At 63.2% G+C, this 61,382-nt stretch overlaps 4 protein-coding genes across 4 annotated transcripts; 2 read left to right on the forward strand and 2 right to left on the reverse strand.

Annotated features, from left to right (window-relative positions):
- The first annotated feature begins 2,660 nt into the window (after window positions 1–2,660).
- LOC141735187 (uncharacterized) lies at window positions 2,661–6,754 on the forward strand. Its single transcript, XM_074567784.1, has 2 exons — window positions 2,661–3,142; window positions 3,412–6,754. Exons 1-2 carry the CDS (start codon window positions 2,806–2,808, stop codon window positions 3,927–3,929), a joined length of 855 nt encoding a protein of 284 aa, XP_074423885.1. The 5' UTR covers window positions 2,661–2,805; the 3' UTR covers window positions 3,930–6,754.
- A 1,976-nt stretch (window positions 6,755–8,730) lies between these two features.
- On the forward strand, window positions 8,731–17,027 carry LOC141735121 (uncharacterized). Its single transcript, XM_074567611.1, has 5 exons — window positions 8,731–8,815; window positions 9,690–9,824; window positions 10,221–10,295; window positions 11,364–11,591; window positions 12,383–17,027. Exons 2-5 carry the CDS (start codon window positions 9,791–9,793, stop codon window positions 14,332–14,334), a joined length of 2,289 nt encoding a protein of 762 aa, XP_074423712.1. The 5' UTR covers window positions 8,731–8,815; window positions 9,690–9,790; the 3' UTR covers window positions 14,335–17,027.
- Window positions 17,028–17,217: 190 nt separating this feature from the next.
- On the reverse strand, window positions 17,218–19,250 carry IER3 (immediate early response 3). The gene is made up of 2 exons (XM_074567843.1): window positions 19,070–19,250; window positions 17,218–18,153 (listed from the first exon to the last, which is right to left on the reverse strand). The coding sequence occupies exons 1-2, from the start codon at window positions 19,247–19,249 to the stop codon at window positions 17,782–17,784; spliced, it is 552 nt and encodes a 183-aa protein (XP_074423944.1). The 5' UTR covers window position 19,250; the 3' UTR covers window positions 17,218–17,781.
- A 5,657-nt stretch (window positions 19,251–24,907) lies between these two features.
- On the reverse strand, window positions 24,908–50,237 carry DDR1 (discoidin domain receptor tyrosine kinase 1). Its single transcript, XM_074567864.1, is given in 20 exon segments — window positions 24,908–25,178; window positions 26,726–26,875; window positions 29,583–29,817; window positions 31,185–31,260; window positions 31,263–31,351; window positions 32,090–32,217; window positions 33,046–33,212; window positions 33,632–33,742; window positions 34,808–34,997; window positions 35,382–35,539; window positions 35,626–35,754; window positions 36,691–36,937; window positions 37,235–37,421; window positions 38,788–38,890; window positions 39,712–39,859; window positions 41,300–41,528; window positions 42,318–42,420; window positions 44,633–44,754; window positions 49,176–49,218; window positions 50,168–50,237. Coding segments are annotated over 18 exon segments (2,679 nt in total). The 5' UTR covers window positions 44,724–44,754; window positions 49,176–49,218; window positions 50,168–50,237; the 3' UTR covers window positions 24,908–25,040.
- Between the last annotated feature and the right edge of the window lie 11,145 nt (window positions 50,238–61,382).

Raw genomic sequence — 61,382 nt, forward strand, 5'->3', positions numbered from 1 at the left:
AGACGATGGGGGGGGGGGTGTGTGTGTGTGGATGATGGCCGGGGTGGGGGGGGGGCTCCCCATCACCCCGAAGGGGGGTGGGGGTGGGGGGGGGGGGATGAAGAGCCGTCGGGGTGCGGCCGGGTGGGTGCCCCCCGCCCCCCCCCCCCCGCCTCCCCCAACCCCTTCCCCCCCCCCCCCATCCGTTACCTGGTACCGGGAGCGGAGGGATGCGGATGCGATGGAGGAATGGAAAGGGGCGGGTGGCGGGGGGGGGGGGGGGAGAGGGTTGGGGGGGGGGGGGGGGGGGATATATTTTTTTTTTTTTAAGGGTGGGGGGGGGGGGAGAGGGTGAGGAAGAAGAAGAGGAGGAGGAGGAGGAGGAGGAGGAGGAGGAGGAGGAGGAGGAGGAGGCTGGGGGGCGGCGGTGGGGCTGTTGCACGCCGGCTGGGTGAGCCCGGACACACAGGAAGGGGATGGAGCAACCGGGAGCGATGGAGGGGAAGGGGGGGGGGGTGTGTGGGGGGGGAGCCCCCCCCCAACAGGAAGGAGAAGGGGACACACACACACACACACACACACACACACCAGACACACGCACACGCCACGAGCTGGAGTCGCCTTTGTGGTTCTTGAGAAAGGCCTGTTGGGGGGGGGGGGGGGGGACGGAGGGTGGAGGGGGGGGTGTGGGGAGGAGGGGGGGGGGGGGGTCGCCTCCGTGTCCGTGTCGCCCCCCCCCCCCCGAGGTGGCAGGTAACGGAGATGTGTGTGTTGTTGTGTGCGTGTGTGTGTCCCCCCCCCCCCGTGTGTGTGTGTCCCCCCCCCCGGGGATGCTCCCGGCGCCGCCCGGCTTTTGTCCCCCGCTCGGGGAAGGGAAAGTGGGGGGGGGGGGATGGGGGGGGATTGGGGGGGGGGTCCCATCTGAACCCCCGTCTGGGGATGGGGGGCGGGGGGGGTTGGAACGGGGGGGCTCGGCGGGAGTCGCAGCATCCCGGGAGGGGGGGCGGGGGGAGCGGGGATGGGGGGCCGGGGGGGGGGGGGTCCCCTCTGTCCCCTATAGACCCGGGGGGGGGGGGGGTCCCTTCTATCCCCTATAGTCTCGGGGGGAGCAGGGATGGGGGGCCTGGGGGGTCCCCTCTGTCCCCTATAGACCCGGGGGGGGGGTCCCTTCTATCCCCTATAGACACGGGGGGGGAGCGGGGATGGGGGGCCTGGGGGGTTCCCTCTGTCCCCTATAGACCCGGGAGGGGGGGGGAGGGTGTCCCCTTCTATCCCCTATAGACGCGGGGGGGGGTGTCCCTCTATCCCCTATAGGCTCGGGGGGGGGAGCAGGGATGGGGGTCCGAGGGGGTCCCCTCCATCCCATATAGATCTGGGGGGGTCCCCTCCATTCCCTATAGACCCGGGGGGGAGCAGGAATGGGGGGCTGGGGGGGGACCCCTCCATCCTCTATAGATCCAGGGGGGGTCCTCTCCGTCCCTTATAGACCCGGGGGGGGTCCCCTCCGTCCCATATAGATCTGGGGGTGGGGGGGGGGGGGTGTCCCCTCTGTCCCATAGATACTCGGGGGGGAGCAGGGATGGGGACTCAGGGGGTGCCCTTCATCCCCTATAGACATGTGGGGGGTCCCCTCTATCCCATATAGATCCGGGGGGGCCCCCTCCATCCTCTCTAGAGCCAGGGGGGAGCGGTGATGGGGGTTCGGGGGGGTCCCCTTGGGGCTGGGGGGTTGGGGGGGGTCCCCTCTGTCCCGTATAGACCGGGAGGGGGGAGCGGGGTTGGGGGTCCGGGGGGGGTCCCCTTGGGGCTGGGGTGTCGGGGGAGGTCTGTCCCCTCCATCCCCTATAGAGCCAGGGGGGAGCGGGGTTGGGGGTCTGTGGGGGTCCCCATGGGGCAGGGGGTCCAGGGGGGGTTCCCTTGGGGCTGGGGGGTCGGGGGGTCCCCTCGGGGCTGGGGGGGTCCCCTCCATCCCATATAGGAGCCGGGATGAGGGGCCAGGGGGGTCCCCTCAGGGCTGGGGGACTGTGGGGGGGGGGTCCGCTCCATCCCCTATAGACCCAGGGGGGAGGGGAGGCTGGGGGTCAGAGGGTGTCCCTTGGGGATGTGGGGCCAGGGGGGTCCCCTGCGTCCCCTGTAGACTTGGGGGGACTGGGGCAGGGGGGTCTCCTCCACCCCGTCCCACCACGGTGGGGATCATGGAATGGGGCACCGGGGGGGGGGGGGCGCGTCTTCTCCATCCCCGCCTTGGCCATGGGGAGGATGGGGGACCAGGGGCTGTCCATCAGCCCCGGTTGGGATCAGGATTGGGGGACCTAAGGGGTCTCCTCCATCCCATCCCACCATGGTGGACATCGAGGATGGAGGACCAGGGCACCAGGTGGTCTTCTCCATCCCTCCCACCATGGTGGACATCAGGGATGGGGGACCTGGGGGGGGGGTCTGGTCTTCTCCATCCCACATTGGCCGTGGGGAGGATGGGGGACCAGGGGTCTCCATCAGCCCCGGTTGGAATCAGGATTGGGGGACCAGGTGGTCTTCTCCATCCCATACTACCGTGGTGGACATTGGGGATGGGGACCAAGGGGTCTCCTCCATCCCATGCCACCCTGGTGGATATCAGGGATGGGGGACCAAGGAGTCTCCTCCATCCCATGCCACCCTGTGGACATCGGGATGGGGACCGGGCCGGGGCTGGGGGGGGGGTGTCCCCTCCATCTCCCATTGGCCCTGGGGCACCCAACGTGGTCCTACACCCCCTCCAGTATCGCCCACCAAACACCAGGACCTGCCATCCCACACTGGCCTCCGGTGTCCCCCCATGCCCCGATGTCACCCATGGGGACACACCACAAACCAGACCCCAAAACTCCTCCTCGTGCTGGGTTCTGGGACCTCCCCCCCCGGCCCCCCATGCACAGGGGTTGCACCCACCATCCTGCTGAACCCCAAAACTTCACCGAGCTCCTGGCGATGCTTTTGGGGACGACGACGATGACGCTGCGGGATGGTGACGGGTGCTCTCGGCTTTCCAGGGTCCCCGTGTCACCGGTCGAGGTGTGGGAACGGGCGATGGATCCCTGGGGGGCCGCGGAGGCGGAGCAGACGGTGCTTTTTGGGGGTGACGAGGAGGAGGACGCCGCCTACGACCCCCCGGTGATGCAGGGTAAGTGCAGAGGAAGGTGGGGAGGAAGGTCCTCATGGAGCTCCATCCTTGGGATGGGGATGGAGATCCCTCATCCGGGGGTGTCCGTCCCCCCCCCCAAAAACGGAGCCAATGACCTCGGTCCCTTCACCAAGGACGTGCCGAGGAGCTCAAAGTTATGGGGGGCACCAACCCAGCCCCCTTGTAGGTCCCATGGGAAGGGGTTCTCCATCCCCGTCAACCCACCCCACACCGGGACTGACCCCCATCTGCCACCTCCGCTGTCCCAGGGACACCGAGCGACCCCGAGACGGACCCCCCGCCGACGGGCGACCCCGAGATCATCCAGCTGGATCCGGCCACCTTGTTGGCTCAACCCCGAAGAAGGTTCGATGGGTCAACGCAGCCCGGCGCGGGAGACCTTACGTTGGACCGTGGTGCAACAAATCGGACTCCCCCGGCGCCACGGGAGGTCGGCGCGGGGGGGAAAACGGGTTCGGGAGCCAACGCCTTCTCCAACTTCAAGAGCATCATCGTCTTGCAGAAGAGTTACGAGTGCGGGGAATGCGGCAAGAGCTTCAGCTGCAGCTCCCACTTCAGCAAACACCGCCGGACCCACACCGGGAGAAACCCTTCCTCTGCCTCCCTTGTGGGAAGAGCTTCAACGTCAGCTCCCAACCTCTACCGGCATCAACGGGCTCACGCCGCCGAAAAAACGGGGCCTCCGACACCGCCGGCCCGGCCCCGGGTTTGCCGTATAAATGCGAGGAATGCGGGAAGAGTTTTCGTCGGAACAAGGAGCTGGTGACCCACCAACGTTTGCACACCGGGCGCTTGCCCTTCCAGTGCCATCACTGCGGGAAGAGTTTTCAGTTGGAGTTCCCATTTTGACCGCCATCAACGCGTCCACACTGGGGAGGAAACCCTACCAGTGCCCCGAATGCGGGAAGCGGTTTAGCCGCAGCTCCCACCTCTACCGCCACCAACGCACCCACGCCGGCGGTCGCTCTTACATCTGCACCTACTGCGGGCGGAGTTTTGGGAGCACCCTCCATTTTGACCGTCACCAACGCACCCATACCGGTCAACGACCCTACAAGTGTACCCTGTGCCGGAAAAGTTTCGGCGACGGGCCGGCTTTGGTCAAACATCAACGCCTTCATCTAGGCGACGGTCCTTTCCGGTGCGAAGAGTGCGGTAAAGCCTTCGGCGCCCGCGCCCAGTACGCCCAGCATCGGCGTAGCCTCCACGGGGAGGCGAGAAACCCTATCGTTGCGGCGATTGCGGGAAGAGTTTTTCCTGGAGCTCCCATTGGGAACGCCACCAACGCATCCAACCGGTGAACGACCCTACCAATGCGGGGACTGCGGCAAACGTTTCGGCCGGACCTCCCACCTCTACCGGCATCAACGTACCCACGCCGGGGGGCAACCCCACGTCTGCGCCGATTGGGGGAAGAGCTTCAACAGCACCCTACACTTCCATAAGCACCAACGGGCTCACGCCGGGCCCCGACACGCCTGTCCCGATTGCGGCAAGGCCTTCGCCGACGGTTCGGCGTTGGCCAAGCACCGGCGGGTGCACGCCGGCGAGAAGCCCTTCCCTTGCCCGCAGTGCGGCCGGCGCTTCGGCGTCAGCTCCCACCTTCATCGGCATCTCCGAAGCCACGGCGAGGAAGAGCCGCCGGAGGAACCGCCAGACGAGCTCACGCCTCGTTAATCCGGGGGACGGGGAGAGGTGGCGGGGGGGAACACACGTAGGGTTGACATCCCATCCCCCCACCCCCTTCCCCCGGGTGGCTTCGGTCCCCCCCATCGCTGCCATGGGGTGCCTTGGGTAGCCCCCATGAGTGGTGGGTGCTCCCAAGCCCGGTGACGTGGCACCAACCCCGGCCCCGAGGACGTAGTTTTTTTTGTAGGGTAGAGTAGGAAGGTAGGGTAGATAGGGGAGGATGGATGTGGGGCTGGGGTGGGGCTGGGGGGGCGGAACCCCAGTGGGAATTTTGGGGGGTTCCCCCCCCCCCTCCCCCCCCCCCACTAGAAAATCAGACCGAATCCTGCCCAAGAGACATCAGGACATCCCAACCGTGCTCCCTCCTCCACGCGTAGTCCGGGAGAAACCGCCTCCCGTGGGCGTCGGGGGAGATGGCGGCGAGCGGCTGGGGAGGCGCGAAGGGGATGGGGATGGGGGTTGGAGGCGCTGGAAATCCCACCGGCTCCTTCCCCAACTCTGAGGGACCTCTGGCACCCCAAAATCATCCGGGACGGCTTCATCCCTTGCCCATCCCACCTTCCCCAGCCGTGACCAACAGCCCAAAGCCTCAGCCCTCCGAGCCGCGCTCTTGGCGGGGGGCGGGGGGGGTGGGGTGTGATGATGCCATCTACCAAATGACGCCGTTTGGGGCAAAATATCCCCATGTTGCGGTTTTGGCCTTAAGAAACAAGCCCAGGTGTCCGCCCCTGGTGGTTCCCAGCCACGCGCCGCGGTTTCGCGCCGGCAACGCTTGGGTGCGGACCCGGCGGAGTGGTTTATTTAATGTATTTATTGTATTTATTCAGCGGGAGCCACCTGCAGCTGGAGGAACCCAACGCTTTGGGGTGAACTGGGGGCTGTTGGGGACAGGAGCTGGGACAAGGGAGGGTCTGTCCCCAAGCCAGCGTGGGGATGCTTCATGGCTCCTCTTGGGTTGATGGATCGCCACGCTCGTGGTGGGAAGCCGTGGGTGATGGGGAGGAGGTGGCACCACCCAGACAACGGAGGGGATGTCATGGCTCCTCTTGGGTTGATTGATCACCACACTCCTGGTGGGAACCCGTCAGCGATAGGGAGGAGGTGGCACCACCCAGGGAGGGTTTGTCCCCACGCCATCACGGGGACACTCATGGCTCCTCTTGGGTCGATGGATCAACCACCACACTCATGGTGGGAACCCATGGGTGATAGGGAGGAGGTGACACCACCCAGACAAGGGTCTGGCCCCAAGCCAGCACGGGGACGCTCATGGCTCCTCTTGGGTTGATGGATCGCCATGCTTGTGGTGGGAACCCATGGGTGATGGGGAGGAGGTGACACCACCCAGACAAGGGAGGGGATGTCATGGCTCCTCTTGGGTTGATGGCTCAACCACCACGCTCCTGGTGGGAACCCAGCGGTGATGGGGAGGAGGTGACACCACCCAGGGAGGGTTTGTCCCTAAGCCAGTGTGGAGACACTCATGGCTCCTCTTGGGTTGATTGATCACCACGCTCATGGTGGGAACCCATGGGTGATGGGGAGGAGGTGGCACCACCTAGACAAGGGTTTGTCCCCAAATCCTTGTGGGGATGCTCCTCTTGGGTTGATGGCTCAACCACCACGCTCCTGGTGGGAACCCAGAAGTGAGATGGAGGAGGTGGCACCACCCATGGTGGGAAAGAAACCCCCAGGAGATGATGGGGAGCATCACCCGCAGGTGTTTCTCAGCTGGCGAGAGGTGAACCCGTGGGGTTGAACCTCAGGGATGGGAGCAGGACACAAATCCAGGGGTTTCCCGGCGTATTTGGGGTGGCGGCCGTGCCGGCTGCCTGGTCCGTCTCTTCCCAAGATGAGCAGGAGCTGTGTTTGTATTGTGAATAAAAATAGACTAGTTCAAAACCCGGCCGGTGGCTTCGGCTTCTCCTTGGAGGACCTGCGAATCCCAGCGCTTGGGATCAACAACTTGGGCGTCTCCTCAGGAATCTCCTCGGGCAATTCCTGGGGCAACTCCTGGGGCATCTGCTTGGGCATCCTGGGCATCTCCTTGGGCAACAAACAGCTTGGGTATTTCCTTGGGCATCTCCTTGGGTAACTCCTTGGGCATCTCTTTGGGTAATACCTTGGGCAACTCCTTGGGCAACAAACAACTTGGGTATTTCCTTGGGCATCTCCTTGGCCATCCTGGGCATCTCCTTGGCCATCTCCTTGGGTAACTCCTGGGGCAATTCCTGGAGCAACTCCTTGGGCATCTCCTTGGGCAACTCCTTGGGTAACTCCTGGGGCAATTCCTGGGGCACCTCCTGGAGCAACGCCTCAGCATCTTGGGCATCCTGAGCATCTCCTTGGGCAACTCCTTGGGTAACTCCTGGGGCAATTCCTGGAGCAACTCCTTGGGCATCCTCTTGGGCATCTCCTTGGGCAATTCCTGGGGCAATTCCTTGGGTATCACCTGGGGCAACTCCTTGGGCATGGCCTTGGGCAATTCCTGCAGCATCTCCTTGGGCAACTCCTTGGGTATCTCCTTGGGCATCTCCTTTGGTATCTTCTTGGGCTACAACCTGGGCATCTCCTTGGGCATCTTCTTGGGCTACAACCTGGGCATCTCCTTGGGCAACAAACAACTTGGGCATCTCCGTGGGCATCCTGGGTGTCTCCTTGGGCAAGTCCTGGGGCAAGTCCTTGGGTAATGCCTTGGGCATCTCCTTCGTCAAGTCCTTGGTCATCTCCTCAGGCACCTCCTGGGGCGACTCCTCGGCATCTCCCGGGGCAACTCCTGGGGCAATTCCTTGGGCATCTCCTTGGGCATCTTCTTGGCCATCCTGGGCATCTCCTTGGGCATCTCCTTGGGTATCTCCTGGGGCATCTCCTTGGGCATCTCATTGGGCAGCTCCTTGGGTAATGCCTTGGGCAACTCCTTGGGCAATTCCTGGGGCAACTCCTTGGGTATCTCCTTGGGCATCTCCTTTGGTATCTTCTTGGGCTACAACTTGGGCATCTCCTTGGCCATCCTGGGCATCTCCTTGGGCAACTCCTCGGGCACCTTCTGGGGCAACTCCTTGGCATCTCCTTGGGCATCCTGAGCATCTGCTGGGGCAATTCTTTGGGCACTTCCTTGGGCAACTTCTTGGGCAACTTCTTGGGCAACTCCTTGGGCAACAAACAACTTGGGTATTTCCTTGGGCATCTTCTTGGCCATCCTGGGCATTGCCTTGGGCATCTCCTCGGGCACCTCCTGGGGCACCTCCTCGGCATCTCCTTGGGCATCCTGAGCATCTCCTTGGGTAAATCCTTGGGTAACTCCTGGGGCGTCTCCTTGGGCACCTCCTTGGGCACCTCCTTGGGCATCCTGAGCATCTCCTTGGGTAACTTCTCCTTGGGCAACTCCTTGGGCATCTCCTCGGGCAACTCCTTGGGCAATTCCTGTGGCAACTCCTTGGCATCTCCTTGGCAAGGGGGCAGGCCGCCACACTCGCCCCCACCTCTGCAGGCTGATGAATTTGGGGGTCCAGCCCCCCTCTATTTGACACCCCCCCCAACACCCCCACCCTTTAGATGCTCCCTGGGGGGCACCCACAGCCTGATGGGTCACGGGGGGGGCAACAGGAGGACACCACCCCCCCCCCGCATTACCCCATCCAACCGCGGGGATTCTCCGGTGTCTAATAGAAGGGTTGAGCTCCCGTGGGGTGGTGGCGAGGTGGGGGGGGGGGGGGGGGGGGAAAACGGGGCTCCGAAGAGGATGATGATGGAAGCGTGGGGGGGGGGGGGGGGTGGGTGTTGGGGTGTGAAGCGGAGGCGGGGGCCGCTAGAGGGCCCTGGAGAAAGGAGGAGGAGGAGGAGGAGGAGGAGGAGGAGGAGGAGGAGGAGGATCTCACTGTATCCGGGTCACACCGGGAGCCGCCTCCACCGGGACCGGTGCTCGCCGAGGAGAGTCCCCGGAGCCCCTCGGGGAGCGGGGAGGTGAGGGACGGGGGTGGGGGGCGCGGGGAGGGGGGGGGGACACACGCACACACACTGTTTTAAGTCGGGTTGTACCCCCCCCCCCAATACCTCCATCCCCGCCGCAGGTAACTGGGGGGGGGTGGGGGGGTCGCCCCATATATCCCTCCCCCCCCAAAACTTGGTTGGGGGCCCCGAATTCTGCAGGGGTGGAGGATGGGGGGGGGGATTGGGGGGGGGGGAGATGGAGGGGGGGGGGGTCTGGGTACCCCGAAGAGTGGGGCGAGCATCGCCTGGACACCCCCAAAAAAGGGGGGTGGGGGGTGGGGGTGCGTTCCCTGGGCACCCCACGGAGGGGGCGAGCACACACACACCCCCCCCCCCCGGGCACCTCAAAAAGGTGTGGGGGGGGTGTGCATCCCTTCAGTACCCCAAAAAGTGGGGGTGCAGCCCCCAAAGGTGTGGGGGGGTCCATTCCCTGGGTACCCCCACAGAGGGGGCGAGCACCCCCCTGGGCACCCCAAAAAAGTGGGGGTGCATCCTCTGGACACCCCAAAAAGGGGGGGGGTCCATTCCCTGGGTACCCCCACAGAGGGGGTGAGCACCCCCCTGGGCACCCCAAAAAAGTGGGGGGTGCAGCCCCTGGGCACCCCAAAAAGGGGGGGGGTGCAGCCCCTGGGTACCCCAAAGAGGCCCCCCCCCGGGCACCCCAAAAAAAGCAGATGAGCAGCTTCCCCCCCCGCCCCGAGCACCCCAAAGAGTGAGCACCCAAATTGGGGGGGGGGGGGGGGAGGAGAGACCCACACAGACACCCCCCACCCCCTCCCTAGAGAAAAGGGGGGATTTTGGGGTGCTAACGGGGATGGGGGGGGCGGGGTGTCTTTTGCCATTGCAGGGGCCGGACATCGTTTGGTTGTGGGGTGACGCCCCCCCCCCCCCCCCACCACCACCTGGGGACCCCCCACCCCCCCGCCCTTTTTTTGGGGGGGGGTCACCATGCAGGAGAACTACGAGAACGTGATTTCCTTGGGTAAGGGGCACCCCAGAATGTCCCAATTTTGGGGGCGGGGGGGGGGGGAAGGGTCATTTTGGGGGGGGGTCCTCAGTGCCATTGTCACCCCACGTGTAGCTTGGGGACACCCCCCCCCCCCCCCAAGTGTCACACTGCCACATTTTGGGGGGGGTGTGTGTGTGTTTGTTGCGGGGGGGGGGGGTGGGGTGGGTAAGCCGATGCTGCCTCAGTTTCCCCGGGAGCTTCTTTGGGCACGTTTTTGCCCAAATTTGGAATGTTTTCCCCTAAAAAAAAAAGGGTGGTTTGGGGGGGGGGGTGGGGGAAAGGGGGTGACGGAGCCCATCACCGGGGCGTCTGGGGGGGCCGGGGGGGGGGGGGGGGTCGCTGAGGATCCGTCCCCCTTCTTCCCGGCAGCGGAGGAGATCGCCATCAGCTGGCCCCGCATCACCGCCTTCGCCGAGTCCCACCGCCGGCGGGGGCTGGTGTCGGGTAAGTTTTTTGGGGGGGGGGTGGGGGGGGGGTGGGGGGGAGATGGGGGGGAGGGGGGCGGAGGGGGTGGGACCCCCAAATTTGGGTCAATTCCTTGGGTTTTTTTTTTTTTTTGGGGGGGGGGGGGGAGGAATCCCTCAATTTTGGGGAACTCCTTGGGTTTGGGGGAACGGGCAAAATTGGGGGGGGGGGTGGCGGGGGGGGGCGCGGAATTCCTTGGGGCCCTCCAAGTTTGGGGGAATTCCTTGGGGTTTTTTTGGGGGGACCTGCGAATTGGGGGTGAGTTCCTTGGGTTTTGGGGGGAAATCCCCAAATTGGGGTGAATTCCTTTGGGTTTTGGGGGGAGGGGGCTCCAAATTGGGGTAAATGCTGTAGATTTTGAGAGATTTCCGAAATTTGGGTGAATCCCTTAGTTTTGGTTTTTTTTTTTTTTTGTTTTGTTTTTCTTTTGGGAATCCCTAAATTTGGGTGAGTTCCTTGGGTTTTGGGGATTCCTCAAATTCGGATGAATTCCTTGGGGGTTTTGGGGGGGGGGAAAGGCCAAATTTGGGGGAATTGGGGACATCCCAAACTTGGCTGAACTCTTTGGGATTTTGGGGGACCTCCCAAATTTGGGTCAATTTCTTTTAGGGTTTTGGGGACTTCCAAATTGGTGTAAATTCCGTAGATTTTTGGGTGAATCCCTTAGTTTTTTGGGGGAATCCCCAAATTTGGGTGAATTGGGGGACACCCCCCCACACCCGAAATTTGAGTATATTCCTTAGGTTTTGGGGACCCCCAAACTGGGGGTGAACTGGGGACCTCCCAAACTTGGTGGAATTCTTTAAGATTTTTGCGGACGCCCCAAATTGGGGTGAATTCCTTGGGTTTTGAGGTTTCCCCCAAACTGGGCTGAACTGGAGACCTCCCACCCTTGACCGAATTCCGTGGGATTCTGGGGGCGAGCCCCAAATTGGGGCGAATCCTCTCGGTTTTAAGGTCTCCCCCCGCTTGGGGTGAATCGAGGAACCCCTCGAATTTGGGTGAATTCCTTGGGTTTTTGGTGGGATCTAAGGGTGGTTTTTCCAGGCGTGGAAGCGGAGGGGGAACAGGGTCAACCGGAGCCCACCCAGATCCAACCCTCGACGGGGGCCGGCTCCAGCGATGGGGGGGTCAACCCCGATTTACGCCGCCAGTTGGGCCTGATCCTGCAAACGGCCGGCAGGACCCAGGTGGAGAAGATGCTGCGGGAGCTGGTGCGGGAGCAGGGGCAGGGGGGGAAACGTCGGAATCGCAAGAAAACCCCCAAAGATGGAGGTAAATTTGGAGTGGGGGGGGGGAGAACATCCCAAGACCACCCTCAAGACCTTCCATGAGACCCACCCAGCTTGGGACCATCCCGTGGGAAATGGGGTGGGGGCGGGTTTGGGGGTTCAGTGCTTTTTTTTTTGGGGGGGGGAGGGTGTCACCTGGGCCCACGTCTCCAGCCTGTCCCAGTCCCTTTGGGTGGTTCCCGTCCCTCCGAGGTATCAACCACCCCACTCGGCTTGGGGTCACCTCCAAATTTGCTGAGGGTGTCCTAGATCCCACCATCATGGTTGATGAAGGCATGGACCAGTACTGGTCCCAGTATGGACCCCTGAGGGCCACCACCCCTCACTGGTCTCCGTCTGGACGTGGAACAGTTGACCACGACTCTCTGGATGCCACCATCCACCCAACGGTCCTTCCATCAACTCCATCCAACTGAGAGAGGACGTTGTGGACGTTGTGGAGGACCATGTTGACGGGACGATGGTGGCACGTGTCCTTGATGAAGGCATGGACCGGTACTGGTCCCAGTATGGACCCCTGAAGGCCACCACCCCTCACTGGTCTCCATCCGGACATGGAACCGTTGACCACGACTCTCTGGATGCCACCATCCACCCAACGGTCCTTCCATCAACTCCATATCTCTCCAATTTAGCGAGGAGGACATTATGGGGGGCACCACGTCAAAGATCTTCCCGAAATCCATTTTTCCCAACTTGGGGGGGTGGAGTTAACATTAATTTGGGGGGAGGCGTTGTGCCGGGAGGGGCTCATGGTTTCTCCCTGCGGTGCAGGCGCCGGAGCCGGGAGCGGGACGGAGGAGGATTCGGCACCGCGGGACGACGAAGAGATGCCGCCGGAGGACGCCGATGAGCGCCAAAGTGGGGGGCAGGCGGGCGACCCCCCCGCCACCGGTAAAGGGAACGGGGGCAAGAAGGGTGTGGCGGCGGCGCCGCCGGCGGCAGCCCGGGGCGGTTGCGCCGAATGCGGGACGCGGAACCGGTCGACGAGCCCGGCGAAACCCCGGCGTTGCTCCGAATGCGGGCGCCGGTGTCGGCAAGCGGGGAGAGCCGGGCAAGCGGAACGGGGCGGGGAGAAGCCGCACCGGTGCGGCGACTGCGGCAAAGGCTTCAGCCGCGGTTCCAACCTCGCCCAACACCGCCGCATCCACACCGGCGAACGGCCTCACCGCTGCGGCGACTGCGGCAAAGGCTTCATCCAACGTTCCGACTTGGAACGCCACCGGCGCGTCCACACCGGCGAACGGCCTTACCCTTGCGGCGACTGCGGCAAACGCTTCAGCGTCAGTTCCCACCTCGACCGGCATCGCCGCACCCACGCCGGCGGACCCGGTCCGCCCGCCCAACCCCGCACCCGTCCTCGACCGCCTCCAACGGAGGTTTCGGCGGCTCCTCACCGCTGCCCGGAATGCGGGAAGAGTTTCGCCCAACGTTCCGCTTTGGCCAAACACCGGAAAACCCACAGCGGGGAACGGCCTCACCGGTGCGGCGATTGTGGCAAGAGCTTCAGCCGCGGTTCCAACCTCACCCAACATCGCCGCATCCACACCGGCGAACGGCCCTTCGCTTGCGGCGATTGCGGCAAAGGTTTCATCCAACGTTCCGACCTGGAACGGCACCAACGGGTCCACACCGGCGAACGGCCCTACACCTGCGCCGAATGCGGCAAGAGTTTCAGCGTCAGCTCCCACCTTGACCGGCACCAAAAGATCCACGCGGCCGAACGGGCGTCTTACCGCTGCCCCGAACATCTCGCCGTCTTCTTGGCCGCTCATCGGCACGGTCGCCTCTTCCAATGCACCCAATGCGGGCGATGTTTCGGTCAAGGGGCTGCTTTGCTCAAACATCAACGCGCTCACGGCAGCGGAGGAAACGTGGGGCAAGCCCCAAAATGCCCGGATTGCGGGAAGAACCGGGGGAGCGCCGTGGGCTTCCGTCCCCGCGCTCAACAATGCCTGGATTGCGGGAGGGAATCGGACGGCGGCGAGGGGGAATCGGCGCCGGCGGCGGCGACGACAGCGGCGCCGCCGCCGGAGAAACCCTACAAGTGCGGGGAGTGCGGGAAAGGGTTCGGGCAACGCTCGGCGTTGGTGAAACACCGGCGGATCCACACGGGGGAGAAACCTTACGCCTGCGGGGATTGCGGGAAGGGTTTCATCCAGAAGTCGGACCTCACCATCCATCGCCGGATGCACACGGGGGAGAAGCCGTACCGCTGCGGGGAGTGCGGGAAGTGCTTCAGCGTCTCCTCCAACCTCATCACCCACCAACGCACCCACCTGGGGGAAAAACCCTACCAGTGCCCCGAGTGCGGCAAGAGCTTCATCCAACGCTCCGAGCTCACCATCCACCAACGCGTCCACACCGGCGAGAAACCCTACAAGTGTCCCGAGTGCGGCAAGTGCTTCAGCCGCAGCTCCCACCTCAACCGCCACCAACGCACCCACGCCGGCGACAAGCCCAAAGCCGCCGCCGCCGCCGCCGCCGTCACCCCCTCCGGCGGCTTCTCCGGCGCCACCTTCTCCCCGCCGTTGGGCGGCTCGGCGGCCCCCATCCCCTCGCTGCCCTCCTTCCCTGCCTCCCCCTCGCCCCTGCCCATCCCGTCCCTCTCCAGCCCCGCCCTGGACCTGCCCTGGGCCCTCTCCTTCCCCGCCCGCGCCTTCCCCCACCCCTCCTTCCCCTCGGCCCCCGCCTCGGGGGCCCAGACCCCCTCCCTCATCAACTGAGGGGTGGCCGGCCCTGGCGGCGGCTCCAGCCTCCTCCCGACCTCCCCGGCCGCTCGCCCAACACCCGACTTGGGTTGACCTCAAAGCCCCATCGTTGGGGGGCTCGTTCCTGCCCGGAGCCGTTCAGCCTCGGTGGCTAATTAATGATCACACTAATTAGAGGATGGGAAAGTCCTCCTCGTTCTGGGGCTCCATCCTTGTCCCGACCTCCCCAGCCGCTCGCCCGACACCCAACTTGGGTTGGCCTCAAAGACCCATCGTTGGGGGGCTTGTTTCCACCTGGAGCCATTGATCCTCCGTGGCTGATTAGTGGGCTAATTAGTGATCCAATTAGGGGGACCTATCTAATCTATGGGATTAGGGACCCTGGCTGCAGCCACCAGCTCCATCCTCCTCCCAGCCTCCCCAGCCACTCGCCCGACACCCAACTGGAGTTGACCTCAAAGACCCATTGTTGGTGGGGGTCTTGTTCCCACCTGGAGCAATTCAGCCTCGGTGGCTAATTAATGATCACACTAATTAGAGGATGGGAAAGTCCTCCTCGTTCTGGGGCTCCATCCTTCTCCCGACCTCCCCAGCCGCTCGCCCGACACCCAACTTGGGTTGGCCTCAAAGACCCATCGTTGGGGGGCTTGTTCCCGCCTGGAGCCATTGATCCTCCGTGGCTGATTAGTGGGCTAATTAGTGATCTAATTAGGGGATGAGGGACCCTGGCTGCGGCCACCAGCTCCATCCTCCTCCCAGCCTCCCCAGCCACTCACCCAACACCCAACTGGAGTTGACCTCAAAGACCCATCGTTGGTGGGGGTCTTGTTCCCACCTGGAGCCGTTCACCCTGGTGGCTAATTAATGGTCTCGCTAATTAGAGGATGGGAAAGTCCTCCTCATTCTGTGGCTCCATCCTTGTCCCGACCTCCCCAGCCACTCGCCCGACACCCAACTTGGGTTGGCCTCAAAGACCCATCGTTGGGGGGCTTGTTCCCGCCTGGAGCCATTGATCCTCCATGGCTGATTAGTGGGCTAATTAGTGATCCAATTAGGGGGACCTATCTAATCTATGGGATTAGGGACCCTGGCTGCGGCCACCAGCTCCATCCTCCTCCCAGCCTCCCCAGCCACTCGCCAACACCCAACTTGGGCTGACCTCAAAGACCCATCGTTGGTGGGGGTCTTGTTCCCACCTGGAGCAATTCAGCCTTGGTGGCTAATTAATGATCACACTAATTAGAGGATGGGAAAGTCCTCCTCGTTCTGGGGCTCCATCCTTCTCCCGACCTCCCCAGCCGCTCGCCCGACACCCAACTTGGGTTGGCCTCAAAGACCCATCGTTGGGGGGCTTGTTCCCGCCTGGAGCCATTGAGCCTTTGTGGCTGATTAGTGGGCTGATTAGTGGGCTAATTAGTGGGCTAATTAGTGATCTAATTGGGGGATGAGGGACCCTGGCTGCGGCCACCAGCTCCATCCTCCTCCCCAGCCACTCACCCAACACCCAACTGGAGTTGACCTCAAAGACCCATCGTTGGGGGATGGCTTGTTCCTGCCCGGAGCCATTAAGCCTTGGTGACTAATTAATGGTCTCGCTAATTAGGGGATGGGGAATTCCCCCTCAGGCCATGGCTCCCTCATTCTCCCGACCTCCCCAGCCGTTCACCCAACACCCAACTTCGGTTGACCTCAAGACCCATCACTGGGGGGGGGCTTGTTCCTGCCCAGCCTTGGCAGCTAATTAAGGATCTAATTAGGGGATGGGGGACAGCCCCCTCCCCCCCCCGCCGGCCTTTTACATTTTTAACTCTTTTAACCAAACCACCCCCTTTTTACAGCAGGAAGATGCATCCCTTCCAGAGGGGCACGACTGCACCCGTTGCCACCCCACGGATTTTGGGGTGGAGGGAAGCGAATAAAATCGATTCCCCACCTAATTAGGGTGATTTTTAACGATGATTCCCCACCTCTTCCCTCCTCCCTCCGCATTTCGAAGTGCCGAGCACGAGTGAAAATCCACCAAATTTATCCTAGGAGGGAACTGATAAAAAACTGAAGCAGAAAAGGGTTGGTTTCCCCCCCCCCCCCCCATTTTCTGCTAATTTCACTCTTCTGGGGGCAAATTATTTCAGGGGGTGGGGAGGGGGCAAGTCCCATATGGGTGATATTTCTCTTTTTTGATTTTTTTGGCGGTTTTTGTTTGGTTGGTTGGTTTTTTTTTTTACTGTTGTCAAGTGTCTTGTTTGTGGTTTTTCGGCCCAACCGGGCAGCGATGACGCTCCCCCGAGTGCCATTGTTGGGGGGGGGGGGGGGAATAAAATCCGAATTTGGGGGAAAACCCCCCAGATTTGGGTCACCGGCACTGCCAAGCACGTGTTTTGGAGGAAAGACTTAATTATTAACCCGCGCAGAGCGGAGTCAACCGCGTCCGGTTCCCCCCCGCAATGCATCGTCCTGCCCCCCCCCCGCCCCCAAAACGGGAGCAAAATCGAGCTGTTTTCAGCATTTTTAAAAAAAAAAAAAAAAAAACAAACAAAAAAACCTAGATTTTTTTTTTTCCGTTTTGTTACTTTTGTGACTTTGTATTTCAGCGTCGCCCCCCAGAAAGGTTCAATAAACGAGAGCTGGGCGTCGCGGGGTGAGAAAGTGCCGTTTTTCTGGTTTTCTACCTAAAAAGGGGGGCAGTTTTCATTCCCAGCATCGCAGCCGCCCTCCCCCCCCCCCCCAGATGATGGGAAATGTGGTTTCCCCCCCCCCCCCACTCCCCCCATCTGGAAATTGGGGCAAAAAACCACGGAAAACCTTATTTTCTCGTGGGTGCAGGAAGCTGGGGGTGGGGGGGGAGGGGGATGGATTTTGGGGGGGTTTCACGCCCACCAATGAAGACCCAGCAGCGACTTCATTTCCATATTATTAAATATTAAATTATTAAATATTAAATACTCCCCCGAACCACCTTAAATAACCCCCAATTAAATAAATAACGGCGAAATAAATACAAATACAATAAATAAATACCGTAACGAGAGGGGAGGGGGGGGGGGGGGAATGAGGTGAGCAGCCCCGAGGTTGGGTGAGGGGCACCCATGGGTGCGAGGGGGGGCAGCCCCGAAGGTGAGGTAGGGGGTACCCATGGGTGCTAAATGCCCCTTTTAAAAGTGCACGGCGAGGGGGCACCCGTGGGTGCCGTCACAGCCCTAAAGCCGGGGCGATGGGCCCCAGAGCGTCCCTTGGGCCGGTGGGGGGCCACCCCAAGGCCGAGGTGAGGGGGGGAGGGGGCACCCAAGGGCGCGCGGTGCCACCCTGCGGCCACCACGGGCACAGATGCCAGCCCAGCGTGTTGGGCGCAGCCCCGAGGCCGCGGCGATGGGCACGGCGGGGTGCTAGGTGCCACCCCGAAGCCGAGGGGACAGTTTCGGGTGCCGCCCTGAGAGCAGGGTGAGGGTCCCGGGTGCCCCCCGCTCAGCGGGCGGCGCCTCCGGCTGTGCAGTTGTGGGGTCGCAGGGCGGGTGAGAGCAGCAGAGGGGGGCAGGAGGCACCCACGGGCGTCCCCACGGGTGCCGCTGGTGTCCCCACCAGTGTCCCATTGGGTGTCCAGGTTGTCCCGGCAGTCCTGAGCGGCGTTCCGTCCCCGGGCAGGGATGTCACAGCAGGCGGCGTCGTGGGCGTTTCGGGTGTCGTCGTGGGTGCCTCGGGTGTCACCAAGGCTGTGGCGGCCACCTCGGGTGTCACGTCCCCGGGCGCGCTGTACACTTGGGCGCTCACCACGGCCAGGAGCAGCACCAGGAGCCGCTTCGCCGCGCTCGGCTCCTCCATGGGGGGCGGCCGCCGCACCTGGGGGGCAACAAAGCGGGGTAAGAACTGACCTGTCTGGGGCAAATACCCTCCCCGGGGCAAATAACACCCCCCCCCAAGGGGCAAATAACCCCCCCCGATCAGGCTTAGGGAACCCATCCAAGGGCAAACTCCTCTGACCCTGCTTAGCTTCCGGAAGGGCAACTGAGATAATTGCCCCCCCCCGGGGGTAAATACACCCCTGGGGCAAATAACTCCCCCCCCCGCCCCAAGGCAAATACACCCCACTGAGGCAAATAACCCCCCCCCGATCAGGCTTGGGGAACCCATCCAAGGGCAAACCCCTCCGACCCTGCTTAGCTTCCAGAAGGGTAACTGGGATAATTGCTCCCCCTGGGATAAATACACCCCCCCCAGGGCAAATAACTTCCCCCCGGGGTAAATACCTCCCCCCCGGGGCAAATAACCCCCCCCCCCCGGGGGCAAATAACCCCAACCCCTGGGGCAAAAAGCCCCCCAGCTAGGCTTAGGGAACCCATCCAAGCGTAACACCCCCCCCGACCCTGCTTAGCTTCCAGAAGTGTGACAGGGCTAATTATCCCCCCCCCCCCAGCCTGGGACAAATAACCACCCCCATGGCGGGGGAAGGGGGCAAATACAGTCCCGGAGGGGGGGGGGGGGGGGGCGTGTGTGTGTGTGTTTGAATCCACCCCTAGGATCCCTCCCCCGGACGTCTGGGTTTTCCCCCACCCCCGGGGGCGCCAGGTGGGGGTGAGTCAGGCAGGAGGCGGGGGGGGGGGGGGGAAATGACTCACCCCCCCCACACACACCTTCGGGAAATGGGCCTCATCCTGCCCGCCCCAGGGGACCCAGGCGTCCGGAGAAGGGTGTCCCGTCCCCCCCTCACACACACACTCACCCCCCCCCCCCCCCCAAATGGCGCCCCCGTACTCACAGCGGGCGGGTAAAGGACGCGGCGGTGCCGGCGGCGGGGCTTGGGGGGTCCGCTGGGCCCCACCGGGGGCTCGAAGGTGAAGTGACGGGGTGGCGAAGGGGTGATCCCAGCGGGGAATCCCCCCGGGGAGCCCCAACCCCGCCCGGGACACGTCGCTGCCGCCGCCGCCGCCACGTTCATGGTCATCTCGCAAAATGGCGGGCGATGCCGACGGCGGCCCTTTTATAGCGGCGCGCGAAGCTCCGCCCACCAGCGGCTCCCATTGGCTGCGTAGCGCCGGGAGGGGCGTGGCTTAGGGAGGTTGCCCCGCCCTCCCGCCCGGGGTGTACGGGGGGGCTATAGGGGAGTGTATGGAGACCTATAGGGGGCTATAGCGGGCTATAGAGGGCGTATAGAGGCCGTATTGGGGGCTATAGGGCTTGCATAGGGGGCTCTAGGGGGCAATAGCTGGTTATAGGGGGCTATTGGGTCTGTATAGAGCCTGTATTGGGGGCTATAGGGGGTGTATAGAGGCTGTATTAGGGGCTATAAGGGTTGCATAGGGGGCTATAGGAGGCCATTGCTGGTTATAGGGGGCTATAGAGGCTGTATCGGGGGCTATAGGGGGCAATAGCGGGCTATAGGGGGTGTATAGAGGCTGTATTAGGGGCTAGAAGAGTTGCATAGGGGGCTATAGGGGTTGCATAGTGGGCTAGAGGGGGCTAGAGGGGCCTATAGGAGGCTATAGGGGGCAATAGATGGTTATAGGGGGCTATAGGGGGTGTATAGAGGCTGTATTAGGTGCTATAAGGGTTGCATAGGGGGCCGTATCGGGGCTATAGGGGTTGTATTGGGGGCTACAGGGGTTGCTTAAGGGGCTATAGGGGACTATAGGGGGTGTATTGGGGGCTACAGGGGTTGCATGGGGGGCCATAAGGGGCTATAGGGGGTGTATTGGGGGCTACAGGGATTGCATAGGGGGCTATAGAGGGCAATAGCGGGTTATAGGGGGCTATAGGGGGTGTATAGAGGCTGTAGTGGGAGGTGCATTGGGGGCTACAGGGGTTGCATAGGGGGCTATAGGGGGTGTATTGAGGTCTATAGGGGTTGCGTGGAGGGCTATAGGGGGCTATAAGGGGTAGGGAGCCATAGGGGGCTATAGAGAGTGTATAACGGGGGCTACAGGGGGTGTATTGGGCGCTATGGGGGTTGCATGGAGGGCTATAGGGTGTGTATTGGGGGCTATAGGGGGCTATAGGGGGCTATAAGGGGTGTACTGGGGTCTATAGGGGTTGCGTGGGGAGCTATAGGGGTTGCATGGAGGGCTATAGGGGGTGTATTGGGGGGCTATAGGGGTTGCATGGAGGGCTATAGGGCAGCTTGGGGGTGCGGAGGGGGTACATAGGGGCATCTATAGGGGCATCTATGACTATATAGGTGCCACGGGGGGGGTGGGGGGGCAGAAAGAGGGGTTCAACATACCTCCACCTCCTGCCTAACCCCCTCCCAGCACCCCCTATACCCCCCCTGCCCCTATAACACCCCCCCCCCGGCCCCTATAGCTCCCCCCCTGCCCCTATAGCTTCCTGTCTTCCTTCCCCCCCCCCTTTACACGTGTGTCACGCAATGGATTTTTCCCACATTGCACAACCCGCCTCTTGCGGGGGCGCCCGGATGCCTGGGCCCCCTTTTTGGGGGGGGGGTGTGTGTCTAGAACTTAGGGGGGGGACACCCAGACCCCCAGGGTCTCCTGGGGAGTGACCTATAGAATATGTGGGTGCCCCCGGGGGTGCCGGGACACCTGGATCCCCTATAGAATGGGGGGGGCGGGGGTCTGGAAAGCTGTCTGGGACCCCTTTTGGGGGGGGGTCTATAGCTTGGGGGGGGACCCAGAGCCCCAAAGTTCCCTGGGGGGTGACCTATAGGATATGTGGGGGCCCTGAGGGTGCCGGGACACCTCGATCCCCTATAGAATGGAGGGGGTGGGGGGGTGGGAAGCTGTCTGGGACCCCCTTTTTGGGGGGGGTCTATAGCTTGGGGGGGGGCACCCCGGCCCCCAAAGTCCCCTGGGGGGTGACCTATAGGATATGTGGGTGCCCCTGAGGGTGCCGGGACGTCCGGGTCCCCTATAGAGCGGAGGGGGGGGCGGGGGGGGGGGGGGATGGGGGGTTGGGCAGCTGCCCGGCCGCCTGGATTCCTAAACCCTGAGTCATGGGGGGGGGAGGGGGGGTGTTGACGTCATTCTCCCCATTTTTCCACTCCCAAAAGGGGGCGGGGGGGAGGGGGGAGGGGATGGGCAGAGAGAACCCAGGCGTTCGAGCACCCATGGGTGGGAGCCAGGCGTTCGGGCACCCATGGGGGGACCCAGGTGTTCGGGGACCCTAAAAGGGACCCAGGTGTCCGGGCACCCATGGGGGGACCCAGGTCTTAGGGGACCCCCAGAAGGGACCCAAGCGTTTGGGCACCCAAAGGTGGACCCAGGCGTTCGGGGACCCATGGGGGGACCCAGGTGTTTGGGCACCCTAAAAGGGACCCAGGCGTCCGGGCACCCAAAGGTGGACCCAGGTGTCCGGGGACCCCCAGAAGAGACCCAAGCGTCGGGGCACCCAAAGGTGGACCCAGGCGTTTGGGGACCCAAAGGGAGACCCAGGTGTTCGGGCACCCAAAGGTGGTCCCAGGCGTTTGGGCACCCAAAGGGGACGCAGGTGTTCGGGCACCCATGGGGGGACCCAGGCATCTGGGCACCCTAAAAGCAACCCAGGCGTTCGGGGACCCTAAAAGGCACCCAGGCATTCGGGCACCCAAAGGTGGACCCAGGCATTCGGGTACCCATGAGGGGACCCAGGTGTCCAGGCACCCATAGAAGGGACCCAGGCGTCCGGGCACCCAAAGGGCACCCAAGCGTTCGGGGACCCTAAAAGGGACCCAGGTGTCCAGGCACCCCCAGAAGGGACCCAAGCGTTCAGGCACCCAAAGGTGGACCCAGGTGTTCGGGCACCCATGGGGGGACCCAGGTGTCCGGGGACCCCCAGAAGGGACACAGGCATTTGGGCACCCAAAGGTGGACTCAGGCGTTCGGGCACCCAAAGGTGGACCCAGGTGTTCGGGTACAAATGGGGGCCCCACGTGTTTGGGCACCCTAAAAGGGACCCAGGTGTCCGGGGACCCCCAGAAGGGACCCAGGTTTTTGGGCACCCAAAGGGCACCCAGGCATTCGGGGACCCAAAGGGAGACCCAGGTGTTTGGGCACCCCCAGAGGGGACCCAGGTGTTCGGGGACCCTAAAAGGGACCCAGGTGTCCAGGCACCCATGGAGAGACCCAGGTGTCTGGGGACCCCCAGAAGAGACCCAAGCGTTTGGGCACCCAAAGGGAGACCCAGGCGTCCAGGCACCCCCAGAAGGGACCCACGTGTTCGGGGACCCTAAAAGGCACCCAGGCGTCCGGGCACCCAAAGGTGGACCCAGGTGTTCGGGCACCCTAAAAGCAACGCAGGTGTTTGGTCACCCATGGGGGGACCCAGGCATTCGGGCACCCTAAAAGGGACCCCGCAGAAGGGACCCAAGCGTTCGGGCACCCAAAGGTGGACCCCAGCGTTCGGGCACCCAAAGGGAGACCCAGGCGTCCAGGCACCCCCAGAAGGGACCCACGTGTTCAGGGACCCTAAAAGGCACCCAGGCGTCCGGGCACCCAAAGGTGGACCCAGGTGTCCGGGGACCCCCAGAAGAGACCCAGGTGTTTGGGCACCCAAAGGTGGACCCAGGTGTTCGGGCACCCATGGGGGGACCCAGGTGTCTGGGGACCCCCAGAAGGGATCCAAGTGTTTGGGGATCCAAAGGTGGACCCAGGTGTCCGGGCACCTATGGAGGGACCCAGGTGTTCGGGCACCCAAAGGTGGACCCAGGTGTCCGGGCCCCCATGGGGGGACCCAGATCTTCAGGAACCCCCAGAAGAGACCCAAGCGTTTCGGCACCCAAAGGTAGACCCAGGCATTTGGGGACCCAAAGGGAGACCCAGGTGTCTGGGCACCCATGGGGGGACCCAGGCATTCGGGCACCCAAAGGGCACCCAGGCGTTCGGGGACCCATGGGGGGACCCAGGTGTTCGGGCACCCAAAGGTGGACCCAGGCATTTGGGGACTCAAAGGGAGACCCAGGTGTTCAGGCACCCCCAGAAGGGACCCAGGTGTTCGGGCACCCAAAGGTGGACCCAGGTGTTCAGGCACCCATGGGGGGACCCAGGCGTTCAGGGACCCTAAAAGCGACCCAGGCGTTCGGGCACCCAAAGGTGGTCCCAGGCATTCGGGTACCCACGGGGGGACCCAGGTGTTTGGGCACCCCCAGGAGGGACCCAGGCATTTGGGCACCCAAAGGTGGACCCAGGTGTTCAGAGACCCAAAGGTGGACCCAGGGGTTCGGGCACCCATGGGGGGACCCAGGTGTCTGGGGACCCCCAGAAGGGACCCAAGCGTTCGGGCACCCAAAGGTGGACCCAGGCGTTTGGGCACCCAAAGGTGGACCCAGGTGTTCGGGGACCCAAAGGGCACCCAGGCGTTCGGGGACCCTAAAAGGGACGCAGGCGTCCAAGCACCCATGGGTGGGACCCAGGCACAGAGGAGAGAGACACAAACGACCCCCCCCGCCAAAAAAAAACCCTCTATATATTAGCGTAAAAATCTCCGTTTCGGCCCCAAATATTTACAGCCCCCACCCCTCCCCCGCTGCCACCCTGGGTCATTAACGCCCCTCCCCCCCTCCCCCCCCCAAAATGAGGGTGTGGAGTGGAGGTGGGTCCGGGGGGGTCCCAGGGGGTGGGGGTGGTCCCAGGGGTGAAGGCCGGGGGGGGGGGGTGTCCCGTGTCAGTAGTGTTGGGTGCTTCCAGTGTCGGGCGAAGAGGAAGAGGGAGGAGGAGGAAGGAGAAGGAGGAGGAGGAAGATGAAGGAGGAGGAGGAGGAGGAAGAAGCAGGAGGAGGAGGAGGAAGGGAAGGAGGAGGGGGAAGATGAAGGAGGAGGATGATGAGGAAGATGAAGAAGGAGGAGGAGGAAGATGAAGGAGGAGGATGATGAGGAAGATGAAGGAGGAGGAGGAGAAGGAGGGGGAAGATGAAGGAGGAGGATGATGAGGAAGATGAAGAAGGAGGAGGAGGAAGATGAAGGAGGAGGATGATGAGGAAGTTGAAGAAGGAGAAGGAGGAGGATGAAGAAGGAGGAGGAGGAAGATGAATGAGGAGTATAACGAAGATGAAGGAGGAGGGGGATGAAGAACGAGGAGGAGGAGAAAGAGGAGGTGGAGGAAGATGGAGGAGGAGGAGGAGGAGGAGGAAGATGAAGGAGAAGGAGGAGGAGGATGATGAAGAATGAGGAGGAGGATGAAGAGGGAGGCTGCTGGTGAGGAGGAGGAGGAGGAGGAGGAAGGCTGCCGCCCATGAGGCGGGAGGAGGACGAGGGACGCTGAGGGTGAGGATGAGGATGGTGAGGAGGAGGATGGTGAGGAGGAGGACAGTAAGGGTGAGGGAGGAGGAAGAGGAGGAGGAGGAAGGCTGCCACCCATGAGGCGGGAGGAGGACGAGGGACGCTGAGGGTGAGGAGGAGGATGGTGAGGAGGAGGATGGTAAGGGTGAGGGAGGAGGAGGAGGAGGAAGGCTGCTGCCCATGAGGCGGAGGAGGATGAGGGACGCTGAGGATGAAGATGGTGAGGAGGAGGATGGTAAGGGTGAGGGAGGAGGAGGAAGATGACGAGGGCGGCTGCTGGCGAGGAGGAAGGAGGAAGGCGAGGAGGAGGAAGGTGAGGAGGAGGAGGAGGAAGGCTGCCACCCGTGAGGCGGGAGGAGGACGAGGGACGCTGAGGGTGAGGATGAGGATGGTGAGGAGGAGGACGATAAGGGTGAGGGGGGAGGAGGAAGATGACGAGGGCGGCTGCTGGCGAGGAGGAAGGCGAGGAGGAGGAAGGTGAGGAGGAGGAAGGCGAGGAGGAGGAGGAGGAGGAGGAGGCGGCTCAGGCCAGGGCGGTGTGGTCGCGCAGCAGGCGGTGCAGGAGGCCGAAGGTCGGGCGGTCGGCGGCGTCGCGGGCCCAGCAGCGCAGCATCACCCCGTGCAGCGCCGCCGGGCAGCCGGGGGGGCAGGGCAGGTACTCCTGGGGGGGGGCACGGCCGTCAGGGGACTGGGAGCACTGGGGGGAACTGGGAGGGACTGGGAGGGGCTGGGGGAGGGGGGAGTACGGGGGGAACTGGGAGTACTGGGGGGAACTGGGAGGAACTGAGGGGGGCTGGGGGAGGAGGGAGTATGGGGGGAACTGGGAGTACTGGGGGGAACTGGGAGGAACTGGGGGGAACTGGGAGCACTGGGGGGAACTGGGCGGAACTGGGGGGAACTGGGAGCACTGGGGGGAACTGGGAGGGACTGGGAGAGGGGGGAGTACGGGGGGAACTGGGAGTACTGGGGGGAACTGGGAGGGACTGAGGGGAACTGGGAGGGACTGGGAGGGGCTGGGGGAGGGGGGAGTACGGGGGGAACTGGGAGCACTGGGGGGAACTGGGGGGAACTGGGGGGAACTGGGGGAGGCGGGAGTACGGGGGGAACTGGGAGCACTGGGGGGAACTGGGAGGAACTGGGGGGAACTGGGGGGAACTGGGAGCACTGGGGGGAACTGGGAGGAACTGAGGGGGGCTGGGGGAGGAGGGAGTATGGGGGGAACTGGGAGGAACTGGGGGGAACTGGGAGCACTGGGGGGAACTGGGAGGGACTGGGAGGGGCTGGGGGAGGGGGGAGTATGGGGGGAACTGGGAGGAACTGGGGGGAACTGGGAGCACTGGGGGGAACTGGGAGGCACTGGGAGGGGCTGGGGGGAACTGGGAGCACTGGGGGGAACTGGGAGGCACTGGGAGGGGCTGGGGGAGGGGGGAGTACGGGGGGATCTGGGAGGAACTGGGGGGAACTGGGAGCACTGGGGGGAACTGGGAGGGACTGGGAGGGGCTGGGGGAGGGGGAGGTATGGGGGGAACTGGGAGTACTGGGGGGAACTGGGAGGAACTGGGAGTACTGGGGGGAACTGGGAGCACTGGGGGGAACTGGGAGGAACTGAGGGGGGCTGGGGGAGGGGGTAGTATGGGGGGAACTGGGAGGAACTGGAGGGAACTGGGAGCACTGGGGGGAACTGGGAGGGAGTGGGAAGAACTGGGGGGAACTGGGTGTACTGGGGGGAACTGAGAGTACTGGGAGGAACTGGGAGTACTGTGGGGAACTGGGAGGGACTGGGGTGGTGGGGAGTAAGGGGGGGAACTGGGTGCAGACCCTTCTCAGTCCCCTCCCAGTCCTTCCCAGTGCCTCCCAATCCCCTCCCAGTCCCCTCCCAGTCCCCTCCCAGTGCCTCCCAATCCCCTCCCAGTCCCCTCCCAGTGCCTCCCAATCCTTCCCAGTCCCCTCCCAGTGCCTCCCAATCCCTTCCCAGTCCCTCTCAGTGCCTCCCAATCCCATCCCAGTGCCTCCCAGTCCCCTCCCAGTCCCTCCCAGTGCCTCCCAGTCCCTCCCAATCTCTCCCGGTGCCCTCCCAGTGCCTCCCAATCCTTCCCAGTCCCCACCCAGTGCCTCCCAGTGCCTCCCGATCCCTCCTAATCTTTCCCAGTCCCCTCCCAGTGCCTCCCAGTCCCCTCCCAGTGCCTCCCAGTGCCTCCCAGTGCCCACCTGGCGGCCCTGGGCGCGGAAGTGGTGCCCGGCGTTGGCGATGACCTGCTCGTCGCTGAGGCGGCCGTAGGGCTGCTCCCGGCACCGCGTCAGCACCTCCCACAGCGTCACCCCGAAAGCCCAGGCGTCGCTGGCCGGCGTGAAGGTCCCCTGTGACGGGGGCGGGGTCTCGTATGGACATGCCCCTCCCAAAGGACACGCCCCCCCGGACACACCCATGCGGAGCCCCGCCCACACGCAGGTGACCTGTCCCCGTGCTCCAGCCCCAAATCCCCTTAACCCTGCCCAGTTCTCCCCAAATTCCCTTCTCCCACCCCAAAATCCCCTTAACCCTGCCCAGTTCTGCCCAAATTCCCTTTTTCCACCCCAAAATCCCCTTAACGCTGCCCAAATATCCCCAAATCCCCCACTAACATTCCCAAATCCCCTTAACCCTGCCCAATTCTGCCCAAATCCCCCACTAATATTCCCAAATCCCCTTAACCCTGCCCGATTCTGCCCCGATTCCCTTTTCCCACCCCAAAATCCCCTGAACCTTACCCAATTCTGCCCCAATTCCCTTTTCCCACCCCAAAATCCCCTTAACCCTGCCCAGTTCCCCCAAATCCCCCTCGAATGTCCCCAAAATCCCCTTAAACTTGCCCAATTCTCCCCAAATTCCCTTCTCCCACCCCAAAATCCCCTTAACCCTGCCCAATTCTGCCCCAATTCCCTTTTTCCAACCCAAAATCCCCTCAACCCTGCCCAATTCTCCCCAAATTCCCTTTTCCCACCCCAAAATCCCCTTAACCCTGCCCAATTCTCCCCAAATTCCCTTTTCCCACCCCAAAATCCCCTTAACCCTGCCCAGTTCTCCCCAAATTCCCTTTTCCCACCCCAAAATCCCCTTAACCCTGCCCAATTCTCCCCAAATTCTCTTTTCCCACCCCAAAATCCCCTCAACCCTGCCCAATTCTGCCCCGATTCCCTTTTCCCACCCCAAAATCCCCTTAACCCTGCCCAATTCTCCCCAAATTCCCTTTTCCCATCCCAAAATCCCCTTAACCCTGCTCAATTCTCCCCAATTCCCTTCTCCCACCCCAAAATCCCCTTAACCCTGCCCAATTCTCCCCAAATTCCTTTTTCCCACCCCAAAATCCCCTTAACCCTGCCCAATTCCCCCCAAATCTCCCTCGAATGTCCCCAAAATCCCTTAACCCTGCCCAATTCTCCCCAAATTCTCTTTTCCCACCCCAAAACCCCCTGAACCTTACCCTATTCTGCCCCGATTCCCTTCTCCCACCCCAAAATCCCCTTAACCCTGCCCAATTCTCCCCAAATTCCCTTTTCCCATCCCAAAATCCCCTGAACCCTGCCCAATTCTCCCCAAATTCCTTTTTCCCACCCCAAAATCCCCTTAACCCTGCCCAATTCTGCCCCGATTCCCTTTTCCCACCCCAAAATCCCCTTAACCCTGCCCAATTCTGCCCCGATTCCCTTCTCCCACCCCAAAATCCCCTTAACCCCTGCCCAATTCTGCCCCGATTCCTTTTCCCGCCCCAAAATCCCCTTAACCCTGCCCAGTTCCTCCCAAATCCCCCTCGAATGTCCCCCAAATCCCCTTAACCCTGCCCAATTCTCCCCAAATTCCCTTTTCCCACCCCAAAATCCCCTTAACCCTGCCCAATTCTGCCCCAATTCCCTTTTCCCACCCCAAAATCCCCTTAACCCTGCCCAATTCTCCCCAAATTCCCTTTTCCCACCCCAAAATCCCCTTAACCCTGCCCAATTCCTCCCCAAATTCCCTTTTCCCACCCCAAAATCCCCTTAACCCTGCCCAGTTCTCCCCAAATTCCCTTTTCCCACCCCAAAATCCCCTTAACCCTGCCCAATTCTCCCCAAATTCTCTTTTCCCACCCCAAAATCCCCTCAACCCTGCCCATTCTGCCCCGATTCCCTTTTCCCACCCCAAAATCCCTTAACCCTGCCCAATTCTCCCCAAATTCCCTTTTCCCATCCCAAAATCCCCTTAACCCTGCTCAATTCTCCCCAAATTCCCTTCTCCCACCCCAAAATCCCCTTAACCCTGCCCAATTCTCCCCAAATTCCTTTTCCCACCCCAAAATCCCTTAACCCTGCCCAATTCCCCCCAAATCTCCCTCGAATGTCCCCCAAAATCCCTTAACCCTGCCCAATTCTCCCCAAATTCTCTTTTCCCACCCCAAAACCCCCTGAACCTTACCCTATTCTGCCCCGATTCCCTTCTCCCACCCCAAAATCCCCTTAACCCTGCCCAATTCTCCCAAATTCCCTTTTCCCATCCCAAAATCCCCTGAACCTGCCCAATTCTCCCCAAATTCCTTTTTCCCACCCCAAAATCCCCTTAACCCTGCCCAATTCTGCCCGATTCCCTTTTCCCACCCCAAAATTCCCCTTAACCCTGCCCAATTCTGCCCCGATTCCCTTCTCCCACCCCAAAATCCCCTTAACCCTGCCCAATTCTGCCCCGATTCCCTTTTCCCGCCCCAAAATCCCCTTAACCCTGCCCAGTTCCTCCCAAATCCCCCTCGAATGTCCCCCAAATCCCCTTAACCCTGCCCAATTCTCCCCAAATTCCCTTTTCCCACCCCAAAATCCCCTTAACCCTGCCCAATTCTGCCCCAATTCCCTTTTCCCACCCCAAAATCCCCTTAACCCTGCCCAATTCTCCCCAAATTCCCTTTTCCCACCCCAAAATCCCTTTAACCCTGCCCAATTCTCCCCAAATTCCCTTCTCCCACCCCAAAATCCCCTTAACCCTGCCCCGACTCCCTTCCCCCCCCACCCCCCACCCCAATCCCATCCCCCCCACCCCACCCCACCCCCCCCCGGCGCCCACCATGAGGATGCACTCCCAGGCCATCCAGCGGATGGGCAGCAGGGCCCGGCCCCGCACCCGGTAGTAGTCGGCGGCGTAGAGGTGGCGGCTCATGCCGAAGTCGGCCACCTTGACGGTGAAGCCCTCGCCCACCAGGCAGTTGCGGGTGGCCAGGTCCCGGTGCACGAAGTTCAAGGCCGCCAGGAAGCGCATGCCGGAGGCGATCTGAGCCCCCACGTGCAGCAGGGTGGGCAGGCTGGGGAAGGGGGCGGGGCTTAACGGGGGGTGGGGTGGGGCCGGGAGGGGGGCGGGGCTTAAGGGGGGGTGGGTGGGGCCTCGATGGGGGCCGGGGGTGAAAGGGGTTGGGGTTGGGGAAGGGTCGGGGGGAGGAGGAGGAGGAGGAGGAGGAGGAGGGGGGAGCTCTGGGGGCCTGGGGGAGGGGAGAGGAAGGGGCGGGGCTAAAGGGAAAGGGAGAGGCTTCGGGGGGCGTGGCTTGAAGGGGTGGGGTCTCGAGGGGGCGGGGCTTTCCGGGGGGTGGGGGTTGGGGAAGGGGAGGAGGGAGCTTGGGGTGGGGTTAAAGGGAAGGGGAGGGACGAGTAGAGGAAGGGGAGGGGCTTCGGGGGCGGGGCTTGAAGGTGTAGGGTGTGAATGGGCGGGGCTTTAAAGGGGTGGGGCTTAAAGGGGTGGGGCCTAAAGGGGGCGGGGATTAAGGGAGTGGGGCTGGGGGAGGTGTTGGGGGGAGGAGGAAGGCACTCTGGGGGTCTGGAGCGGGGCTAAAGGGAAGGGGAGGGGCTTAAGGGGGGTGGGGCTTAAGGGGGTGGGGCCTAAGGGGGCGGGGCTTAATGGGGTGGGGCTGGGGAGGGGTTGGGAGGGGGAGGAGGGAGCTCTGGGGGGGAAAGGAAGGGGCTAAACAGGAAGGGGAGGGGATTCGGGGGCGGGGCTTAAAGGGGTGAGGCCTATAGGGGGCGTGGCTTAAAGTAGTGGGTTGTGAGGGGGCGGTGCTTAATGGGGTGGGGCCTAAAGGGGGTGGGGATTAAGGGGGTGGGGCATGGGAGAGGTTGGGAGGAGGGGGGCCTGGAGTGGGCTGAAGGGAAGGGGAGGGGCTCGAGGGGGCGTGGCTTAAAGGGGTGGGGTGCGGAGGGGCGGGGATTAAAGGGGTGGGGCCTTCAGGGGGGCGGGGCTTTAAAGGGGAGGGGCTGGGGAGGGGGAGTGGGGAGCTCCGGGGGGAGGGCTGGGGCAGAGGAGAAAGGGGCGGGGCCAAAGGGGGAAGGGGCGTGGCTTCCAGGCAAACGGGGCGTGGCTTATGGGGAAGGGGCGGAGCTACGCGAGTAAGAGGCGGGGCTAAACCCGAGGGGGCGGGGCTACATCAGAAGGGGCGGGGCTTATACGGGCAGAAGGGGCTATTAAGGGGAAGGGGCGTGGTTTGAGGGGGCGTGGCTTGCGGGGGAGTGGGCGTGGCCACGCGGGGTGGGCGGGCCCAAAAGGTGAGCAACGCTGGGGGGGGGGGGGGCTGGATTTAAAGGGGCAGGACGCCAAAAGGGGGGGTTAAAGGGGGGGTGTGGGTGGCTCTAAGGGGCGTGGCTGCGGTGGGAGGGGGGCGTGGCCTGGAGGGGCGTGTCCTACCTGAGGGCGGGGCCGCGGGGCCCCCCCAGGAACTGGTGGAGGTCGCCGTGCTCCATGTACTCGGTGATGATGCAGAGGGGCCGGCCCCCGCGCACACCCCCAGCAGCCGCACGATGTTGGGGTCCCGCAGGCGCCCCAGGGTGCGCGCCTCCTGCAGGAAATCCCGCCTTCCGACCCACCCCCCCCCCGAAACCCCCCCCACAAGTCCAGCCCCACATTCCCCCCCCCCCCCCCTCACCCCGGAGGTAGGGGGGGGGGCACCCCACGGCTCATCTCCTCCCGCCCCAGACCCCTCGTACACCCCCCCGGGGCATTGCACACCCATTACACCCCCCCCCCCCCCCTTGCATGCCTGGGGGGGGCCTGCCCCCACATGCTGGAGCGAGGGGGGGGGTGTCACACTCCGTATGGCCCCCCCCCCCCGATCCCCATGGGGCATTGCACCCCCCCCATCACACCCACCCCCCCCTCCCCCCCCCCCATCGCACCCCACCTTGTGACCCCGTTGCACCCCTATCACACCCCCTTGCACGTCCCAGAGGGGCCCCCCACAACCTGGGGGGGTCACACCCTATATGGCCCCCCCTGACCCCCATGGGGCATTCTACCCCTCTTGCACCCCCCTTGCACACCCATCACCCCCCCTTGCACGCCCCAGAGGGGCCCCCCACATCCTGGAGGGGGTCACACCCCATATGGCCCCCCCCGACCCCCATGGGGCATTATACCCCCCTTGAACCCCCATCACCCCCCCCTTGCACCCCTATCACGCCCCCTTGCATGCCCCAGAGGGGCCCCCCCACGTCCTGGGGGAGGGGGGTCACCACCCCATATGGCCCCCCCCGACCCTCATGGGGCATTGTACACCCCCCCCCCCCCAATGCCCCCCCTCCCTGGCCCCACACCTGGCGTTCTTGGTGGCGTCGGGGCGCAGGACCTTGACGGCCACCAGCAGGGGGCGCCCTCGGGGCAGGTCGGGGGGGCGGGAGAGGGGGGGCAGGGCCTGGGGGTCCTCCACCTCGCACAGCAGCACCTGGGGGGGCGGGGCCTCACCAGGGGGCGGGGCCAAGCCCTCCCCGGGGGCGGGGTTAAACCCCTGAGGGGCGGGGCTAAGCCCTTGGGGGGGTGACTAGCCAATGGGGTGGGGCTAAACACCCCAGGGGGCGGGGGCTTATGGGGGGCGTGGCTTCCCTGCATAGGGAGCACATGGGGGTGTGGCCTCCGGGGGTGTGTGGCTTCTGGGGGGCGTGGCTTCCAAGGGGGCGTGGCTTCCCTGCATGGGGAGCATATGGGGGTGCAGCCTCCGGGGGGGGGGGGGCGGGGGGGCGTGGCTTCTAGGGGGCGTGGCTTCTAGGGGGCGTGGCTTCTGTAGGGATGTGATTTCTATGGGGCTGCGGCCTCTACAGGGGGTGTGGCCTCTATGGGGCTTGGCCTCTATGGGGTGGGGCTTCTATAGGGGCATGGCCTCTGTAGGGGTGTGGCCTCTTTTGGGGGGCATGGCTTCTATGGGGGTCTGGGCTCTACAGGGGGTGTGGCCTCTATGGGGCGTGGCCTCTATGGGGTGGGACTTCTATGGGGGTGTGGTCTCTATAGGGGGTGTGGCCTCTATGGGGGTGTGGCCTCCATAGGGGTGGGGCTTCTGTGGAGGGTGTGGCCTCTATGGGGTGCAGCCTCTATAGGGGGCGTGGCCAGAGCAAAAGGGGCGGAGTTGGAAGCAGGGGGGCGGGGGCTTGTCATGAAAGGGCGGGACCAAGAGACAAAGGGGCAGGGCTTGCGGCCGGGGGGCGTGGCCAATCCATTCAGAGGGCGGGGCTAAGGGGGGGTGTGTCCTATCCCGCACCGAGGGGGGGGCGGGGCTTACCTCTCCGAACTGCCCCTCCCCCAGCTTCTCGCGGAAGCGCAGGCGGCGGCGGGGGAAGGCCGGGAGGGCGGGGCCGGGGGCGGGGCCGGGGGCGGGGCCAGCCACGGCGTAGGCAGAGCCTCCGGTGACGTCAGCCTCGGCGTAGGCTCCCGCCCCCCCCTCGGGCTCTGCAATGGGGGGGGGTGTGGTCACAGGGGGCGGGGCTAAAGTGGGAGGGGGTGGGAGGAACCAGGGGGCGGGGCTTCAATGGAAGGGGCGGGGCTAGACTAAAAGGGGTGGAGCTAGGGTACGGGGCGGAGCTAGGATACGGGGCGGGGCTATGGGGAGGGGAGAGGCTATGAAAGGGGGAGGGGTCAAGTCGGGAGGGGCGGGGCTATAGTGGGAGTCGACCAATAGGAGGCAGGGGTATGGCAAGGAGAGGCGGGGCTTCAGGAAAGGGGTGGGGCTTCCCCAAAGGGGGTGTGGCTTCAACAAAGGGGGTGGGGCTTCCCCAAAGGGGCGGGTTCTGGGTGTGGGTGGGGCCAAGGGGGGGGTGTGGGGGGTGGGGGATGGGGAATTCCCACCCTCCTCTTCACCCCACCCTTACCGTCTGTGTTGATTGGCTTAGCCCCATCGGGCGGGGCCCGGGCGAGCCCTCCCATTGGCTGGGCGTAGGTGGCCAGCAGGAGGCGATAGGCCGGGTTGGCCAGGGGTGCTGCTGCCCGGGGGGTGGGGGATGGGGTCAGTTGAGGGGGCGGGGCCAGGAGGCTCCAACACCCCCCTCCCATCCTTCAGGTCCAGGGGGAGCTTCCCGATGCCGGAGGATGGGATTGCATGGACCCTGGTGGCCTTGTGGTCTCCATCCATCCACGTGGTCGCCATCCATCTCCACGTGGTGTCCACCCACCCCTCCCTCCATCCCCATGATGGGCTCCATTCCCTCCCCCTCTTCCCCACGTCATCTCCATCCATCCAGGTCTCCAGCTGTCCATCCGTCCATCCATCCATCCATCCATCCATCCATCCATCCATCCACCCATCCATCCATCCATCCATCCCCACGTGGTCTTCATCCAACCGTCTCTCCGTTCATCCGTCCATGCATATGTAGGTTCCATTCATCCCTCCATCCATCCATCCATCCATTCATCACCCCCATATGGTGTCCCTCCATCCCTTCTTCTATCCATCTCTCCATCCTTCTACTCATCCAAGTTGTCTCCACCTATCTCCATGTGGTCTCCATCCATCCTCCCGTCCGTCCATCCCTCCATCCAGCCATCCCTCCATCCCCACGTAGTCTTCATCCATCCATCCATCCATCCATCCATCCATCCATCCACCCATCCATCCATCCACCCACCCATCTCTTGATCCATCCATCCATCCATCCATCCATCCATCCATCCATCCATCCCTCCCTTCCTTCCTTCTTCCATCCATCCATCCATCCATCCATCCATCCATCCATCCATCCATCCATCCATCCATCCCTCCATCCCCACGTGGTCTCCACCCATCCATCCATCCATCCATCCATCCATCCATCCATCCATCCATCCATCCCCACGTGGTCTCCATCCATCCCTTCCTTCATCCATCCCTCTATCCCCACATGGTTTCCATCCATCCGTCCGTCCGTCCGTCTGTCCATCCGTCTGTCCGTCCATCCATCCATCCCCACGTGGTCTCCATCCATCCATCCATCCATCCATCCATCCATCCATCCATCCATCCATCCCCACGTGGTCTCCATCCATCCAACCCTTCCTCCTCCACTCACCGGGCCCAGGGGGTGCCGGGGGCAGCGATGGCCGTGGCCGCGTTGGCTCCTGGTACTCGCCCTGGCCTGGGGGGATGCGCTCGTAGCGGGGGGGGCCCCGGCTGGCCCCCGTCGCGTTGTTGATGACGATGGTGTCACCTGGCACCGAGAGCTGCACCCGCAGCTCGTCCTCCGACGGCCGGCGCTGGGCCTGTGGATGGGACCCTCAGGTTGACCCAGGTGTCCGGGTGCCCAGTTCCTCCCAGTTGACCCCACCACCCTCCCAGAGCTTGGCCAGTGGACCCAGGCCTCCAGGTGCCCAGTCCCTCCCAGTTGACCCCACCACCCTCCCAGAGCTGGATATCTGGGTGCCCAGTTCCTCCCAGTTGATCCCACCACCCTCCCAGAGCTTGGGCAGTGGACCTGACTGTCTGTGTGCCCAGTTCCTCCCAGCTGACCCCACCACCCTCCCAGAGCTTGGCCACTGGACCCTGGCATCCAGGTGCCCAGTTCCTCCCAGCTGACCCCACCACCCTCCCAGAGCTGGATATCTGGGTGCCCAGTTCCTCCCAGTTGACCCCACTACCCCACTTACCTTCCCCAGTATCTTCTTCCAGTACTGCCGCCAGAGGATGAGGAAGATGACGCCCAAGAGAAGCAAGATGATGGCCACCAGGCAGCCAATCAGGATGGACGTGTGGCTGTGGTCGGCTTTGGCCACTGGCTGCCCTGGCTTGGGCTCCTCGGGGGCTGCTATGGTGGGGGGTGGGGGTGGGGGTGGGCAGGATGCCACCATGGCCCCGCCCCATTAAGCCCTGCCCCATTAAGCCCCCCCTTACCCAGGGTAGTGATGTTGGTAGCCATGTCCCCGCGCCAGGAGTCCTCGGGGACAGCCATGACCCCCGCTGAAGGGTCAGGGGGGGCGGCTGGGGGCCACCCACTGGCACCCACCGCCTCCTCCACCGGGTCTGCAGGGAGAGAGCCCCACGACGCCTTAACGAGGTTGTTAACGAGGGCGGGGGCAGCGGGCAACCCAATCAAAGAAATCGCCTTCTCGTTGGCCAATGGGGCAACCAACTGGTTGACCAGGCAACCACTCAACCAGCCTTGGCCTAATCCACCCAACTAGTCAAGCAACCAACCAGTTAATCAACTGGCCAACCAACCTGTCCTTCAACTCGCCAACCAATCGCATGACGACTCAAACACCTGACCAGTCAACCCAACGAACTGGGCAACCAGCTAACCAGCTGGTCATCCTTCAACTGGTCAACGGCCAACAAACTGATGAGCCAGTCCTGCACCCAACCAACCATCCCGCCACCCAACCAGTTCAGTAGTCAACCAGTTAACCAACCAGTCTCACGGCCAGCCCTTAGACTGGGCAACCAGCATGCAACCAGTCAACCTCCCCGTTATCCAACCAACTTCTCCATCACCCACCCAACCACCCCATCACCCAACCAACAACCCCATCACCCACCCAACCACCCCATCACCCAACCAACAACCCCATCACCCAACCAACCATCCCATCACCCAACCAACCATCCCATCACCCACTCAACCACCTCATCACCCAACCAACCGCCTCATAATTCAACCAACCACCTCATCACCCAACCAACCACCTCATCACCCAACCGACCACCCCACCACCCACCCAACCACCCCATCACCCAACCAACCACCCCACCACCCACTCAACCAACCCATTATGCAACCAACCATGCCATCGCCCACCCAACCACCCCATCACCCAACCAACCACCCCACCAGCCAACCGCCCCATCACCCACCCAGCCACCCCACCACCCACTCAACCACCCCAAGACCCAGTCCATTGGGAGGAGGACGCCAAGGCCCAGATAGCTCTGGAGGTCACCTCCCATGGTAGGACTCACCTGAGAGGAAGGTGACCTCACTGAAGAGCATCCACTCCCCGCCGAAGAAGAAGTGACACTGGATGAAGCGGGCCTGACGCCCACCCAAGGGCACAGTGACCGAGCGGGCGCTGGGGTCCTTGATGGCCCCACCCAAGCTGTGGGTGGCCGGGGTGGGCTCCCAAGCCGTGGTCAGGCTCCTCTTGAAGCGACACTCCACCTCCCCGAAGATGCTCACCCCCCGCGTGTGCATGTTGTTGCAGTGAACCTGCGGGCAGGGGGGGGGTGTGGGGGGGTGTGACAGGGCTCCGTCACCGTCCCATGATGCCCTGGGGCAGCTTGGGAGGTGGTGGGGTGGGGGGTGGGGGTGTTAAGCCAAAGGGTCCCCAATGGGAAGTTCTAGACTCTTGACGTGGTGGCCCTTCATGGGTCCATGCCATGGACGACCAATCCCGCAATGCCCTGGGGCAACCCCCCCTTGCCCCAACCTCCATGATGCCCTAGGGCACCCCCTTTCCCACCATGCCCACCCCGCCTCCCCCTATCCCAGCATGCCGCGGGGCACCTGCATGGCGCGGAAGGCCCGGAGACCCTCGAACTCAAACTCCAGCTCCACGTGAGGCCGGGGGCCGGGGGGCCGGCGCCACCCCACGTAGTCATAGCCCGGCCAAAGGCGTCGCTCGCGGCTCCTCATGAAGTCGTCCAATCCCAGCACCCCGTCCGTCAGCTGGCCCAGCCCCCCAAACAGCAGCCTGGGGGGGGGGGGGGCGGGGGACACACGGACACCTGGGTCCCTCCATCCCACCCTCATGAGAACCCACCATGGGCCAGACTGGGGGGTCAAGGGGCTCCAGGACACCCAGGTCCTCCCAGTCCCACCCGCCATGGGGCAGCCTGGGGGGTCAAGGGGCTCCCAGACACGGGGATCCCTCCATCCCACCTCTATGGGGCAGCCTGGGGGGTCAAGGGGCTCCAGGACACCTGGGTCCCTCCATCCCACCCACCTGGGAACCCACCATGGGGCAGCCTGGGGGGTGAAGGGGCTCCAGGACACCAAGGTCCTCCCAGTCTCACCCGCCATGGGGCAGGCTGGGGGGTCAAGGGGTTCCCAGACACGGGGGTCCCTCCATCCCACCCCTATGGGGCAGCCTGGGGGGTGAAGGGGCTCCAGGACACCTGGGTCCCTCCATCCCACCCACCTGGGAACCCCCCATGGGGCAGCCTGGGGGACGAAGGGGCTCCAGGACACCCAGGTCCTCCCAGTCCCACCCGCCATGGGGCAGCCTGGGGGGTCAAGGGGTCCCGGGACGCCTGGGTCCCTTCATCTCCACCCCTCCATGGGATCCAGAGCACAATTTGGGGGGCAATCGGGGCTGTTTTGGGGACAGCTGGGAACGTTGGGGTCAACTGGGGCCAACTGGGGCCGGGTGGAGCAATATGGGGACAGTCTGAGGCTCCTTTGGGACAGCGGGTGACAGTTTGGGGCTGTTTGGGGCCAGCAGGTGACAACATGGGGATATTGTGGGCTATCTGGGGACAGCTGGGGACAGCAGGGAACAATTTGGGGCTGCTTTGAGACAGCGGTTGACCATCTGGGGACACTTTGGGGTCATTTGGGGACAGTGGTGCGTGGTTGGGGTTGATTTGGGGACAGTTGGGGATGGTTTGGAGTCACCTGGAGATGGCCAAAGCTGGCTGGGGACACTTGGGGACAGTTTGGGGACCATTGAGGACATCTGGGGAGGTCCAGAGACGGCCTGGGGACAGTCTGGGGACACTTGGGGATGGTCTGGGGACACCTGGAGATGGCCAAGGCTGGCTGGGGACAGTTTGAGGACCATTGAGGACATCTGGGGAGGTCCAGAGACAGTCTGGGGACAGTTTGGGGACACTTGGGCATGGTCTGGGGACACCTGGAGATGGCCAAGGCTGGTTGGGGACACTTGGGGACAGTTTGAGGACCACTGGGGACATCTAGGGAGGTCCAGGAGCAGTTGGACACAGTCTGGGGACATTTGGGGATGGTTTGGGGACACTTGAGGACAACGGGTGCAACCCTCTCGGGACTGGTTGCTGCAGGTGACCCTTGGGGACAGTTGGGGACATCCGGGTACTCACGGGCCAACGCTGTACCCGTCGTAGGTGGAGTCGTTGAGGACAACGGGCGTTGGGTCAAGGGCCATCACTTGTCCCCGCGGCGCCGTGTAGGACAGGAGCCCAGCTGGGGACAAGGGACATGTCACCACGGGGCCACCGTGGGGTTGGGGAGGGACATGGGGATGGGGGCTCACCACCCTGGGGACACCCTCACCACGGGGCCACCATGGGGTTGGGGAGGGATGTGGGGATGGGGGCCCACCACCCTGGGGACACCCTCACCATGGGGCCACCGTGGGGTTGGGTGCAGGACGTGGCAATGGGGGCCCACCACCATGGGGACACCCTCACTGTGGGGCCACTGTGGGGTTGGGTGCAGGACGTGGCAATGGGGGCCCACCACCCTGGGGACACACTCACTGTGGGGCCACCGTGGGGTTGGGTGCAGGACGTGGCAATGGGGGCCCACCACCCTGGGGACACACTCACTGTGGGGCCACTGTGGGGTTGGGTGCAGGACGTGGCAATGGGGGCCCACCACCCTGGGGACACACTCACTGTGGGGCCACCGTGGGGTTGGGTGAAGGACATGGCAATGGGGGCCCACCACCACGGGGACACCCTCACCACGGGGCCACCATGGGGTTGGGGAGAGACATGGGGATGTTCCCACCACCCCGGGGACACCCTCACCAGGGGGCCACCATGGGGTTGGGGAGGGACATGGGGATGGGGGCCCACCACCCTGGGGACACCCTCACCAGAGGGCCACCATGGGGTTGGGGATAGACGTGGGGATGGGGTCCCACCACCCCGGTGGGAGTTGACGATGGGGTGGCCCTGGCAGCTGCTGAGGGGGTGATGGGGTGGGCTGAAGGTGACGGGGGGGTGGTGGGGGGGGTGGTGGGGGAGGTGACAGGGGGGAGGGGACGAGGCGCCACCCACCGTCCCAGGGGCAGCCGTAGAGCTCCAGGCGCAGGCAGACGCTCATGGCGCGGGGGGCCCGGGGGTAGACGCGCAGCGCCCGCGCCACGGGGGGGGGCGCCAGGTCCTTCAGCACCACCCCCTCGGGGTCCTCGTTGCCCCCGATCACCTGCGGCACCGCAGATCCGTTGGGATCCACTCGCCGGGATGAAGATGGCACCGCCGGGGACCTCCCCCGTGGCCCCATGGGATCCTCGGCCCCCCACGAGCCCAGGGATCCCTGGGGATCCCAGTGCACACCCTCTCCGCCCCCCAGGATCTCCCAAGGGTCCCATTGTCACCCAAGATGCCGTTGACCTCCCAGGGATCCCCACAGATCCCACCACCACCCCAAGATCCCAGTGTCCCCAGGGATCCCATTGTCCCCCTGGCATCTCCCAAGGTGCCCATTGTCACCCAAGATCCCACTGACCTCCCAGGGATCCCCACAGATCTCACCACCATCCCAGGATCCCAGTGTCCCCACAGATCCCACCACCACCCTCTCAGGGATCCCAGTATCCCCAGGGATCCCACTGCCCCCCCCCGTGTCTCCCAAGGTCCCCATTGTCACCCAAGATCCTGCTGACTTCCCAGGGATCCCACCACCATCCCAGGATCCCAGTGTCCCCAGGGATCTCATTGTCCTCCTGGGATCTCCCAAGGGTCCCATCGTCACCCAAGATCCCGCTGACCTCCCAGGGATCCCCAGGGACCTCCCAGGGATCCCACCACCCCCCCGGGATCCCAGTGTCCCCAGGAATCCCATTGTCCTCCTGGGATCTCCCAAGGATCCCAATATCACCCAAGGTCCCATTGCCCTCCCAGGGATCCCAGTATCCCCAGTCATCCCATTGTCCCCCTGGGATCTCCCAGGGATGACATTGTCCCCCGAGATCCCACTGCCCTCCCAGTCTCCCCAGGGATCCCCCTACTGTCCCCTCCCACATCCCAGTGCCCTCCCGGAGATCCCAGGGATCAACACCCCAAGGTCCCCAAGATGTCCCCAAGGTCCCCCGATGTCCCCAAGGTCCCTGGTCACCTCAGCACCCCAACTTCCCCAAGGTCCCCAAGATGTCCCCAAGGTCCCTGGTCACCTCAGCACGCCAACTTCCCCAAGGTCCCCAAGATGTCCCCAAGGTCCCTGGTCACCTCAGGACGCCAACTTCCCCAAGGTCCCCAAGATGTCCCCAAGGTCCCTGGTCACTTCAGCACCCCACCATCCCCAAGGTCCCCAAGGTGCCTCCAAGGTCCCTGGTCACCTCAACACCCCAGTGTCACCAAGGTCCCCTGATGTCCCCAAGGTCCCCAGTCAACTCAATGCTGCAACATCCCCAAGGTCCCCTGATGTCCCCAAGGTCCCTGGTCACCTCAGCACCCCAACATCCCTGAGGTCCCCAAGATGTCCCCAAGATCCCCAGTCACTTCAGCACCCCAACATCCCCGAGGTCCCCAAGGTGCCTCCAAGGTCTCTGGTCACCTCAACAACCCAATGTCCCCAAGGTCCCTGGTCACTTCAGCACCTCGCCATCCCCAAGGTCCCCGAGATGTCCCCAAGGTCCCCGGTCACCTCGGTGCCCCATCGGTCCCGCCAGCGCAGCCAGCGGTGCCGGTCCCGGCTGTAGCGCAGCCTGTAGGCGTGGGCAAACTCCCTGCCATGGCCACCGGCGTGACGTCCCTGTGTCCCCACCAGTGTCACCACATGCAGCCGACCCAGGTCCACCTCCAGGAACTCCTCCTCCTCCGGGAAGACGGGACCCGCGGGACACCAGGCGCCGTCCCCATCACTGCGACCCAGCCTGGGGACACGGGGACGTCCTGGGGACACCGGGGACGTGGGGACACTTGGGGGCACCAGGTGCTGTCCCCATCGCTGTGGCCCAGGCTGGGGACATGGGGATGTCCTGGGGATGTGGGGGTACTTGGGGACATCCAGGGGACATGGGGACGTCCTAGGAACGCCTAAGGGACACGGGAACCCCCAAGGTACTTGGGGACACTCGGAGGACATGGGGACACTTGAAGGGCATGGGGACATCACGGGCACACCCAGAGGACATGGGGACACCTGGGGAACATGGGGACACTTGGCAAATGGGGACATCTTGGGGACGCCTTGGGGAACGCAAGGACATTGTGGGGACACCTTAGGGACATGGGGACACCTGGGGACATGGGGACACCTGAGGATACAGGGACACCCAGAGGACATGGGGACACCTGGGGACACAGGGAAAGCCGGGAGGACAGAGAGACCTGGGGACACCCGGGGATGTGGGGACACCTGAAGATACAGGGACACTCAGGGGACACAGGGACATGCAGGAGGACAGAGGGACCTGGGGACACCCGGGGGACCCTGGGTGACACAGGACAGTACTGGGAGGGGACACTGGGCCACACTGGGCCATACTGGGCCATACTGGGCCGTACTGGGACTCCTTGTTCACAGTGGGCAGTGGTGGCTCTGGGGTGGGGACACCGTGGGGACGCTGTGGGGCCCTGGGAGGGGACGCCGGGCAGGGGTGGAGGTGGGTACTGGGCCATGCGGGTGTGTACTGGTGTATACTGGTGCGTACTGGGCTCACCGGCCGTGGCGGGCGGCGGTGGAGTCGGACCAGGCGCTGGAGGCCGAGAGGCGGCTGTCAGGGATGGAGCCGTCCTCCATGCCCAGGGCGAAGCGGCACCTGCCTGGGGGACACGGGGGACAGGGGGGACACGGGGGACAGTGGGGACACGGGGGGGATGGGACATGGGGGACAGAGGGGGAGATGGGTGAGATGTTGGGGACATTGGGAACATGGGGGACAACGGGACGTGGGGAACGCGGGGACGTTGGGGACGGGAGGGACAAGAGGGACATGGGGTGATGTGGGGGACGTTGGGGACACGGGGCACGTAGGGGACACGGGGAACACGAGGGAGACATTGGGGACAGGGGGACACAGGGGGACGTGGGGGACATTGGGGACATGGGGGACAGAGGAGGACGTGGGGGACATGGGGGACATGGGGACACAGGGGGACATTGGGGACATGGGGACACAGGGGGACGTGGGGGACATTGGGGACAGAGGAGGACGTGGGGGACATTGGGGGGACACAGGGGATGAAGGGGACACAGGGAGACATGGTGACAAGGGGGACATTTGGGACACAGGGGACATTGGGGACATGAGGGAGACATCGGGGCCATGGGGACACAGGGGGACATGGGGGACATTGGGGACAGAGGGGGATGTGGGGGACATTAGGGCCATGGGGACACAGGGGGACATGGGGGACATTGGGGACAGAGGAGGACGTGGGGGACATTGGGGACAGAGGAGGACGTGGGGGACATTGGGGGGACACAGGGGATGAAGGGGACACAGGGAGACATGGTGACAAGGGGGACATTTGGGACACAGGGGACATTGGGGACATGAGGGAGACATTGAGGCCACGGGGACACAGGGGGACGTGGGGGACATTGGGGACAGAGGAGGACGTGGGGGACATGGGGGACACAGGGGGACGTGGGGGACATTGGGGACAGAGGAGGACATGGGGGACATGGGGGACACAGGGGGATGCAGGGGACACAGGGAGACGTGGGGCCACGGGGGACACAGGGGACATTGGGGACATGGGGGACACAGGGACATGGGGTAATATGGGGGACATGGGGGACACAGGGGACGTAGGGGACACGGGGGACACGAGGAAGACATTGGGGACAGGGGTACATTGGGGACACGGGGGGCACAGGGAGACGTGGGGGACGTTGGGGACACAGAGGGACATGGCGGGGGGGGGACATTGGGAACACGGTGGGGGGACACACAGGGGGCACAGGGGACACGCCAGCTTCATCCCCTGCAGACCCCCTATAGAGCCCCGAGAGCCCTCCCGCCCCATAGGGACCCTGTACACCCCATAGGGGACCCACAGCTTCCCATGGCCCCTATAGACCCCATAGGGGACCCAGACCCTCCCATGGCCCCATAGAAAACCCAGGCCCTCCCATGGCCCCTATAGACCCCATCGGTGACCCACAGCCTCCCTTGGCCCCTATGGACCCCATAGGGCACCCACAGCCTCCCGTGGCCCCATGGAAGACCCAGACCCTCCCATGGCACCTATGGACCCCATAGGGGACCCAGAGCCTCCCGTGGCCCCATGGAAGACCCAGACCCTCCCACGGCCCCTATAGACCCCATAGGGGACCCACAGCCTCCCTTGGCCCCATGGAAGACCCAGGCCCTCCCACGGCCCCTGTGGACCCCATAGGGCACCCACAGCCTCCGGTGGCCCCTATGGATCCCATAGGGCACCCACAGCCTCCCGTGGCCCCATGGAAGACTCAGACCCTCCCATGGCACCTATGGACCCCATAGGGGACCCAGAGCCCGACATGTCCCCTGTAGACCCCATAGGGGACCCAGAGCCTCCCGTGGCCCCATGGAAGACCCAGACCCTCCCACGGCCCCTATGGACCCCATAGGGGACCCACAGCCTCCCATGGCCCCATAGAAAACCCAGGCCCTCCCATGGCCCCTATAGACCCCATCGGTGACCCACAGCCTCCCTTGGCCCCTATGGACCCCATAGGGCACCCACAGCCTCCCGTGGCCCCATGGAAGACCCAGACCCTCCCACGGCCCCTATAGACCCCATAGGGGACCCACAGCCTCCCTTGGCCCCATGGAAGACCCAGGCCCTCCCACGGCCCCTGTGGACCCCATAGGGCACCCACAGCCTCCGGTGGCCCCTATGGACCCCATAGGGCACCCACAGCCTCCGGTGGCCCCATGGAAGACCCAGACCCTCCCATGCGCCCTATGGACCCCAAAGGGGACCCACAGCCTCCCGTGACCCCTATGGGCCCCATAGGGCCCCCCGCCGCCCCATAGGGTCTCACCCAGGTCGAGGTGCCCCTGGGGCCGCAGCCCGGACGCCTGGGTCCCCGCGGCCAGCAGCAGGAGGGGGAGGGGCAGGGGGAGGACCCCCATGGTGGCCCCAGCCCCCCCTCGGTCACCGCACCTGGGGACGGCGAAGGGACACTGGGACTCACTGGGAGGCACTGGGAGGGGAACTGGGAGGACTGGGATGGGGACTGGGGGCACTGGGATGGGGACTGGGGGCACTGGGAGGGGGACTGGGATCACTGGGAGGAGTGGGCTGGGGACTGGGAGGGAACTGGGAGGGAACTGGGTGCACTGGGAGGGAACTGGGGGCACTGGGATGAGGACTGGGGGCACTGGGAGCACTGGGAGGGGGACTGGATGCACTAGGAGCACCGGGAGAGGGACTGGGAGCACAGGGAGCACTGGGAGGGGGACTGGGAGCACTGGGAGGAGTTGTGTGGGAACTGGGAGGGAACTGGGGGCACTGGGAGGGAACTGGGGGCACTGGGATGGGGACTGGGATCACTGGGAGGAGTGGGATGGGGACTGGGAGGGAACTGGGAGGGAACTGAGTGCACTGGGAGGGAACTGGGGACACTGGGAGGGGGACTGGGATCACTGGGAGGAGTGGGATGGGGACTGGGAGGGAACCGGGAGGAAACTGGGGGCACTGTGAGGGAACTGGGGGCACTGGGAGGGGGACTGGGATCACTGGGAGGAGTGGGATGGGGACTGGGAGGGAACTGGGAGGGAACTGAGTGCACTGGGAGGGAACTGGGGACACTGGGAGGGGGACTGGGATCACTGGGAGGAGTGGGATGGGGACTGGGAGGGAACCGGGAGGAAACTGGGGGCACTGGGAGGGAACTGGGGGCACTGGGAGGGGGACTGGGATCACTGGGAGGAGTGGGATGGGGACTGGGAGGGAACTGGGAGGGAACTGAGTGCACTGGGAGGGAACTGGGGACACTGGGAGGGGGACTGGGATCACTGGGAGGAGTGGGATGGGGACTGGGAGGGAACCGGGAGGAAACTGGGGGCACTGGGAGGGAACTGGGGGCACTGGGAGGGGGACTGGGATCACTGGGAGGAGTGGGATGGGGACTGGGAGGGAACTGGGAGGGAACTGAGTGCACTGGGAGGGAACTGGGGACACTGGGAGGGGGACTGGGATCACTGGGAGGAGTGGGATGGGGACTGGGAGGGAACCGGGAGGAAACTGGGGGCACTGGGAGGGAACTGGGGGCACTGGGAGGGGGACTGGGATCACTGGGAGGAGTGGGATGGGGACTGGGAGGGAACTGGGAGGGAACTGAGTGCACTGGGAGGGAACTGGGGGCACTGGGAGGGGGACTGGCATCACTGGGAGGAGTTGTATGGGAACTGGGAGGGAACTGGGGGCACTGGGAGGGGGACTGGGATCACTGGGAGGGGTGGGATGGGGACTGGGAGGGAACTGGGAGGGAACTGGGGGCACTGGGAGGGAACTGGGGGCACTGGAAGGGGGACTGGCATCACTGGGAGGAGTGGGATGGGGACTGGGAGGGAACTGGGAAGGAACTGGATGCACTGGGAGGGAACTGGGGGCACTGGGATGGGGACTGGGGGCACTGGGAGCACTGGGAGGGGGACTGGCAGCACTGGGAGCACTGGGAGGGGGACTGGGCGCAGCTGCTCCCACAATGCATTGCTGGAATGTGCCCCCCCCCCCCCAGCAGCTGCAGCCTGATGGGAACCAGCAGCTGGGGGGGGGCGGGGGGGGGCGGGGACCCAGAGGGGACCCCAGTGCCCGGGGTGGGGGGGGGGGACGACACACCCAGGGGTCCGGGGACCGTCCCGGTGTCACCCGAGTGGGGGACGCGCCGGGACACGTTAACACGCAAGAACACGCCTAAACCATGGGATAACACTGGGAGGAGTGGGATGGGGACTGGGAGGGAACTGGGGGCACTGGGATGGGGACTGGGGGCACTGGGAGGAGTGGGATGGGGACTGGGAGGAAACTGGGAGGGAACTGGGGGCACTGGGATGGGGACTGGGGGCACTGGGAAGGAATTGGGGGCACTGGGATGGGGACTGGGAGGAAACTGGGAGGGAACTGGGGGCACTGGGATGGGGACTGGGGGCACTGGGAAGGAATCAGGGGCACTGGGATGGGGACTGGGGACACTGGGAGGAGTTGTATGGGGACTGGGAGGGAACTGGGAGGGAACTGGGGGCACTGGGATGGGGACTGGGAGGGAACTGGGAGGGAACTGGGGGCACTGGGATGGGGACTGGGAGGGAACTGGGAGGGAACTGGGGGCACTGGGATGGGGACTGGGAGGGAACTGGGAGGGAATTGGGGGCACTGGGATGGGGACTGGGAGGGAACTGGGAGGAAACTGGGGGCACTGGGATGGGGACTGGGGGCACTGGGAAGGAATTGGGGGCACTGGGATGGGGACTGGGAGGAAACTGGGAGGGAACTGGGGGCACTGGGATGGGGACTAGGGGCACTGGGAAGGAATCAGGGGCACTGGGATGGGGACTGGGGACACTGGGAGGAGTTGTATGGGGACTGGGAGGGAACTGGGAGGGAATTGGGGGCACTGGGATGGGGACTGGGAGGGAACTGGGAGGGAACTGGGGGCACTGGGATGGGGACTGGGGGCACTGGGAAGGAATTGGGGGCACTGGGATGGGGACTGGGAGGAGACTGGGAGGGAACTGGGGGCACTGGGATGGGGACTGGGGACACCGGGAGGAGTGGGATGGGGACTGGGAGGGAACTGGGAAGGAATTGGGGGCACTGGGATGGGGACTGGGGGCACTGGGAGGGAATTGGGGGCACTGGGAGGAGTGGGTTGGGGACTGGGAGGGAACTGGGAGCACTGGGAAGACTGGGAGAGGGACAAGGGGTACTGGAAGGGGGACTGGGAGGACTGGGAGAGGGACTGGGGGCACTGGGAAGACTGGGAAGGGGACTGGGGGCACTGGGAGTGGAACTGGGAGTACTGGGAGGACCAGGATGGGGACTGGGAGGCAATTGGGAAGGGGACTGGGAGCACTGGGAAGACCGGGAGGGGGACTGGGGGCACTGGGAGCGGAACTGGGAGCAATAACACGCATAAAACACGCAATAAAGTACAAAACCACACAATAACACGCATAAAACACGCAATAACGTACGGAATCACGCAGTAACACGCATAAAACACGCAATAACACGCATAAAACACGCAATAACACACATAAAACATGCACTAACACGCCACAACATGTGATAACACGCAATAACACGCAATAAGACACCACAACAGGCGGTAACACAGCGCACCACGTGACAACACGCAACGACACACAGCAACACGCGATAAGAGACTCCGTGACACACCGTAACACACAAACGCGTGCCGTGACACGCCGCGACACGCCACGACACGCCACGACGTGCTCCAACAGGCCATGACATGCCATGACACGCCGTGACACACCATGCCATGCAATAAGATGCCGTGACACACCGTGACACACCATGACACACAATGACACACCACGCCACGCCATGACACACCACGCCACGCCATGACACGCCATGACACGCCATGGCACGCCATGATGAGATGCTATGACACACCATGACACGCAACGAAATGCTGTGACATGCCATGACACGCCATGGCACGCCATGGCACACCATGATGCACTGTGACACGCCATGACACGCCCCAACATGCCATGACACACCATGCCATGCAATGCCACGCCACGCCACGCCATGCCACGCCATGACACACCACGACATGCCCCAACAGGCCATGACATGTCATGACACACCACGACACGCCATGACACACCATGACACGCCATGACATGCCATGACATGCAATGAGATGCCGTGAACACACCATGACACGCCATGACACGCCCCAACATGCCGTGCCATGCCATGACACGCCATGCCACACCACGACATGCCCCAACAGGCCATGACACGTCATGACATGCATGACACGCCATGACACGGCACACCATGACAGGCCATGACGCACCATGACATGCCCCAACAGGCCATGACATGCCATGACACGCCATGACACACCATGACACGACACACCATGACACACCATGACATGACACACCATGGCAGGCCATGGCAGGCCATGACACGCCATGACATGACACCTCATGACACGCCATGACATGCCATGACACGCCATGAAATGCCCCAACAGGCCATGCCACACCACGACAGGCCATGACACGCCATGACACGCCATGACATGCCACAACAGGCCATGACATACTATGACACGCCATGACACCATGACACGCCATGACACGCCATGACATGCCACAACAGGCCATGACATGCTATGACACGCCATGACACCATGACACGTCATGACACGCCATGACATGCCACGACAGGCCATGACACGCCACGACATGCCACGACACGCTCCGACAAGCCATGACAGGCCATGACACGCCATGACATGACACGCCCCGACACACATGACATGACACGCCATGACACGCCCCGACACGCCCCGACACGCCATGCACACGCACCTGTGCGCTGCTGGGCTCCTCCCCGGGGTCCCTCCGGTGGCACCTATGGGGCAACCTATAGAGCTCAGCCCTATAGACACCCCCCCACCCCCCCCCACCGGCCCTATAGATTCCCCCTACACGCATGTGCCACGCACACGTGTGCACAGACACGCGTGTGCCCCCCCTGAACACACGTGTACATCTAGAAACATCTATGGGGCCCACATACAAGCCCCCCCCCAAGTGCCCCCCAAGCCCCCCAAGTAGCCCCCGAGCCCCCCCAGCTGCCCCCCAAGTACCCCCCCCCCAAGGTGCTCCCCAAGTGCCCCCCCAAACCCCCCACTGCCCCCCAAGTCCCCCAACACCCCACAAGTCCCCCCCCCCAGTGCCCCCCAAGTGCCACCCAAGCCCCCCAAGTAGCCCCCGAGCCCCCCCAGCTGCCCCCCAAGTACCTCCCCGCAAGGTGCTCCCCAAATCCCCCCCGAGTGTCCCCCCAAACCCCCCACTGCCCCCCCAAGTCCCCCAACACCCCACAAGTGTCCCCCCCAGTGCCCCCCAAGTGCCCCCCAATCCTCCCGTGCCCCCAAAGTGCCCTCAGATCCCCCCCCAGGGCCCCCAAGCCCCCCCCAAGTCACCTCTCAAATGCCCCCCGAGTACCCCCAACACCCCCCAAGGGCCCCCCAAGTGCCCCCCAATCCCCCTGTGCCCCCAAAGTGCCCTCAGATCCCCCCCAGTGTGCCCAAGCCCCCCCAAGTCACCCTTCAAATGCCCCCCAAGTACCCCCAACACCCCCCCGAGTGCCCCCCAAGTGCCCCCCAATCCCCCTGTGCCCCCAAAGTGCCCTCAGATCCCCCCCCAGTGCCCCCAAGCCCCCCCCAAGTCACCCCACACCCCGCCTCGAGAGTCCCCCAACCCCCTCTATTCCCTCCCCAATACCCCCCCCAGCTGCCCCCCAACGCCCCCCCGCCCCCCCCCCCCCCCATATTTCTGCCCCCCAACCCGGTGCCCACCGAGCTCCTTGTCGCTTCCTCCTCGCTGCGGCCCCCCCACCCCCCCCAACACCCCCGACGCCTGGGTCCTCCCGGACGCCTGGGTCCCCTCCCCCTCCCCCTCTTCGGGGAGGGGGGGGAGAGGGGGGGAGGGGGGGGGAAGGGCTGCCCTGGGTCCCCCCTTCACCCGGCGTGTGTGTGGGGGGGGCACTAAGGGGGCTCGGGAGCCCGGACGCCTGGGTCCCTTTGTTACCTGGGGGTGGGGGGGGTGGGGGGGGAGGGTGCTAAATGCCCCCCCCCCCCCCCAAAATAACAAGGGGGGGGCCTGGAAACCCCCAAAAGGACACCCCCATCCCCCCCCGGAACGACACATCGGGGTTTGGTTTTTTTTCGGGGGGGGGGAGGGGAGGGGAAGCCTCGAAACTGCTTTTTTGTGGGGATCCCCCCAATGGCTTTTTGGGGACTCCTTGAAACCCCTTTTCTGACACACCCCCCCCCCCCCCCGGAACCCGACTTTTGGGGGACCCTTGAAACCCCTTTTTTCTGGAGCCCGCAAACCCCCTTTTCGGGGAGACACCCCCCCTCCCCCCCCCCACCTCGGAACCCCCTTTTGGGGCCCCTCGAAACCACCTTTTTCAGGGGGGACCCCTCGAAACCACCTTTTTCAGGGGGGACCCCCCCAGAACCTCCTTTTGGGACCCCTCGAAACCCCCTTTCTACCCCCACCCCCCCCCCGCCCAAACACGACTTTTGGGGGACCCTCAAAACCCCCTTTTTCTGGAGCCCTCTTGGAGGGACCCCCCGGAACCCCCTTTTGGGGCCCCTCGAAACCATCTTTTTGGGGGGGGGACCCCTCGAAACTCCCCTCTCGGGGCCACTCGAAGCTGCTTTTCTGCGGGGGGTTGAAACCACTTTTTGGGGGGGACCCTCGCAAGCCCCTTTTGGGGCCCCTCGAAACCACCTTTTTCAGGGGGGACCCCCCCAGAACCTCCTTTTGGGGATCCCTCGAAACCGCCTTTTTCAGGGGGGACCCCCCCAGAACCTCCTTTTGGGGATCCCTCGAAACCACCTTTTTCAGGGGGGACCCCCCCAGAACCTCCTTTTGGGGACCCCTCGAAACCGCCTTTTTACCCCACCTCGAACCCGAGTTTTGGGGAATCCTTGAAACCCCCTTTTTCCGGAGCCCGCAAACCTCCTTCTTGGGGGGGGGGACCCCTCAGAATCCCCTTTTGGGACCCCTCGAAACCCCCTTTTTACCCTGCCTCCCGAACACGACTTTTGGGGCACCCTCGAAACCTCCTTTTTTGGGGGGGACCCCTCGAAACTCCCCTCTCGGGGCCACTCCAAGCTGCTTTTCTGCGGGGGGGTTGAAAGCACTTTTTGGGGGGGACCCTCAAAACCCCCTTTTTGAGGACCCCTCGGAGCCCCTTCTCGGGGGGGGGGGTGTCCTTGAAATTCCCTTTTGGGAAGCCCTTAAAACTGCTTTTTAGGGACGCTGAAAATTGCCCTTTTTGAGGCTCCTTGAAACCACCTTTTGGGGGAAGGGGGGGCTCAAAAACCCCTTTTCGGGGTCCCCAGAAACCCCTTTTTGGGGCCCCCTCAAAGCCACTTTTCAGGGATCCTGAAAATCGCCCTTTTTGGGCCCCCTTCAAACCACCTTTTTTGGGGGGGGTCGCCTCAAAACCCCCTTTTTGGGGTCCCTGGAAAGTCCCTTTTTGGGGCCCCTTCAAAACAGCATTTTCGGGATGCAGAAGTTGGTCTTTATGGGGGCCCCTTGAAACTGACTTTTTCGGGAGCACCTTGAAACCCCCTTTTTGGGGTCCCTGGAAACCACTTTTCAGGGATCCTGAAAATTGCCCTTTTTGGGGCCCCTTGAAACCGCCTTTTTTGGGCGGCCCCTCGAAACTCCTTTTTGGGTTCCCCTCGAAACCGGTTTTTAGGGATGCTGAGAGTTGCCCTTTTGGGGGCCCCTTGAAACCATCTTTGGGGGGCAGGGCGGGGGCGTGGGGGGGGGGGAACAACAAGGCCTTGAAACCGCCATTTTTTGGGGGGGCCCCCCTCAAAACTCCCTTTTTGGGGCCCCCTCGAAACCGGTTTTTTAGCGATGCTGAATATTGCCCCTCTCGGGGCCCCTTGAAACCGCCTTTTTTTTTAAGGACCCCCCCGAAACTCCTTTTAGGGGCCCCTCGAAACCCCTTTTTTTGCCCCCCCCCGCCCTGAAACTCCCTTTTGGGGCCCCCCTGGAAGCACCCTGAGGGGGGGGAGGCACCCCAAGGTGGGGACGGACAGACGCCCCCCCTCCTCTGCGGGGGACCCAGGCGTCCGGGCCCCTCCCCCGCGTGGTTGGGCAGTGACCGCATGTCTCAGGGTCTAAAAATATTGGGGGGGGGAGGGAAATGTGCCCCCCCCCCCGGCTTTTCCCGGACGCCTGGGTCCCCTCGTGGGGCTGCCAACAGCTGCCCCCCAACAGCTGGGGGTTGGGGGGGGGGGGAGAGCAGCTGTTGGGGGGGGTTGGGAACAGCTGGAAGGGGGGAGCCAGGCGTCGGGCTGCCGGGGGGGGGCGGGGGGGGGGGCGGGCTGAATTCCAGCATTAAGAGTCATTCTGCCATAATGAGAGTTTATTTGCCAACTGTTTGCGGTGGGTTTTTTTCCCATTATTTGCCATTATTAGCCATTATTTGCCCCGTTATTAGCCATTATTAGCCGTTATTTGCCCTTATTTCCCCATTATTAGCAGTTATTTCCCCATTATTAGCCACTATTTCCCCATTATTAGCCACTATTTCCCCGTTATTAGCCATCATTTCCCTGTTATTAGCCATCATTTCCCTGTTATTAGCCATTATTTGCCCCGTTATTAGCCGTTATTTGCCATTATTTCCCCATTATTAGCAGTTATGTCCCCATTATTAGCCACTATTTCCCAGTATTAGTCATCATTTCCCCCTTATTAGCCATTATTTCCCTGTTATTAGCCATGGCTTTTTCATTATTAGCAGTTATTGCCCCATTATTAGCCAGCATTTCCTGTTATTTACAGTTATCGCCCCATTATTAGCCAGTATTTCCCCATGATTAACCCTAATTTCCCATTATTATTGGTTATTTCCCCATTACTAGCCATTATTTCCCCATTATTAGCCACTGTTTCCCCATTATTAGCAGTTGTCTCTCATTAATAGCCGTTATTGCCCATTATTAGCCGTTGTTGCCCCATTATTAGTCACTGTTTCCCCATTATTAGTCACTGTTTCCCCATTATTAGTCACTGTTTCCCCATTATCAGCGGTTATTTCCTCATTATTAGCCGTTATTTGCCATCATTAGCCGTTATTGCCCCATTATTAGTCACTGTTTCCCCATTATCAGCGGTTATTTCCTCATTATTAGGCGTTATTTGCCATTATTAGCCGTTATTTCCCCATTATTAGCCACTATTTCCCCATTATTAGCAGTTGTCTCTCATTAATAGCCGTTATTGCCCATTATTAGCCGTTATTTACCGTTATTAGCCGTTATTTGCCCCATTATTAGCAGTTATTGCCCCATTACTAGCCATTATTTCCCATTATTATCTGCTATTTCTCCATTATTAGTCACTATTTCCCCATTATTAGCAGTTGTTTCTCATTAATAGCCGTTATTGCCCATTATTAGCCGTTATTTGCCATTATTAGCCGTTATTTGCCCCATTATTAGCCACTACTTCTCCTTATTAGCCATTTTTTCCTATTATTAGCCGTTATTTCTCCATTATTAACCATCATTTCCCATCATTAGCCATTATTTCCCCATTATTAGTCACTATTTCCCATTATTAACCATTATTTCCCCATTATTAGCCATTAATTTCCCATTATTAGCCGTTATTTCCCCATTTTTAGGCCTTTCTCCCTCGTTTCCCCCCTTTATTTGGGGCTAGTCCCCGGTTTCCCCCGTTCTCAGCGCTCCTCCCCCCCATTATGAGCCGTTATTCCCTCCTTTTCCCCCTTTTTTGGGGGGAGAAATTGCCCGTTTTTAGCGCGTTTTGCCCCATTCTTAGGGGTTAAACCCCCTCCCTCGGCCCCGCCCCCTGCGCAAGCCACGCCCCCTCCCCAGACCACGCCCCCTCCCACAATGCCGCGTCCTCAGTACAAGCCACGCCCCCTCCCCGCCCAGACCACGCCTCCCTCCCGCCCCAGACCACTCCCCCTTCCCGGCACCGCTCCCTCCCGCCCCCCCCGCCTCTCTCCGCCAATCGCCGCGGGCGCTCGCGGCCGACAGCCAATCGGGAAGCGGCTGCCCCTCGGCGGGGGCGTTCCCAGAAGGCCGCGCGGCGGCCGCCATGACGGGCGGGTGAGGGGGAGCCGATGGGGGTTAAGGGAGGCAGCTGGAGGGGATTTATAGGGGGCCTATAGGGGGCCTGGAGGGTATATAGGGGGCCTGGAGGGGGTATAGGGGCGTGTGGAGGGGGTATGGGGGTACAGGGGCGTGTGGGGATGCGTGGATGGGTATGTGGGGCCTATCTGGGTGGGGTCTGGAGGGGCATAGGGGTCATATGGGGGGCATAGGGGCGTCTGGGGGGGGTATATGGGGCATATAGGGGGTGTTTGGAGGGGTATAGGGGGCATATGGGGGGCATAAGGGTGTTTGGAGGGATATATGGGGCATGGCGGGGATATAGGGGCGTGTGGGGGGGTATAGGGGTGTTCCGAGGGGTATATGGGGCGCATAGGGGATGTTTGGAGGGACATATGGGGGGTATCGGCGGTGTCTATAGGGCTCTATGGGACGTGGGGGGGTGTAGGGGGTGTCTGGAGGGGGTATATGGGGCGATATAGGGGGTGTTTGGAGGGATGTATGGGGGGTATCTGGAGGGGTATAGGGGGCATGTGGGGAGATACAGGGGTGTCTGGAGGGATATAGGGGTTGTCTATAGGGTTATATGGGGGGTATAGGGGGTGTCTGGGGGGTATAGGGGGTATATATGGGGAGTATGGGGTGTCCGGAGGGCTATAGGGAGGATATATGGGGAGTATGGGGTGTCCGGAGGGCTATAGGGGTATGTGGGGCACATGGGAGCATATAGGTGATATGGGGTACATAGGGGTCTGGGGGGATATAGGGGGCAGGGGGTATGGGGAGGTGTATAGGGATATGTGGGGATATAGTGGGCGGGGGGGGGGATATGGGGAGGATATAGGGGGCTGGGGGGAGGGGGGGGGGGTGCTCTATGGGGTGTCTATAGGGTTGTCTATAGGACCCCTCTCCCCCCGCCAGGCGGCACTGCCCCGTGTGCCGCCGTGGGGCCGAGGGCAGAGCAATGGGGTGACCTACGGCCGGGGCCACCCCCTGGTGCCCCCCGGTATACGCCAGCCCCTACACACCCTATAGGGGCCAGGCCCTATAGGGACCTGCCCCTCCAGACCCCCTATAGACGGGAGCCTATAGGGCCCAAGCTGATCGGATGCCATACGCGCCTGGTTCTGTAGGGACCAGACCCTCTGCCCCATAGCGGCCTGACCCCATAGGGCCCCACATCTTTATCCCCTATAGACCTGACCCTATAGGGACAGCCCCCCTTATGTATAGGACACTATAGGGGTCAGACCCACACATACAGACCAGGCCCTATAAGGACCACCCCACTGGCCTCCTATAGACCACCCTATAGGGACTACCTCCTATAGACTTCACCCTATAGGGGTCAGACCCACACATCAGACCAGGCCCTATAGGAGCCACCCCGCTGAACCCCTGGAGACCTCCCCCTATAGGGATCAGACCCATAGAGACCTCACCCTATAGGGGTCAGACCCACACATATAGACCAGGCCCTATAGGAGCCACCCCACTGATCCCCTATAGGCCTCCCCCTATAGGGATCAGACCCATATAGACCTCGCCCTATAGGGGTCAGACCCACACATATAGACCAGGCCTTATAAGGACCACCCCACTGACCCCCTATAGACCACCCTATAGGGACTGCCCCCTATAGACTTCACCCTATAGGGGTCAGACCCACACATATAGACCAGGCCCTATAGGAGCCACCCCACTGACCCCCTATAGACCTCCCCCTATAGGGATCAGACCCACACATATAGACCAGGCCCCATAGGAGCCACCCCCCTGACCCCCTATAGACCTCCCCCTATAGGGATCAGACCCATAGGGACCACCCCCTATAGGGACCAGACCCATATAGACCTAACCCTATAGGGGTCAGACCCACACATGTAGACCAGGCCCTATACGGACCCCCCCCCAGCGACCCCTTACGGACTTCCCCCTATAGGGCTCGCCCCCTATAGACCTCACCCTATAGCTTCCGCCCCCCCCCCGCCCCTTCACCTCCTTCCCTCCCCATTCCAGGTCCCGCCTGAACCTGCTGGACTGGAGCCGGACTGGGACAGGTACTGGGGGGGGGTTGGGGACATGGGGGGGGTTTGGGGACACGGGGGGGGGGGGTTGGGGACACCGGGGTGGTGTTTGGGGACACGGGGGGGGGGTGTTGGGGACGCACGGGAGGGGGTTTGGGGACATGGGAGGGTGTTTGGGGACAAGGGGGGGTGTTTGGAGACAGGGAGGGGGTTTGGGGACACGGGGGTTTGGGGACAAGGGGGGCTGTTTGGGGACACGGGGGGTTTGGGGACAAGGGGGGCTGTTTGGGGACACGGGGGTTGGGGACAAGGGGTGTTCGTTGGGGACACGGGGGGGTGGGGACAAGGGGGGCTGTTTGGGGACACGGGGGGGTTGGGGACAAGGGGGGCTGTTTGGGGACACGGGGGTTTGGGGACAAGGGGGGCTGTTTGGGGACACAGGGGGTTGGGGACACGGGGGGGTGGGGGCAAGGGAAGGGGTTTGGGGACACAGGGGTTGGGGACATGGGGGTTTGGGGACACAGGGGGGGTTGGGGACATGGGGGTTGGGGACAAGGGGGGCTCTTTGGGGACACGGGGGGGGTTTGGGGACACAGGGGTTGGGGACACGGGGGTTTGGGGACAAGGGAAGGGGTTTGGGGACACGGGTTTGGGGACACGGCGGGGGGGTGGGGACATGGAGCGGGTTTGGGGACACGGGGGTTGGGGACAAGGAGGGGTGTTTGGGGACACGGGGGTTGGGGACAAGGAGGGGTGTTTGGGGACACGGGGGGGTTGGGACAAGGGCAGGGGTTTGGGGACACGGGGGGGTTGGGACAAGGGCAGGGGTTTGGGGACATGGGGGTTTGGGGACACGGGGGGGTGGTTGGGGACATGGGGGTTGGGGACACGGGGGGGTTTGGGGACAAGGGAAGGGATTTGGGGACACGGGGGGGTGGTAACATGGGGGGGTTGGGGACAAGGGGACACGAGGGGGGTTTGGGGACATGGAGGGGGTTTAGGGACACGGGGGGGGGGGGGGTTGGGGACGCGTCCCTCCCACAAAGGCGCGGACGGTCCCCCTCGTGGCCACCCGCGTAAGAACCGGAGGCAGAGGAGAGGGGACAGTCCCGCCATGGGGACAACCCCGCCGTGGGGACAGCCCCGTCCCGCCGGCCCCACGGGGCTCCGTCCCTACACGCGGATCATTTTTTTTTGGGGGGGGGGGGGACGACACGAAAACGAAGGGTTTTGGGGTCCCCTCGGTGTCACTCGGCTTCTTCCGCAGGTGGGTGACACCGAGGGACGGGCCCCGGGGGTGACAATAAACGGGTGACAAAACGGGTGGCTGCGTCTCTTGCCGGGCAAGTTGTCACCGAGACAGCGCGTTTGTCATCGTCCCCCACCGCGGGGACAAGGGGGACCTGGACATCTTGGGGACGTCACCTGGAGGAGGAGGTGTCCCCACGGCGGGGAGAGGGGCTGGGGGTGTCCCGTGGTTGGGGGTGGCACCAGGGAGGTGACATGGGGGACACCAAGACCACCCCAGCGGGGACAATGGTGTGATGGCCTTGGGGACACCTCAAGGGTTTGGGACCTTCTTGAGGGCCTTGGGACCACCCCAGGAGGATGGTGGCCCAGGTGGCCTTGGGGACACCCCAAGAAAGCGGGACCTTCTTGAGGACCTGGGGCCACCCCAACAGGGACATGGTCCAGGTGGCCTTGGGGACAAAGTGGCCATGGCCCAGGTGGCCTTGGGGACACCCCAAGGGTTTGGGACCTTCTTGAGGGCCTTGGGGCCACCCCAGCAGGGAGGTGGCCCAGGTGGCCTTGGGGACAAAGTGGCCATGGCCCAGGTGGCCTTGGGGACACCCCAAGGGTTTGGGACCTTCTTGAGGGCCTTGGGACCACCCCAGGAGGATGGTGGCCCAGGTGGCCTTGGGGACACCCCAAGAAAGCGGGACCTTCTTGAGGACCTGGGGCCACCCCAACAGGGACATGGTCCAGGTGGCCTTGGGGACAAAGTGGCCATGGCCCAGGTGGCCTTGGGGACACCCCAAGGGTTTGGGACCTTCTTGAGGGCCTTGGGGCCACCCCAGCAGGGAGGTGGCCCAGGTGGCCTTGGGGACACCCCAAGGGTTTGGGACCTTCTTGAGGGCCTGGGGCCACGTTGGCAGGGACGTGGCCCGGGTGGCCTTGGGGACACCCCAACAGGGACATGGCTCAGGTGGCCTTCGGGACCTGGGACCAACGCAGCAGGACGTGGCCCAGGTGGCCTTGGGGACACCCCAACAGGGACATGGCCCAGATGGCCTTGGGGACACCCCAAGAAAGGGGGACCTTCTTGAGGACCTGGGGTCACCCCAGTAGGGACGTGGCCCAGGTGGCCTTGGGGACACCCCAACAGGGACATGGCTCAGGTGGCCTTGGGGACACCCCAAGAAAGTGGGACCTTCTTGAGGACCTGGGGCCACCCCAACAGGGACATGGTCCAGGTGACCTTGGGGACCTGAGACCACCCCAACGGGGATGTGTCCCAGGTGGCCTTGGGGACACCCCAACAGGTAAATGGCACAGGTGGCCTTGGGGACGTGCCAAGGACCTGGGACCTTCTCGAGGACGTGGGGCCACCTCAGCAGGGACATGGCCCAGGTGGCCTTGGGGACACCCCAAGGGTTTGGGACCTTCTTGAGAACCTGGTGCCACCTTCGCAGGGACATGGTCCAGGTGACCTTGGGGACCTGGGACCACCCCAACAGGGACGTGTCCCAGGTGGCCTTGGGGACACCCCAAGGACTTGGGACCTTCTCGAGGACCTGGGGCCACCTCTGCAGGGACACGGCCCAGGTGGCCTTGGGGACACCTCAAGGACTTGGGACCTTCTCGAGGACCTGGGGCCACCTTGGCAGGGACACGGCCCAGGTGGCCTTGGGGATACCTCAAGGACTTGTGACCTTCTCGAGGACCTGGGGCCACCTCTGCAGGGACACGGCCCAGGTGGCCTTGGGGACACCTCAAGACACTGGGGCCACCCCAGACACCCCACAAGAGTGTCCCCAAGGAGCCAGGGATGGCTCGTTAGCGCCTGGGATCGTTAATGAGGGCCTGGCACTGCTAATGAGGGTCCCCACATCATTTAACGAGGCCCGTGGGTCACTAATGAGGGCCGCAGATGGCTAATGAGTCTCCAGGGTTTCTAACGAACCCCTGGGATCGTTAACGAGCTTCATGGGTCGCTAACGAGACTCTGGGGTTGCTAACGAAGCCCTGGGATCGTTAATGAGGGCCGGGGCGGGGGGGTCACTAATGAAGGCCAAGGGGCCCAACGTTGCATTAATTAAGCTTGATAACCCTGGAAAGAAGCTCGATTTGCCCGGCTAATTAGGCGCCATTCCCCCTGCTAATTAAGCTCTGTTAGCCCTCTAAATGAAGTTCTCTAAACCCGCTAATTAAGCTCCCTAAACCCGCTAATTAAGCTCCGTGAAGGGCTAATTAAGCGCCCTAAACCGGTGGGTCGAGCTCCCGTAAACCGATGACTCAGGCTCCCCCAACCTGCTGTAATTAAGGCCTGGCGGGTCGTTAATTAACCCCGTTAAGGATGTTTTTGGGGGTTGTTTTTTTTTGCGGTGGTTTTGGTGATTCACCCCCCCCCACCCCACCCCCCCCGGGGTCGGGGACACGGCGGGTGACACACGTGGCCGGGGGGGGGGGGACGGGACACACGCGGTGGTGACATGGCCGAGGAGGTCGTCTACGCCGAGCTGAGGGTGCCGGGGGCCACGGCCGGGACCCCCGCCCGAGGTGGGGGGGGGAGGAAGAGGAGGAGGAGGAGGGATGGAGAGAGGAAGATGGAGGGATGGAAGAGGAAGGAGGAGGAAGGATAGAGGAGGAAGATGGAGGGATGAAGATGGAGGGATGAAGATGGAGGGATGAAGATGGAGGGAGGAGAAGGAGGAGGAGGGATGGAGGAGGGAGGAAGATGGAGGGAGGAGGAGGAGGATGAGGAGGGATGAAGGTGGAGGGAGGAGGAGGGATGGCGGAGGAGGAGGGATGGAGGAGGGATGAAGATGGAGGGAGGAGGAGGAGGGATGGAGGGAGGATGATGGAGGGATGGAAGAGGAGGAGGAGGAGGAAGAGGAGGAAGGATAGAGGAGGAAGATGGAGGGAGGAGGAGGAGGAGGAAGAGGAGGAAGGATAGAGGAGGAAGATGGAGGGAGGAGGAGGATGATGAGGGATGAAGATGGAGGGATGGAGGAGGAGGAGGGATGGAGGAGGAGGGATGGAGGAGGATGATGGCGGGAGGGAAGAGGAGGAGGATGAAGAGGGAGGAGGAAGGATGGAGGAGGAGGAGGGAGATGGAGGAAGATGGAGGGAGGAGGAGGAGGGATGGAGAAGGAGGATGAGGAGGAGGAGGGATGGAGGAGGAGGGAGGAGGAAGAGGAGGAGGATGAAGGAGGAGGAGGAGGGATGAAGGATGGAGGAAGAGGAGGGATGAAAGAGGAGGAGGAGGAGGATGAAGAGAGGAGGAAGGATGGAGGAGGAGGGGGAGGATGGAGGGAGGAAGGGGGGGGGAGAGGGATGAAGAAGGGGGGAAGAGGGAGGAGGAGGAGGAGGAGGAGGAGGAGGAGGAAGGCCGGGGAGGCCCATCCCCGTGCTCTGTGTGTCCCCCCCTCGCCCCCCCCAGGCCGCTGTCCCCGCGGGTGTCCCCTGACCCCCAGCCGGCCCTGGCCGGGGGCCTCCTCCTGGGGGTGGCCATCGGCGCCCTGGGGGGGCTGGGTGAGTGGGGGGGGCCTATTGGGGGGGGGGGGCCTATGGGGGAGGCCTATAGGGGGGGTCCTATGGGGTGGTGTCCTATGGCTGGGTTCTATGGGGGGGTCCTATGGGGGGGGCAT

Source organism: Larus michahellis, chromosome 29, assembly GCF_964199755.1.
Source record: "Larus michahellis chromosome 29, bLarMic1.1, whole genome shotgun sequence".
NCBI classification, from domain to species: domain Eukaryota; kingdom Metazoa; phylum Chordata; class Aves; order Charadriiformes; family Laridae; genus Larus; species Larus michahellis.

Coding starts and splice junctions, on each gene's coding strand:
- LOC141735187 (XM_074567784.1), top strand. CDS start 2,806: ATGTCACCCATGGGGACACACCACAAACCAGACCCCAAAACTCCTCCT. Junction 3,143..3,411: donor CGACCCCCCGGTGATGCAGG/GTAAGTGCAGAG, acceptor CCGCTGTCCCAG/GGACACCGAGCGACCCCGAG.
- LOC141735121 (XM_074567611.1), top strand. CDS start 9,791: ATGCAGGAGAACTACGAGAACGTGATTTCCTTGG. Junction 9,825..10,220: donor CGAGAACGTGATTTCCTTGG/GTAAGGGGCACC, acceptor TCTTCCCGGCAG/CGGAGGAGATCGCCATCAGC. Junction 10,296..11,363: donor CCGGCGGGGGCTGGTGTCGG/GTAAGTTTTTTG, acceptor TGGTTTTTCCAG/GCGTGGAAGCGGAGGGGGAA.
- IER3 (XM_074567843.1), bottom strand. CDS start 19,249: ATGAACGTGGCGGCGGCGGCGGCAGCGACGTGTCCCGGGCGGGGTTGG. Junction 18,154..19,069: donor GCGTCCTTTACCCGCCCGCT/GTGAGTACGGGG, acceptor GTTGCCCCCCAG/GTGCGGCGGCCGCCCCCCAT.